Raw genomic sequence first — 69,738 nt, 5'->3', positions numbered from 1 at the left:
TGATCTTAATTTAAGCATGTGCTTGTCACATAGCACATGGTTAAATTGCATTTAACTTCTTCTGCTTTAATGCTGTTGTTTCTGTTTTCACTGTGGAAAGCAATCCCAGAGGCTGCCCCTCGTAGCTCGGAGACCACCACCTAAGGGGATGTCCTCTCACTGGGCTTTCATGAAAATCTTATTTTATTTTATTTTTTTTATATTAGAACACTTTGTAAGGCTTACTTATGGTCTAAATGCTTATTTTTTTCCTCTAGAATCTTGCAGGTTAGACCACACTTATTGTATTTACCATTATATTCTTGTCACATGATATTATACTAAATGATAAATATTTATTGGATAAATACATACTTTGGGAAGATTATCCTAGTCAGTGAAGTTACAAACTCTCACTTTTAGACTAGATGTATCTATGTTTTTTTATTATATAGCTAACTCATCTTGCACTGAATCTTTTTATTTTCAAGAATAACTATCATGTTATATAATGTAGCGACCCAATTAGCTTGCCTATTTAGAGCCAGAGAAGCCATTAATATATTGATGAGTATTATGTTCAAGTTGATCTTTTCATTTTTTAAATATACTAAACTGGTATTATTTTTATTGGGATTTCTGAAAAGTCAGTCAATCATACACTTAATATTAGATGATGATGATGATTGATGATGATTACAAAATAATAATAGCAACACCAATATCTTATTGAGAACTGTGTGACAAGAAGCCTTTAATCACTTTAATTAAATTATGAATCCCTCACATATCTCTATAAAATAGGGACTGAATTATCTCCATTTGACAGTTCAAGAACCCGAGGTATAAAAGAGATAAATGTAACTCACCAAGGTCACAGAGTAAGTTTCATAGTCAATATTTGAATAGACACAGTCTGGTTCCACAGCTCATGGCCATCCCACTTCAGGTTCTGAAATGAGTGAGTAATAGAGAAAATGAGATCAAGATCAAAGTATTAGCTTTATAAAATTGAATCAGTTTGGGCTGAGGCAGAAAGGAGTGACCTACTACAGAACTGGGACTGAACTATCATAAACCTCTGCAGGATTTCCCTCTTTCCCATAATCTTTACTAAAATTAAATAAATAAATAAATAAATACATACATACATACATACATACATACATACATACATACATACATACATAAAAAATAAAAAGCACAAACTATTCTATTGGGCAAAAAAAGAATCATTAATTGCTTAAGTTAAACAAAAATACTCCAGTCATGACTTGTATTCTTTACTGTCAGATACCTGGACTACATTGGCCAATGAGAAAACCCAGTACAGCATGTTATAACTTCTAATAAGTTAATTAACTCCATTTTTGGTATTACCTTCTTGTCTCGTGAAAGTGACAAAGTAGTAAACCCTTTATATTCCACTGAATTGCAAATGAACATTGCTGCTTTCTGCTAAGTCGCTGTTTGTGAAATATTAATATCTACCCACTACTGCTTCTCTAAGCTAACTGTGCATGCACATCGCAATGAAGATGATAAAAGGAACACAGATGCTCAAAACACGCCCCCCCAACAGCCCCAAGGCTGGTGGACCAGAACCTCCAGACAAAGAGGTCTGTCTCCTCTGATTCTCAAGTGTAGCCACTGTTGATGATAATGGTCTTAAACAACGGAGACTGTCAGCATGTGTTGAAAAAAATCTTAGAATAAAGGTAATACTGGTAATAATGTTTATGATTCCTAAGAAAATTGACAGATTAAGTAAAACTAAAAAAAAAAAAAAGATGTGTCATCTGTATACTAGAAAACGGTTTTATTAATTAGGTATGGGAAGGTTTGGCCTGTGTGTTTGAAAAATGAGCCTGGCTAAACTAAAGCAGATTATGAAAGAGGCTTGAATTGGAGAAGTTGGCATAATTATATGGCCTACCTACATAGAAATTAGAATGACAAATGTAGCTTTGATGGAATCAGAATTGAGAGTAGGAAGTGCGAATTCAACAACAGGCTCACGTATGAAACTTAATTTTGGTGTCCACACTGGGATACAAGATATGTAGGACAAGAATATACTTTAATTGATTTCTGTTCTTTTCTACCTGAATGCCCTTTATCAGCTATTTTGGTCTCTCTCAACTTTGAATAAGCTATCATAATAGTTTCCTTCTCAAATATAAAACCAAAAAAAATCACATTATGAAATAATTGTGAATACATAAATCTTAATTTTTATCTATTTTTTAATCGTCTGGTTTTCTATTAAATTAACTTACGTTTTTCAAACTTGTGGAGCAAACTCCCCTTTTCAGTTAAAAAGGCATTCTCAACATTATCTTCCTGTGCTTTGTTTCTTTAAAAGCTTTTTTCCTAAAACCTAATGTAATTTTGATGTTATATATTGTTTTTATGCCTAGCATCAATATTTTTTATCATGATAATCTTGATATTTTTTACTTTAAATTAGTGTCCTTCTAATCTCTATTACCTTTACATTCAAGTTTCAGCCAACTAGTGTTTTATTTACCCTGTGTTTTTGTTATTATATGTGGTTTTCTTCCTCATTCTTTCCTTTCAGTACAAAGAATCAATGCAGTTCCCACACATTTTTTACACCATGAAATCAGAGAAGAGTGGAGGATGACTTCTCGTTTCACATTACAGAGTATCAGTTTATTTATTTATAATCTAATGAGCTGAAGACATATCCTTCCTTCAAGAGAGATTGATTTTTGTGATATTTGAAGGAGATAAAATACACAGTAGAGCTTTTTTCCTTTTAAAATTGCTCTGAACATGTGTATCAAGAATTAATATTACTCTGAAAAATGAGAAGCCTTACTATGTTAATTGCTCTTGTAAAAAAATCAGAATAAATCTGACCTTGATCTTCCATACCATTTACAAGTAGGAAATTAATCTGTAATTTTGTGGACTACACAGACTACCCCAGAGGTTAGCGTAAACGTCTTGGCAGAAAGATTAGAGAAGGCCCTTTTGGTTTTCCATCTGGGACAATTATTGCACCATTGCTCCTATGCTAAGAATAATCATGGGAGTGCCAGGCATTCCTTTGAAGATGATAGTCTTAACATATGCAGTCCAGACTCCCAAAGTGTACAGCAAAATCACTTTTTCCTTCTCCTAAACAATTCAAGGTAGGCAAGCAGACATACTCCCACACGGCTCCAATATCTCCTTCTTCATTTGAGGGAAACTTCTGCTTCCCTCTCTTTTTAACACATTTGCATTGGAAAGTCAGCCCCGACTTCCTGTCTCATGTTCCCCCAAAACCCCACTTTTCATTACCCTTAGAACGATCATCTATGTTTACGCTTTCTGAAACAAACAACAAGGTGTTTGAAATATAGAAAAAGACTGAATAAATAAGAGCTTTTGATTGTTGTTATTGTTATAATTATTATTGTTATTTTATCAAATCTCTGATTTAGTTCAAATACGTAAGGAAAGTATTTTCTTGATTGTACTAATGTGGTGATGGGTTAAGTTTTCATGTCACTTTACCTTTTCAAGGGAGGTAGTAGCTTTCTATTTTAGAAGTTTTTTTGTTTATTTGTTCATTTGTTTTAACTCTTAAGACTATGAGCAAACCACATAACCAATTCCAAGGAGGAGAAAAAAAGTGTAAGCGAAATTAGCTTAGCTTAGGGAAGCAAAATCACTGACAGGTTGTCAGTAAATTTTAGTTCTCTTTTGCTTAGCCTCAGTTTCTACACCATTACATATTTGCTTATTTAATGCACTTATTGTAAAAAAAAAAAATCAAAGAAAGAAAATGCTTGTGTATTCTTTGAAAATTGCAGACTCTACCAAAAAACGTTTAGGAGTAATGAAAAAATTCAGTAAATTTTCAGAGTACAATATTAAAATGCACAAGGCAGTTGTGTTTTTACACACTAATAACAAATTATCAGAAAACGTACTTAATAGAAAAATCCCATTTGCAATTGCATCAAAAAAGAATAAAATACCTAGGAATGACTTTAACAAAGAAGGTGAAAAACCTGTACACTGAAAACTATAAAATGGTAATGAAAGAAATTGAAGAGGATACAATAAATGGAAAGATATTTTGTGGGTATAGATTAGAAGAATGAATATTGTTAAAATATCCATATTACCCAAAGCAAGCTATAGATTTAATGCAATCTCCATCAAAATTCTAATTACATTTTTAGAAAATAGAACAATTATAAAACATGTATGAAATTACAAAAGTCATCAAACAGCCAAAGCAAACTTGAGGAAAAACAAAGCTGGAGGCATAACACTCCCTGATTTTAAACTATATTACAAAGCTACAGGAATCAAAACAGTGTGGTATTGACATAAAATCAGACAGATTGATCAATGGAACAGACCGGAGACACCATGAATATAAGGTAAATTAATTTACCACAAAGGAGCTAAGAAAATACAATGGAGAAAAGACAGTCTCTTCAATAAATGGTTTTGGAAAAACTGGACCGTCACATGTAAGAGAATGAGACCTGACCATTATGTTACATCAAACACAAAATTAACTTGAATTTAATTTAAAGACTTGAATGTACAACCTAAAAACCATAAAACTTCTGAAAGGAACTGTAGGTAGTAAGCTCCTTGACTTTGGTCTTGGCAATATTTTTTTTTAATCTGACTCCAAAAGTAAAAGGAATAAAAGCAAAGTTAAATATGTAGAACTACATCAAACTAAAAATCTGTGCAGCAAAGGAAATCATCAACGAAATGAAAAGGCAGCCTCCTGAATGGGAGAAAATATTTACAAAACGTATGTTTGATAAGGGGCTAACATTCAAAATACATAAAGAACTCATACAACTCAACAAAAAGACAATCAGATCTTTAAAAAGGCAAACAATCTGAACAGACATTTTTCCACAGAACACGTACAGATGGCCATCAGGCACATGAAAAGCTCCTCTATATCACTAATCATCAGGAAAATACAAATCAAAGCTACAATGAGATATCACCTTGTATCTGCTAGAACGGTTATCATCAAAAAGACAAGAAATAACAATTGTTGGACAGGATGTAGAGAAAGAGGAACCCTCATGTGATGTTTGTGGGAATGCAAATTGGTGCAGCTGCTATGACATACAGTATGGAAGTTCCACCAAAAAATTAAAAATAGAATTACCATAATCCAGTATTTTTACTCCTGGATATTATTCCTAAGAAAACAAAGACACTATTTAAAAAAGATATATGCCTCTTTGTGTTCGTTGCAGCATTGTTTACAGTAGATAAAATATGAAAACAACATAAGTGTTTATCAATTGATAAATGGATAAAGGAGTGGTACATATAAATAGAATACTACTCAACTATAAAAAAGAATACAAACATCATTTGCAACAACATGAATGGACTTTGAGAGTATTATGTAAAGTAAGTTAGATAAAGACAAATATCATATGATTCTACTTACAGGTCAAATCTAAAAAAAAGAACAAAAAAACCACCAAAACAAAACAAAATCGAACTCATAGATACAGAAAACAGATCAGTGGTTGCCAGAAGCAAGGGAGTTTGGGGAAGGAGGAAATGAGTGGAGGAGGTCAAAAGGTACAAACTTTCAATTCCAAAATAAATACGTCATGGGGATGTAATGCACAGCATGGTGACTATAGTCAATAATATTGCATTGTGTATTTAAAAGTTGCTAAGAGAATAAATCTTTAAAGTTCTCATCACAAGGAAAAGTAATTTGTAAATTTTTATGGTGACAGATGAAAACTAGACGTATTGTGGTGATCAGTTTGCAAGTATACGAATGTTCAATAATTATTTTGCATACCTGAAACTAATATAACGTTATATTTTAATTATACCTCGATTAAAAAATACCTTCTTCAGGCACAGAGACAGTGTTCAGATGTCTATAAGCATCCACAGAGCTCACCACAGGCGTAGTGATATGATCATTTAGAAGTTCAGTTATTCAGTGTGTTCAAGCCAGAACAGCTCGCTCAGCAGGTCCAATCTTATGGAGAGCTGGCACAGTCTGATCTACACCAGCAGGATCTGTGTCTCCCGCTCTGTTATAGAAGCCCTTCTGTTACTCTGCACTTAAAGAGAATAACTAATAAAGTCCATATTCATATTTAAATATCTAGGATGCTATTTTGCTGGTAAAATTTCCCTTATTATATTACAAATACTTAGATTATATAAAAAAATCAGGATGGTATTCTAAAAGCAAGTACTGTTTTATCTTTGAAGCAATAAAATAATAGTGAAACTTTTGACCTTGGATTACTGGGATAAAATATTATGTAGTACCTAGGGCCAGCGTGGTTGATTTTGAAATGCCAGCATGCTGGTACACTTATATATACTTAACAAAAGAGAGAGAATGTTTCTATTCAGAGTAATAGTAAGCATATAATAATATGAAAGACGAACAAAGCACAAAGCTAATATAGCTTTGTAACAGTACTATGTATAAATTTAAGATTTATTCTTAAATTAAGTAAAGTATATTTTATGAAATTCCACATTTCAGGGATATAACATGATTGACTATAAGCATTTAAGTTATTTTGCTAAACATAAGGATGGAATAAATACCTATCAGTAGAAATCACAGGGAGGCATGCGATTTAGCAAACTCATGCAAAATAACTATGCATACATAATGATGTTAATGTATTTGCCATTTTTGCATTAGATTTCCATATATTCCAAACATAGAGTTTAATCAGTAATGCCATCTTTTACAGGGCTTAGGTCACACCAGTTTATATTTTATATTCTTGTGAAATAGTCTAGTTACCAAGAGGTCTATCACGTGTAATCCACAATATATTCTGAAAATATTCTGGTTGCTTTAATTTTCTAACACCACCTAGTTAATGTCATGTATTTATAAAATCCTTTATATTTGTTAGTCTTCTCAGCGTATAAATAGGATGATTAATAGGCTCAAAAAGCTCTAATAATATAAGAAACAGGACATGTATAGAAAATTCATGTTAACAAGAATTTTCTATCATATTCTACTAAAATAGGAACTCCCACTGTAAACGAGTATACAAATTGTTTACATTTTTAGGACAAATAGATTTAGTATTTACCCAACAATTACACTGCTAGCAATTAAGCCACCAATATATTTAAAAATGTGGACAAACACGTACGTGAGAGAATATTCACTGTTTATATTATTTGCACTGGAGTGCGGGTGTGGGGCTTAAACCAACAATTGTTAATTATTAGAGGACTGGTTATTAAATTTGGTTACATTCATACCACAAATTACTCTGGAGATGTTAAAAATAATGAGGTAGTGCAAATTTAGAGTAGTCATGGGAATTATATTATAAAATAATATGAAGAGATAAAAATATTTTTGAAAGAATAAGCAAGAAAATGTTTTGGGGGAGAAGTATCAATGAGGTTAAAAAGTTGTGGGGTGACTTTTATTTTCATTTCAGACTTTAATGGATTAGTTTATTACTCTTATTTCACATGTAATAAAACTATGACTATTTTTTAATCTCCAGTGATTATCACAGACAATAGATTTTTAATATTCTTCTTATTTTTATTTATTCTTAAAATGAATGCTTATTAGTAAATTTAAAAATAAAACTACTCCAAAGCACAAATTTATTTTATTTTTTAAAAATTACTGTAAAACTAGTTTGCCTCTTACAGAATTTCTGATTCAGCTCTAAAAGTTTGAGAACTTGAACCTCCTATTTCTTCATCTATTAATATTGAAAGATATTACAGAAAAGGAGAGATTCTTACTTGCTTAAAATTTTAGTACTATTGTTTAAAGAAAATGACATGAATATTTAAAAAGTCACTATCTTTTAGACGTACAATTTTACAGATTAAATAAATAAAAATAACCATTTTACAGTGTTATTATCATTTCAATTCATGAATTACATCTGCACAAACCTCACAGAATTCTGAATTCAGACTTTTGCTTTACTAATTAATTACTTTTTAACTTTTAAGAAGAAATTAAGGCCATCGTTGCAACTGGTTATACATACTAATGTAACTATGTGAAACTGAATTTTTGAATAATTATACTTTACGCTTTTAGTAATTTCTAAAGGAATCTGTAAAACTCTGTAAAAGTTTTCCCATTCCAATTTTAGACTAGTAACAACTATAAAACTATTTTTTTTGGTTTCAATAAATATATTCTTTATTAAATAAACATTAAACAAACTAAATATATGCTTCATCAAATAAAACTGAATTAGCTCTAAACATTTATCCAAAATTCTAACATTTAGCTCTCAATTATTTTTGGTAATAAATATTAGCCATTATTACACAGAACTGTGAAAGGCCTAAGAATTTACTATAATTACAAACTAAAAAGCTAGTAGGTTATTGTTCATGGATGCTAATATAAGACACAACACACTTGGATCTAAAAATCACTTCGCTACTCATGGTAGAAATGTAGCAAGAGATTCTAATTTGCGCTATTTCCCTATGATTCCCAAGGGCAATATAGGTGAGCTGAGATGCATGAGTAATACACACAGTTACGATAGCTCTGAGCTGAGGTAATCCACTACTTTTATTGTAAACCTGCTCTTTGTCTAGAGGGGTGGTATTAAGACTACACCACAAGCACTCTACTGAGAAATGGCCCACATAAAGAGTAGCCAGGGCTTTGCATTCTATTCCAAATGTTACTTCCCAATCAAATGTGACCTCATTCTCTTCCCCATCCAGCCTGTCTTCTTCTATAGTTCATTGATTGTTGAATGTTATCATCTCCCAGGTCAATCAATATCGAAACCTAGTGGTCATCTTAACTCGCCCTTTTTATTCATCATGGACCTCTATTAAATCAAAAGTACTATTTATTCTACCTCCTTAATATCACATAAATCTGTCTTACTTTTTTCTTTGCAGTATCACTGTGGTGCTACTTACACTCATCTTCTCTCAAAAAAAAAAAGGGAAGAAATAATAAAATAATCTCTTCTAAGTCTAGCTCACTTCAGGATCCCTACAATGTGACTTTTTTTTTTTTTTTTTTTTTTTAGGATAATACAAAATAAACTTCCAAATGCAATTTAAAAAAAGCTTTCTATGTAGAAACCATTAGAATTCTATGGAAAACAATGTTTTGTGCTTTCCAAAAAAATGATATTTAAATTTGAAATTTAACATGGAAACGTGGAACTTGGAATAAGATATACTACTCTATTTTGGTGAATCTCCAAATAAAAAATAATTTGGAAATTATTTAACATTCAGTGACGAGTGAGTACACAGTTATTTTATAAATGAACTGGAAGTGATGCTGAGAGGCCATTATCTCCAACAAATATCCATACATGGAGCTTTCTTTAAGGTTAACAAATTTTTTTTTTTAATGAAAACATGTAATTAAATAATTTTGAGTAATTATTTAGGTTCACCAAAACCTTAAACAGTCTTCCTTTGCATTTTGAGTTTAACGCAATAAAAAAAAAATAATTTCAAATCCAATTACTACATATGTAATGGAAATTTGATTGGGGCAGGAAGGAATAATTCTTGAAAAGTATTTCTTTACAATTTGGTGAAACAAGGATATTATTCAAATGGAGAATCTGGTGAAATAATACTAGTGCCCTAAAAGTAAAGCATCATACTCTCAAGCTGGGAAAGAAAAATCAAGTTGTAGTATTTTTTAATTAAACAATTTACATTATTTAAAAAATTTTAACATTATTTAAATTCACTGAACTTGAATGTATGAAATATAAAAGAAATAATTGTTCAATTATGTGTTAAATATTTTCAATGTAGTAGTAAATTTAAAGCAGCTTTCTGTGAATACATACAGAACAGACATACTAGTTTGAATACTAATTTGTATTGCATTTACCTCTAATAGTTTTAGGTAAATTAGAAATATGTATTTAAAATATATACTATATTTGTTTCTGTTTTCCCTTTTATTTTTAAATCAAGAGTTGAAGCACAGCAAATTCCCCCCACGTAATGCTCTAAATCTCAGGTTGTAGAGTTCACGTTTCTCATTTAAAGGTGTGAATATAACTGCTATAAATGGCTCAGCCATCTCTAGAATCATAACACAGCTGTCTGAATTCTACCGATGTTGGTAAGTAACTGTCTTTCTGAATCAGCTCTTATTATTGAGTGTACTGACCTCAACTTTGGATTGATTTGGCCACCATTAGATGATGAAGATTTCTATCATCTGCTGCCTTTCCCATTGGTATGAGTTTTAAAAATATTTTCTACGATATCTGTGGCAAATAATTTCATATACTGAAGAATCATTTAACTTGACAGAAAGAATTTCAGAAGACAATATGGCAAGAAACAGATTCTTTAGTTTGTAACTACATTTTTGAAAGATCAAGAGGTTATATAGATTGGCATCGTCCTTTTATAGTAGAATAATCAGTGTATTCCCTATATTAAAAAATTTACAAAAGATACAAGATATTTAATAAAAAGAAGTATAATTATTAGAAATAATCTCCATTAAAATTATTATAGCTTCATCTCAGTGTTATAAAATATTACTCATTCTTATTTTAATTTACATATTATAAAATCATTTTTTGATGTATAGTTATTTACTTTTATACATGCATGTGTTTTAATAACTGCAACCACAAGCAATAAACAGAACAATTTAAACACCATAAATAATGAATTCATGCACTTTCTAATTTTTGCCTTTTCTAGAATGTCAAATAAATGGAATTATAGAGTATGTAACCTTTTGAGCCTTGATTCTTTCACTTGTTGTAATGCCCTTGAGAATTTTTCATGTCATGGTTATACTTTGATTATACTCTATTAAGTGATGTAACACAGTTTGTTAATCCATTCACTTATTAATGGACATGTAGATTGTTTCCAAATTTTGGCAGTTATTAATAATTCTGCTCTAAAACATTTATGTTTAAGTTTTTGTATGAACATAAGTTTTCTTTAGGATACCTAGAAGAAATGCAAATCCTGGGTGATTCAGTAAGTATTTTTACGTTTAAAAGAAACTTCCCTACCATATTTCAGAGAAACTGTATCATTTTGCATTCTCATCATTAATGTATATTTCTTTTGCTTTGCATCCTAAATTTTTTTTTAATTTTAGCTATTGTTATAGGTGTCTAATGGTATCTCATCGTGTATTTATCCATTTTCACTTCCCTAATGACTAAATGACTAATGACGATGAGCGTTTTTTTTTTTTCATTTGCTTATTTGCTTTTCATTCATCTTCTTTGATGAAGTGTCTATTCAAATCTTTTACCTATTTATTATAGGCTGTTTTTTATTAACTGCTGCATTTTTTTATTGCTATCTTTTGAGAGTTTTTATACATTCTGGACACAAGTCCTTTGTCTGATACTTAATTTGCAAATATTACCTCCAGTCTGTTGCTTCCTTTTTTTTCCTGTTAATTGCAGCCTTCGCAGGACAAGAGTTTTTGATTTTGATGAAGTCTTATTTATTGAGCTTTGGGTGTCATATCTATGACTTCTTTGCTTAATCAACAGTCATCAAGATTTTTTCTAATGCTTTTTTTCTGCTAGAATTATGAAGAGTCAGTGTTATTTCTCCCTCAAGTATTTGGAAGTATTCAGCAATACTGTCATTTAAAAGTTGAGTTTTCTTTTCAGATGTTCTTTAACTACAAATCGAATGTTTTGAAATACATAAATGGCTATTCAAGTTACATATTTTTTCCTAATTGAGTTTTAGTAATTTCTATTAGTAAAAAGGTGGTCTATTTTATGTTTTTAAATTATGTACATACAATTGTTTACAGTATTTCCTTGATCTTTAATGCCTGTGGGGTCAGTGGTGATATGTACTCATTATTTCTGATGCTAGCAATTTATGCCCTCTCTTTTCTTTCTTTAAATTTATTTTCATTAAAAAATAAGATATATTCATTTGTAGCATAATTTTCAACACAATTTTCCCCTAAAATTTAAAGTAACTCATGATATTACTGATTTAAAAAACAGCAACAATATAAAATATGTCAATATTGAAATATGAAATATGCAGTGATAGAAATCATTTTACTGTTAGTTTTCTCTCTAACCTAAGTATCTACTAAATTTTGAAGTAGTATATACACAGTAACTCTAGTTTTCTATAGAGTATTATTTAACCATTTTTTTAATTATGTTTGTCCCTTTTATCAGGTTTTTCCAAGTTATAATTCGCATTTATTTAATTAGAATTTTAAAACTAAATCAAGTTCTTTTAAAATTCACCGAACTTACCATATTAACTATGGTAGTATTTTAATAGTTGTTTAATATAATTTTATAATTTGCTAACTTTTTTCAGGTCTTCCAAAAACGTTCCTTGGAAGAGGGACTACATTTTTTAATTGAGATAAAATTGCTAGATAATTTTAAATTAGCTTCAGGTATATAACGCAATGATTTGATATTTGTATATGTTACAGAATGATCACCGCAAAAAAGTCAGTTAACATTCATCACCATAATAGTTATAATTTTTTCTTGAGATGAGAACTTTTAACATGTACTCTTACAGCAACTTTCAAATATACAATATGGCATTGTTAACTACTGTCTCATGCTGTATATTACATCCCCATGACTTATTTATTTTATAATAGGAAGTTTGTATCTTTTGACCCTCTTCACCTATTTCATCCACACCCTACCCCTGCTTCTGAAAACCACCATATGGGATAACTATACATATGGGATAACTTTTATAGAATAAAAGTTATTTTATTTTATTCAAAACTGTGCAGTACAGGTATACAGCTGTACAAAGCAGAAGGGTCCCACTTTAAAGACACAAATCACGCCACAGATATGTCATGATGGATTGAAGGGCAGAGGCAGGTGGCAGGTGAGAGATTCCAGGCCTCTTCGAGAGATCTTAGAGCAGCAGAAGAGAGATTTCCTGCCATAGCCACTGACTTCTTACAAGGCCATGAACTCTTTGAGAGTACACAGAAGCATTTTTGCAATGAAATAGACACATAAGTCTACTTGATGAAACTTCAGGTGTACTATTTCCCGAGGCTATTTATTTACTATTTTTCCCATCTGTCACTTCAGAGTTCCTGACTCTTCTCCTTGGCTAATATCACATCAATTAACTATTGTGTTAGGGTGGGAAAGTCTGGATTGTTCCTGCTGCTGGTGGCCTAAATGACAGACACATCTGGGAGTCAGTTAGCACGTGGGTGCAGGTTTTCAAGGTGCCAGGGCCTCTGTATCCAGGGTTCCTGAACATGTCCTCTGGATGGCCCAGTGGCCACGGTTCTTCTTTCTAATTTGCAGATAGGTGCTATAGAGACTATTCCATCCTTGGAGGTTCATAACAGATATATAAAAGTAAAATAAAATTGTAGCAGGAAAAAATATGTTTGGACTCAATATTTAATACATTAGGCTAGTGCCGGGCTAGATTATCTGTCCTTTTATGGAAAATGAATGCTGCTTTTTAATGAAATAATGTAAAGATGATCACAGTTTTAGACATATAAGTTGTGCTTTGACTTGAGATCATTTCATTTTGTTTAATTTTCCCCCCATACAACATTCTTGACTGTACCTTACGAATAAGAACTTTGCTTATTTTCTCCCTTTTTTTCTCTATTACCCCTGACTCTAAGTACGGGGCCTGGCATGTTTTAGGCACTAAATAAATGATTTAGGTGGTAACTACATGATTATTAAATCTTCAAAAAATTTTGAAAGTGTGTTCTTTGCAAAAAAAAAAGGTTAAAATTAAAAAAAATGATGATTATTTTTATACTTTCTTAAAAATAAAACCAACAAAAGAAAACCTTTTTAAAAGAAATTCTATTTAAAATAGGAGAGAATTTAAGAGTCATCACTGTGAGCTGACCTGTGAAGGGAAGTCTGCCAGAATAATACAAACCTGCTCAATGCTCAGAGCTTCAACACAGCCTTGCAAAATTCTCTGTCTCAGTGACTTATCTTCAGTTTTGCTACACTCCCTAACATCCCAGCAGTTGGTCATTTTGAAGAAGAAAAAGGCACCAGCCCTAAAAACTAATATTTTTCCCTCCAATTACCATTAATTGTATACGTGACTTTCTCTTGTTTGTTCACCCATAAAATCGGTAATATAGACTAAGTCATTGCTATGTTTTGTTTTGTTTTTTAATCCTTCTAAGCATTTATAAAGTTCAATGCTCTTTATTTACTTGGCAAACAAATTCCAGTCAAGGAGTACGATTTTAAAATATAACAAAATATAATTAGTGCAAGGAGTGCTGAACGGTGAGGCACCGTGGTCCTACCTTATTGGTGGTTTCACTTTCTGAGGTTTCTGTTCCCACAGTCTTCGAGTCACCCTTATTTAATGGCCCCAAAGTGCAAGAGCAGCGAAGCCTGCAATTCGAAAACACCAAAAAGAAACAGTGAAGTGCAGATTACAAATCGTCAGAAAGTCAACAGGTCAAAGCTGCCTCACGAGGCTACGTCGTTCACCTCCATCACCTCATCATGTAGGCATTTTGTCACCTCACGTCATCACAGGGAGAAAGGTGAGTACTATACAATAAGATATTTTGAGAGAGAGAGTGCATATTCACAAACCTTTATTATAGTATATTGTTATAATTGTTCTTTTTATTATTGTTGTTGTTAATCTCTTACTGTGCCTAATTTATAAATTAAATTTTCTCATATGCATGCATGTATAGGGAAAAACATAGTGGATGCAGGGTTTGGTTCTATCTGCAGTTTCAGGCATCCACTGAGATCATATCCCCTGTGACAAGCGGGGGAAGGGTGCTTTACTGGTTTTGAGGAAAGTAAGATGATACAGTGGAAATAAAATAATCTTGGGGATTAACCAAATACAAAACTTAATTCCCTATTTGCTTCTTGCTAGCCACAAAATCTTAGATAAGTTTATTAAGATTTTGAGGATTTAGATGCTCCATACACCAAATGAGGACAATGAGACATAAATTGTGTTGGCTATCACTATAATAAAATGATGTTAGTTTTCTTACATTATGTTTGCCTACTAATTAGTGTAATGTATGTTGCTGTGCATGATAGCAGATCCCAGGAATTATTTAATGAGACATAAGATCATTCTTTTCTAGCTATGTGGCTCCCCAATGGTAGTTTCTAAGGGTGCCCAGATTTACGTAAGATTTATCCATGTAGTTCTCAGCCTCCAGGAGCCAGGTGATTTACTTTGACTCTCACTGCCATTAATACTAGGATGTTTATCACAATCTACCTTTCAAGCACTGTAGCTACAACCATGCCCAGCCCCTTCAGAAACTATGGCCACATTCTCCAGAGAAACATTCTAGAAGCATATCTTTGCTACACCACATTTTGTCATATTTAGCTTCTCCACAATTCATTTTTGCTCACTCTGAGGCCAAACACAGTGCTGATACTCCGAGATCAGGTTAAAATCTCGAACACACAGATTTTTTCTTTCTTGTCTGTTGTATGGTATAAAATATGTCCCGCGGGCAATTTCCCAGCTCAAGCATGCAGAGGACTTGAAAACATCCCCAGAGGTCTCTCAGAGGTATTTCCCTAAATAAAAACTGTAAGCCATGAGGAAAAGCAGAGTCCAGCCAGACAGGATCTGAGCATCCCATAGGTCTGTCATGCAAATATTCAGATTAATCTCTAATAATTGCATGTATATTTAATGTTATTGCTCAGATTACATTTAATATACCTGGGCTCACCATCTGCTATACCTCTTGGGAAAGTGACAATGAACATTTGGAAAATTTTTTATAAGCAATAATGTTTTATAGCTCATAAAGTACAAATGAAATAAACTTTTAATTTTAATTACATATGAGAAATTTATATTACACTAGATCTGGAAGACTTATGTGTCTCTTAAGGGGTGGCAAATTATGGAAATGAGGAACATACACAGGCATTCATACCTCCAATATACCACCTTTCAATAAATTATTTCATTTTCACTATGTTAAAAAACAGAAATTATTTTTAAAAATATGTAGCATCAATTCAGGCAGAAGAAAGACAGGAATTCCATTTTTCCAAGCAGATGTCACAAACATTTAAACAGCTGTCAGACCAGTTCAAACTGTCATCAGAAGTGACCTTAAACCAAGTTTAGTTTTTAAATGTTATTAAAAAAAAAAAAAGAAAAAAAAGTGAAAAAACAACACAGTGCCATTATGCAGCTGTCTGAATATTAAATGAAAGAATGAACATCTGTTCTGCTGCTCTTCAAACTTTAATGGTTTGGATAGAAATTCTGTTGTCTCAGATCTTTAAGGACATCTGAGGCCCATACAGCTTCAACACCTGTGAAACAGGCTCTCTGCAAATGCACACTCCCACTTCAAAGTCTCTTACTACTGTTCTTTGCCAAACATATGCCAACAAACAACAGAACAAATTATTAATAATATCTTTGCAATAGTTTTAAAATGCAATCCTCTTGAATATGGTTATTTCATTCAGCATTTATAAGAACATCATTCCTTTTTGAACTGAAAATAAATCCTAGACAGAGAACGTCAGGTTTATATTAAAGTATTATTTGAATAAAAACTACCTTGCTGTTATAGTTTCCAGATATATAATTGCCTAATATGAAAGTGTATTTGTTATTAATGTTTTTTCCACACACCTGTGTGTGTGTGAGGGAGCATGTATATATATTATGTTTATGTGTGTATATAGTAGATTTTCTAAAATCTAGCTGATGATGATACAAGATTCTGAATTTAATATGCAAAATCTGCAATAGTCCCTGATCAAAGAGATTTAATATAGATCTAGTTGTGTATGTTGACATGGATAAATTTCTATTGCCAGGTGCAATAGAAAGTATCTGACCTGAAATTATCTTTAGTTTTCCCATTGACTTTGTGCATCTTGATGAGAACTCAAGTTTAGGTTTTAAAATCCAGTGATGTTAAGCTGCAAAATTCAGTTTCTTCATGCTCCTGGAGACGTCAGTCAGTGGTTCTTAAATCTTTCTTTACATTAAAAATATCAGAAAATATTTTTAAAATTCAGATACCCAGGCTATACTGCAGACCAATTAAATCAGAATCTCTAAGTTGACGCATAGACATAAGGAGTTTTTAAAGCTTCAAACATAGTTATAATATACATCTAGTTTGAGAACGATCTGTAAAAATGTAAGCAATCATATATCAAGTGTAACCAAATAATCGTGTATTTTATATTAATTTCTCTTTATTTTATAACCTGTAAAAAGCATAATTTTCATACATAAATATCTAATTTTATTTCCTCGGGATCTATTTATTCTCAGCTGGTATTTCATTTTATAATTTAGCATAGTATCTACTAAAGTTTTAAATAGTATTTCCAATTATCGGCTAGTAAGGTCTCCTCATAAAACTATCACAAAATGTCATTGAGTGAGTTCTAAAATTAAATCTAAGAGCTAGAGAATAGGAGAAACTTTGGAAAATAATTTAATCTACCTTCATTACCAAAAACAATTTAAATTCATATGTGTATGATATTTAAGAGGTATGTTTATAGTGGCACCATGTAATACTTTTAAATACATTATTATAAATCTCTTGAACATTGTTACTAAATAATTTGTACATTATGGTTTCATTTTTGTAATGAATACATAGAAAGATTTAGATATGTACATGACATATGTAAAAAATATTTTGAGAGTAATTACATAACATTTAATAATCAGTAAGACAAGAGTAGGATTCTGAATATTTTTCTTCTTTTATATTTTTTACCATAAATATGTATTTATTTCAAGAACTTTTAAAATGGTTTTGACATTTCCCTAAATTTCAAATATTGAATATTTCAAAACCTCAAAATTAAATACCAATTATTACATTTTAAAATCTTCACTAACAGTTACTTCTGCCTATTTTGATCTAATTTTTCTCAGTAGTTGTAGACTATCCAAGGACAGATTGGTTTAAAAATAGTAATAAATAATGGACGATTCTTGTTGCATCTCACCCTTTTTTGATTATTCCATCTAACTAAACATCTGGAGGTCAGAGGAAGTTTGTTGTTCTTTGCTATATTCTCTACATTTTGTTACATGGCCTTGGGTAGATTGCCAAAAAAAATACTGAGAAGATTAAATTGCTTAAAAGTATATACGAAGGTCCTTGAATAGAGTGCTGTAGTATTTCTACCATAGTGCTTTATTTTAGCTTGTTGGAAAAGTTTATGGTTTTACATTATTGATCTTGCTACCTGAGCCACTGCATCTCATATCAAATTATTTTAATTCTCTGCTGTGTTTTTCTTCCAAGATGTATTACTATGAAATGTCTTGATTACTTTTCTAGTCATATTTTAAACCACTTTTAAAAAGTAAATATATAAAGCTTCATTTTTCACCCTTAACTTCACAAGGAGAAAATTATATCTTCTTTATTGTTACAAATTAGAAAGTTTTAGTAATACTAAAATAAAATAGTAATTTTGGGTATACTTCCTAATTAATTGATATGTTTACTGGCAAGTATACTTCCTAACTGATTGAGATTATTTCATTAACATTAAATATGCTGCTCACATATATAAAGGCATTCAATAACATTATCATACATCTCAGGGATAACCAACCAAATAACCAAGCAAAGTGAAACAGAACACACTAATTTAAATGTGATATGATCTTATTTTTAAAAGTCCTGCTTATTTTTAAATTATTTATTACAATAGAGTAAATATGGCAGTTTGAGTTATATTTGCATTTAAAATGCATAATGATTATATATGGAACTACTAAATATTTAAATTGCTAGGTAATATTTTTAATAGCTATATTTTCAATCTCTGTTATTTTTTCTGTGTGAGTAAGCAAGTTACCAATTATTGAATAATATATTCTCCTCACATAGTTTTGTAATGCCTTACAAATTAAAGTTTTATAATTTCAAGAAATTTGTGACAATTGCTAAACTATTTTAAAAGAAGTTTGCATTTTTCTCTTTCGCAATTAAAATTTGCATTCTTAGAGACAAAAATTACAATTCATTAAATAGACACAGAGCTGTAAGTTCTATCAAAAACCACAGTGAATTTGAATTTGAACTCCCTCTAAACATAAAATATTTAGATTACTATTTTACACGTTTCTCAGAAAAGGAAAACTATCCCATCCACCAGTAGCCTGATGAGCTACTTAATCTAACACATCATTTGCAAATACTTTTTATGATTGCCTAATTGTATTGCTTTGCCTTTAAAGTTATATTTAAATTCACTCAGTCATAAGAAGAGAAAGAAACCATAAAAACTTAATTTCATATACTGACAAACCATAATTTCAATGCTTACAAGCTTCTTGAATATTTATTCTATATTTTTTTAAGCTACATTATTTTGTACAATTGAGACCCTTTCTAAAAGCTGTTACCTTTCAGCTTAAGTGTAATGACTAAAGATGAATAGAGTCAAAGAATAAGATGATAAATCTTTTAACCTAATTAACTGTTTTAGTCTGTAGTTAATTATAATAGTATTAAGAAAGAAAGAAAAGTCAGCAAGATATTAATTGAAATAGCTAAGATTTTTGCAGTTCATTCTTCAAACTTGGCAGCTTAAAAGACATTCACTCTCTTGTGATTGGGGTAATAGAAGTAACTTCCTCCCTGTGCAAAAAATTTTGAAATAAAATTTGAAATAGTTTGTTTTTTTCTGTAAATGAAATGTAGATTGGGGACATATCAGCTTAACAATTATTTGTCTGAAATTTTCAAAATCTCCAAATACCACACATTTATACACATATATGTAAATGTCTCCCTATATTATATACAGATTTAGCCAAACATCATATATAAATAAAGATGTATAAATCTATCATCTATTCCTATTTACAGACATAAATTTATGTATGTATATATATATAAATATATATACATATATATATAAATTTATATATATATGTATATATATTTATATATATATACATACATAAATTTATGTCTGTAAATAGGAATAGATGATAGATTTATATATATATATGTTGGTACACACACTCACCACCCACCCCACTCACACACAATAAGTACCACATTTGTATTGGACTGCTTTTTTACTTTTTCGTCCTGAACAATTTGGTGCATTCCAGCATGCATTTTTGAATAAATAAGATCATATGATTATAGCCATACATTTAAAATCATACATATCAAAAAAAAAGAAAAAAACCTCCTTCTTTGGCTAGAAACAAAAATAATACATAATAAAGTAGATTCTAAAGTGAACATTCTAAATCCTCTCTTAATTTTTGTTATGGTATGGAGGTTTGACCTTTACTCATATATTAAACTAGGTTTTCTTTCATCAGTTTTTCTAGTTAAGTTACTATTTGCCAAAATATGTAGGTACTTAAAAATATGATAGCTCATTAGCAGATGATTTACTATCTGCACACAGAGCCCAGTATGGATTCATTCTTGGCACCTGTGATTAAATGCCATTTGGAACACATTTCCGCAAGGACACCTTGGAGGAAAGAGTTTAATGTAAATTGAGTATATGTACTGTTTAAGGGAAATTATGGATTGATATCACAAAACGGTAGTACAAAGATATTTGATAATGTTTTCACAAACACTGTTTTATCGAAACTGGTGGTGGTATTTGGCTCTATGTGTTGTCAGCTTTTCTTGGCACTTCATAATTTCTTGGCACAGTTTAAGGCTTGAGTGGAAAAACAATTTAGAAAACTGTCACATCAAATTGGAGAGAATTATCTAAACATAATCTAGTTATAGCAAAAAGACGCAACATTTTTTTTTTAAATGTGGCAACATAACTCTCATTTAAGAACAAAATGATTTGACCTCAATGGACTGTTACTCTAAGCCAAGCCTTGTCTGGACGACATCAGTGCTTTATATAAGGAATCAGCATTTGAAGATGATGAAAATGGAGAGTTAGTGGAATAAAAACATACTAAGCATACACAATGTGAGATGGTCAAATGATGATAAAAGAAATGTGTGCAATTCAAATAAAATGGAACTCTTCACCACTATATGGCTTATAATAATAAGTATTATTTTCTTAAAGTTGAGTATTAACCTCAATAATTTAACCTCATATGACATTAGAAACTAGATTAAGATGACTGCTATATAAGAAATGCAATGCTTATATTCGTGATTTTATTGAAAATACAGACATTCTCTTTGGTTTGTTATTTTTCCTTAGCATTAGTAGCCACTTACAAATTAGACAAATATTTAATATTTTGACTTCTGTCCATTCCAAACATAATAAGTCTTATGCCAAGCCTGTATGATTAAAATGCCATAAAGCAACTAAAATTCAAACAATGAGAATTTAGAATCCTGTTGCTTTTTGAAAGAAAGCCATTATTATTATATTTAAGTATAAACTTTAAAAAATCTAAACTTAAATTCTTTTAGAGGATAAAAATAACAATATGTATAGTATAATTTGATATTTTAAGAAATGCATTTATAATCAGTAAGCAATATTGAATAGAGAAATAAATTTTAGTTTTGTAACTAAAATATTTTAATCTAAAAATAAAACAAAAATCTTATTAGGAAAATGTATTAACTTTTGTCTTATCTTCTGTCTAATTAATGCAGTAAACATTTGGCTATTGTAAGAAGCCAGACAGCTTTCTAAAAATTTTATAATCTTGTGGTTAAATATTGAGGACTCATAGATAATAAAGTAACCTATTTTATCTCCACTGTTCTTCTGCATGAATTAAAACTCCAGCTACCACATGATTCTCTGTTAATTAATAATGCATAATCTTATGGTGACTTTATGTTCCGAAACAAGATTGCTGATCTGTACTTAGAATATCTAGTTTTTATAATATCCTAAACTTCCATTTCTTTCAAGGTTATAGGTACCCAGCCCTTCCTTCTCCCCTGCTACCACCTGGTGCAGAGGAACATCTGCAGTATGTGAAGGAGAATGTGGTAAGTGCTTATTTCTTGGCCTACTTTTCGTCTTTCAGTCTGCTATTCAGATTCTAATAGAACTTTGACCCAACACCCGTTCAATTTCCTACATGGAGTCATAGCACAGAAGCACCTTTCTTCAAAGAAATCTTCTTAATATTTTCTAATCTCAATATGCTCCTTTTAAATACTTGATGTAGACATTTAAAAGTATAAAAACTGATCTTTGACAATTTACTTTTTGCAGAAAAGTGAAAAGAAGTTGACCTGAGAAATATCCTTGAGTAGGCAATAGAAGAGGAGATATACTAAATATATTAAATATCTGTAGAGGGGTTGGCCTTGGGAGTTCTATAGACAATCTCTGCATTGTTAGAGGCAGGAAAGCAGAGTAAATGGATTTAATGCTAAAAGATGAATAGTTGTGGTTGTGAGAGTGTGTGGAATTTCTCTCTGATTGTTTCTATTTTCTCTTTTTTAAATGGGGGAAAAAAAGACTCAGTTGAAAGTGAGAGTGAACTGAGAAATCGCGTTAGAAATCGTGTAACAATTACAGAGAATAAAGATGAGAGTGAGTAACTTGACCAGAGAAACACAATATGATCTCTGGACAACATTAAAGGGCCCCCTCGCATTTTATAATCAAAAACAAGGCCAATGAATATGGTTGTGAACATTATTAGCTGAGCCATGTGATACAGTTCTTTCGTTTCTGTGAGCCACACATCACTGATAAAACGGTGCTTGAACATTTACTCACTACTATTTATCTTTGTTATAATTAGTGCATCTAAAAAAACAACTTTTTGGTGATTGCATGCCACTGCTGATTAGAGGAATTGATAATTAGCCAAATCTAATTACTATATGGCATGATCCACAATTGTATTTTGTTTGACTTTCACACATCGGACTCGTAACCTTTTCATGAAAACTGACTATTTGGAAGTACTTTGATGGATGACTAAAAGCTGTTTTTGCATTTTCTTTTTACTTAAAAACTTCAAAATAATAGGATTTCCACAGGTGATTTCCAAATTATCTTCTGAACACTGACAATGCTTCATGGTACACAGGAGGCAGTATGCTTTAATCACATTCAGAGCTTCTAAGTTGTATTTATATGTATATATAAAATATGTTATATATATTATAGTATATATGTGTATATATAATGCAATATATATTTATAATGTATAATATGTATATGTTACATATAATATATAATGGATATATATACGCACATACATAAAATTAAACAGTGATACTATGGAAGAAGATCTAACATTTCTTGTGCAAAAAAAAAAAAAATCTTGTTAAACTTTTTTTATGACCTAACCAGTAATATAAATTTGTTTCAAAAATTAGATATTTTTGGTTTGGCTTACTGTTTCTTCATTGTGAATACATATTGATTATTTCCTTTTCTCTAATGCTTTTGAGAGTAGATGCACAGTTTTCTTTTACAAAAGATTCCTTATCCTTGATTTATTCTTATATATAAAATGGAATTTGGTAACTATCAATGTACTAAAATTTATCTCTTAATCATTATGCCTTTTTCTTTATTTTTATTTTTAAGTAAGGATGGTGGTCTTGCGGACTTACACAGAGTAATTTAATCTTTTAAGTTTTTAAGGTAAATATAATTCACTCAAAAAAGATTTATTGTGAACTTTAATGTGCGCTATACTAGGCATGGTGGGTGGAGCATATGAAAACAAGTACACTATTCTGAAGGGAAATACACAGAATACCTATAAATTGAAAAAGTAATGTGTTATAAGCAGTTATCAAAGAAGAGAATTCTGGAGAGAATAGTGCTATTTTCATATTTTCAGAGGATTCAGAGGAGAATAGTGTTATTTTCATGTTCTCGGAATAGGCTCATTTGGGAGTCAGTATTTGAACCTTGTTCTGAAGTTAGCAGAGGATTGAGGAAGTGGGTGTACATTTTCAAGGCTACTGTGAGAACACACGTATAACCCTGAGTCACATGTGAGGGGCATAAGTTATTTTGGTTGGGTGAAATGAGAGATGCATCTGAAAAGATATTTGATTGAGAGTATGCAACTCCTAGATTGAGAGTTTTCACATTATTTATTTTAAATAAAAGTTATAAGACATATATTGGAAAGAAAAAAAAAATGATTCAATCTGTGTTGTATGAAGGTTCTTTTGCATCTTAGTGTTAGATTCACTGAAGGAGTTTGAGGCCTCAGAAACAATAAAGTGGCATTACAATAGCCTGGACATAATTGCTATATTTTATTAGAAACGGTTAGAATCAAAAAGGAAAAGGCTGACTAATACTTGGGAAATAGAGTTCAGACAGGCATGGGGAGCAAAAGGAATTGATTATTTTAAAACTTCGGTCTTGGATGATTGGGATGATATGAATGTCTTAACAACTAACAGATGAGTAGAAAGATGTTTCAGAAAGGCTGAGTTCACTTTTGGATATGAGTTTGTGACTTCCAAGTGGAAAGTGATTATACTTCTGTGAAACCATCACTTTGGGGATAAGAAGTTAGAGATGCAGTTAGACTCCAGTGTTCATGAGCACACAGGTAGATTAAAGTCTTGAAGTTAAATAACATTGTCAAGGGGAAAAGTGCAAAGTAGCAAGGAAGATATAGGAGAACGATACCTTAGGGAAAACCAACTCTAAAGCATGAAAAAAAAAAAAAGGAAGATAAAGGTGTTTTAAATTTATAAATACATGAAGCTTTAAATTTTATATCATCTGTTGCTTTTAAATTGTAGTTTGAAAGTCAATATATTTGGGTAAGAAGTCAGTTGTTGAGAAGAATGCTACCATTGTATTAAGCTGAATTTCCAGACAATTATAGAAAACTATTAAATTGTACTTATCACAGTTTTCCCCAAAGAGCAACATATTTTCATTACAAGTACAAACGTTACAATGTAGACATCGTAAGATATAGTTATTTGTTAATCAAAAATAATTGGTGGTTATAGAGTGACCTATATATAATAAATGCTCAAAATATTTTTCAAATTAGTTAACATGTAAATAATTACAAGCAGGTATAAGAATTTATCCAAAAGCCGAGTATCAAAATTAAACACAAAATGAGAAATATTAACATAATTTTCACTCACAGGAATCATGATTATATTACCATAAAATTAAATGTGCCCCAAGTTAATATAATTTCTATTAAGAAAATGTACAACAATAATATAGTCATTAATATAAAAATGTCCCTACCATTAAGGATTTTTAAAAAGATTATTGAGTCTCTGTTTTAGTAATAAAAGTTCAACTTTAAGCACATGAAAAAATGAAAGTAGTTGATAATAGGTTTGTTTTTAGACTACAGGGTTTACAAAGCCTTTATTGAGCTCTGTAGTTGAAAATGCCATTTCGCATTTAACAGTCCTTGATGGAAGTCTTTTACAATATTTCTTCTACCATGGACACCCTCGGGTTATATTTCTTTTCTTGTCAAAATATATTTATTTTTATCATGAGCTTGTCATTCTACTGTATTAAAATGGAAGAAGTGAATGGTTTAGAAAACCTAAAGTCTCTTGTAAATATGATGGTCCTACATACCTTGTAATTATTTTGTTATTAAAATATTTTTCAGTTAAATATTGATTCTAAAATACTGTGAAATGAGAAGAGTGAAAGAAAGAAAATCTGAATTTGGAGGTAGTGATTGCTCTTGTGTTCAATGACAAGGCAGTTCATCCTGCATCCTGACACGGGTCAGGTTTACGAACTGAGTTTACACAATCCATTTACCTGTCTCTTGACAAGGTTAGAATCGCCACTATTAGTGAGAATATTTCTTTTATAAACTGTGAATCCAGAAAAGAAATTATTATTTATTTTTTTTGAAATCGAAATAGCTGCTTGAAAGGGTGACCTTGAGAATCTGGGAGGGTCACAACTCTATCCCTGTGCACTTAACCCAGGGATGGTCTGTCTTTCAACAAATAGATAATTAGGAAGAAACATGCAGCAATGAGAAAAGAACAGCTTAACCAAAGAGCCCAGCCAACTGGTCTGGATAACAAAACATCTGCAAATATCGCCCTGTTTTCCCATTCATCCTGGCATCACTACGAAGGATTGATCATAGGCCCGATGTTTGTAAACTTTGGTAAATTTACATGGTATAACATAAAGCAAACTAACTAACTAACTAACTAACTAACTAACTAACTAACTAACTAACTAAATAAATAAATAAATAAAAAATGAATGTGAAAGTGTAAAAACACCATAAATTATTTCTCAAAGAAGAGAAATTCCCATTTGAAGACTTTCTTTGTTACACTTTTCAACCTTTCTTTCAAATGCAAATTGTAGATAAACCCGGTTTTAGAAAGACAAATATACTAAGTTTTTAAACTTATGCCGAATATTTTCTAATCTATACATAGTTTTGAAAAGTAAGAATTTCTAATTGTGGTGAAATTTCAAAGTTAAAAAATCTCTTTTCTACGTATGTGTATTGTAGGGTACTTTCTTTTGCTTTAAATTATTTTCAGGCTACATACTTCTCCCTAGACATAACCATATTCCACAATTATTCTGGTGGCTCACAAGTAATATAAATTTCTCCTTTTCTGACATTTTCACTAAGCAGTAGTCCTTTATATCCTTTGATTTAACATGTACATAATGAATATTCATTGCCATTGCTCTGTTAAATATCTCTGACTTGATTAGTTGTGAGTTCATACACCTAGTCTTATAAACATACATCATACAAAACCTCTCCTCCCTTCGCCTCGCATTCTACCTATTAATAAACTGCATCGATTCAAACACAAAAGATTCTCTTTGATGTATGTACATCTCACCTCTCCAAGGTAATTGTGAATGCCTTAAATCAGGATCTCTTTGTTTCTTATTAAAGAAAATTACTATAAAAATTGTCAAAGCACATGTAGATAAATAAAGAAAAAATGGTAAACATTTCACAGACATGATAGAATACATCACAACATATTTGGCATAGAGATTAATTTAACTGTGTATACAAATTATGCAAACTAAAATACCCTGTGTAGTTGCTTTGCATTTCTTAATTTAGAAAAGAATAAAATAAGAATATCAAGCTCTTATAGTATTATTGATATATTCATGCACCTTTGGTGCATCATATACTGTTTTAATTTACTTGAAATTTTGTGCAGCAACAAATCTGAAGAGTCATAAAAATTCGGATCTTTTAATCTAGTGAGCTATTCTCATTCTCAATAATATATTCCTAGGAACTCTTCAAGATACAGAGGGGTATAAATTCAAAGAGATACCATTTTTTATAAATGGGAAACAATAAAAGATAAATTAGAAACAAAATTTAATTTCCAAGAATAAAGGAGTAGCATAATTTTTCTGGCTATGCTTACAAATGAGAGATATGAATGTTTATCTGTAGAGATAGCATAGGAAAAAAAAAAGCATAAAAGAAAACTTGTACTTTAAGTAGTGGTGAATTTAAGATGCTAAAGCCCAAGGTTAATTAAACTAATTAGATTTATTTTAAATTCTGAAACATAATGCATAAAAATAACACTTTTTTTTGCAAATTCTGCTTTTCTATGTGCCAAGTACTTATATTTAAAAAATAATTACCAGTTAAATGCCTTTTCAATAAGCATAACTTTTATGTGTATTTTGATCATTCTTTACTAAAAGAGATTTCACATTATTAAACTTATACAAAATGTTATACTGATATTATTTGAACTATTTTAACTAACAATTAAACTTATAGGAAAAATAAAGTTTTTTCCTCTAGAGTTGCAAAACATTTGAATGTATACATTTCATAATAGAATACTAATTAAAATAGATACTAATATATCTATATGATAAAGTAACAAGTCCTCACCTAATATTATGCAATACTTCACTGTCATTAGACTTTCTTAAAAATTAAGTGTTATATCATATTCAATTAAGATAAAATTTTTGTTGAGAAGAAATATAGGATTTTTAAAAAACATTCCTGTTTGGATATAGCTGACCATTTTTCTACATGATATCATTAAAAATAAGTATCTTTGACCGGCACTCTGAGCCAAATGACTTTGCTATACACAAATTCAGCTGCATAATTTTCAGACTCAGAGCAAAATGAAATTGCAGGGCTCCTTGAACAAAAAATTATTAAAAATTTGAAGAAGAGAGAGCACGAAATTAAGCATGGTCTCTTTTGGGTCCAAGGTCCCAGTTTTGTAAAGCTGTCCCTGGCTGTCCTATATATCTGTTGTATTTAATCACATATTATTATGTGTTTTACCATTGATCACTAAGAGATTGGACCAGAAAAAATATTTTTAAAAAAGATGGCTGAAAACATCTTAAGTTTTGTGCATTTAGTGACATAGATTTATAGACATAAGAAGTTTATCATCAAACCCTAAATAGGATAAATTCAAAGAAAACCGTGCTTAGAGATATAATAAGCAAAATCCAAATATAAAGCAAACATTATAAAGGAATAGTTTAACCTTTCTCTTCTACAAGGATCCTAAATGTATCACAGGAGGCCTGTCATGGGTATACACTAAGCCTTCTTTGCAGTTCTGCTATGCTGATGTTTAAGACCCAGATCTCATTTTCACTCAAGTCTTTCTTTCTACTGTTGGAACTGAGGAATTCTTTAAATGTTTCCTCAGAGGCCTTCTGGCTTTTAAATCATCCAGAAAGTTGACAGAAACAATAATGATGATGATAAAAGGGCTCACATCATTCAACTTTATTCAAGGCTTTTAAAGTTCTCAATAAAAGTTAAGTCTAAAATTCTCAAATTACATTTGAACTATATCTTCAAGTGCTGGCTAGAGCTACTGAAAAACTTAGTGTTTCACGTTCACCTCTAATTAGTTGCAATTCTCCACAGATGAGATTCTTTCTACTCTGAGGCCACAGCCCTCTAAAGTTGTCACTCCCTAATTTACACCAGCAACGGAGTTCTTTTCTCCATCTCACTTAGTAGTGAGTGATCCAGAATGCCAACGTGAGAGTCTACTTCCTATATTTCTCCTAGAAAGCATCCAGATGTTTCATTTGAAAGCAGGGAAGGAGAAGATGATTTGAATGTAGTTAGTAAATTTGCAAAATAATCCCAAGAAGCAGCATTTAAGGAACAGGAAGGAAAGGGAAAGAAAAGGCAAGCTCAAGTTCCGTTATTTCAGGCACTGCTGAAGGCCATGATAAAGGAACTGTTCCTGCTGCTGGTTCATCGTTATCCCTAAGATGTCTAACAAACACAAACCAGAGTTTTTGACCTAACACAGAACATTCTGGATCAGATATGACTTCCAACCTGTAGATGGTTTCTTTTCTGGCTGTGGATGAGACTGGTCAGTGGACGTCACTGATGCTGCACTAAGTCAGCTTGGGATCAGAAAGTGGGACTCGGGATGCAAACTTGAGATGTGAAGCTAGTACCATGAGGTGAATCTACCCAAAAGATGACTCCACAGCTGAAACTGAAGTTAGATGTGGGCCGGAAAGCTGTGACATGAGTCACCAACAGCATCTGCTACAACTCACCTTTCCTCTTCTAAGGGTTTGTTTACCTTTCTAGCCTCCTGCTACCTCACTCCCATTCTAAGTCTTTCTGGGTGAATGTCTCCTGGCTTCTTTACTCTTATTTTATTGGCTGTTTTGGTGTGAAGAGATAATTGTTGCTTAAACAGAGATACCAAAAAGTATGCATTATGGTGTGTTCTGTGAACAGTCCTTAGAGCACAATATTCCATTTTTTAGCTATATTTCTGCACAGCTATAAAACAACATTATGTTCAAATGAAATTAATTATCAAAGATTATTAACTTGCAATCTAGGTTCTGTTGTCTAAAAATATGTATATCAAATAACTCATTCAATTTGCTCACGTTACCTCTCACAATTAAAATACACAGAAAATAATTTAGACCTTACACCAGTGTACTTATCTATTGGCGTACATAGTACCATTTCATAGCGGTGAATGTAAATTCAAAATAAAGCCCAGCCAGATATATAGGAGTTTTAAATGATCATTCTGTTTTATGTAAAATATATTTTGTAAATATATGAATCTAAAATGATTCAGGATGATAAGGTGTTATTTCTACTTAAAATCATTATGACTTAGCTTACTCTAAGAAAAACATTTTTTTCAGAAATATAAAATATATTTTTATGAGTTATAAGGTGAAATTTATGGAAATGATTTGCAATATATACTGCCACTGTATATAGTGTTAATTTTTTTTTTTTTACATTTTTTAGAACAGAGAAAATGCCTCAGAGGAAAATGCCAAGCTTTCTCTCTTCAACTGACAAATACTTTTATGACAATAGTTATTAAATTTTTTAAAAACATCAATTTTATATCAAGCCCTATCAAATAGATAATTTTAATAGAATGTTTGCTGTTATTTTTGTTTCTAAAGGCCATAAAACTCAAATAATATGAAGAAAAGCAAAAGAAGTTTGTTGCTAACAAAACAATGAATATTTGTATTGAACTGTCTTGTTAAATATCTTGGTCTTGACACACTGCTGGTTATGATGACAGGTTACATGGAGTTATAGTACATGCTCATTTGGTTGGTATTACATATCATCAGAATGTTAAAAATTCAAGCCAAACTAAATGTTATATAGAAAGGAGTATAGTAAGAATTGCATTACAATTTTTAATATATATTAGTGTTGTTAATGGAAATACACATCAGATAATCTCATTTTGCTAAAGATTTGAAATACTAAAAATAACATCAGAAGCAAAAGTGTCTATTTGAATCCCTCGCCTTATCTTACCTATTGGTGCATATGGATTCCCCAGGTAGTAAGCTATAAGATGGAGAATAGCACACGGGAGTTTATTAGGGAAAAAAGAAGGATTGGGTAGTGGGGGAATTTAGACTGTGATGTTGACTCAACAAAAACCTCAGCCAGTTTCAAGTGCATCGCCATTTAGAGAAATTGTTAACTGAGGCTGGTGGCCTGGTCCTTAGCATCCTCATCTAAAGTAGCCACTGCTTGTAGCCTTCCTCAGAAGGACCATATAACCTAAAGGCTATATCATACCTAAGCAATGGTATTTTCTTTAGGCGAGGCAAACCCAGGAGAGATCTGACAACTGAATACTGTCCTTTGGCTGTGCTCCAGGGAACTGAAAGAGGACGAATGTCAGTATTTTATTCCCGAAGGGAGACTTGGGTAGTGTATCACACAAAATAAAGAAAAATAAACAATATTGAATCCTAGGGGGAATTTTCCCTTTTTGCCACACTTGGAGTAGAACTTATATGATTTCCAGGATTTCTGTGTGTCAATTTTCCCATAGGAAACATAAGACAGGAAGGTTAGTGGGACGAATCGCATCCTCTGCTATTGCAGCTGGTCCCTGGACTAGAACTGGTAGGCACCATTATTATCTCCCTCCCTATTATCCATTCTAGGTTTCCTGTCAAACTCAAGTAGCAATTCTGCTAGTATCAGTGGTTTTCCTGGTGGTGTGATCCAGACTTGTGTTTATCAGGGGAGGAATATAATATCTGCGGTATGTCCAGCTGGTCCTGGTCTTTTTGGATAATGTTAAGACAGAAGGGAGAAGAATCAACGTAGCCCTGGGCAAGATTGTAAATGAATACTGAGGTCTATTCCAAGTAAGTACAAACTGTTTCAGATCCTCTTTTGTGATAGAAATGGAAAAGAACCAATTTACCAGATCAATGGCTGGGTACCATGTTCCAGAGTCCATGCTAATTTTCTGTAGCAAATATATCACATTTGGCAGAGCAGCTGCAATTGGATTATTACCTGATTGAGTTTGCAGTTATCCACTGTCATCCTCCAGGTTTCATTTGATTTTTTCTTCAGCCAGATGGGTAAATTAAATGGAGATGTGATAAATCTCTGGATCCTTTAGGTCTTTAAGAGTGTACTAATTTCTACCATTTCCCCCTGGGATTCAATATTGTTTTATTTTTTTCTTTATTTTGTTGGCTGGGGGCTAGTATATTTTTAATATCTATATTTATTTATTTTTTTTGTCCTGAAAGCAAACATAAGGTTTCTGAATTAGAGATCAAACTGATTATAGCAATAACAGCACTGATTTCCTGCGCTCTAAACCCCTGGGTGTGATACAATGAGGACAGATGTCACCTGCACGATTATAGGAGATGAGCGCTAAAATTATGTGTCTGAGAGTTTATACAAAACTCCTTTACTCCACCCCCTGCTCCATTATCCAAATCCCTCCATCCCGAAGAAAGGGAGAAAATTTTTAATGTAAACAAATCCTCTTAGCAAAGAAGGTCGGGGGGAGTCCCTAGTTTTTACAGCCTTTTGGAACATAAACAAATGATCCAAGGTTTCAGTACCTTTAAAATGTAACAACATACCTAAAATATAATAATAGCCTTAGAATGTGAAGAGCAAATAACTATGGGGAAATTGGCACATTCTTTGTTTCTATACCCTGCAAGTCAAGGCACAAACAGAAGATTCTTTCAGATACCAAGTCTATTACAATTATATCACTGGAGAACTAGAGAGATAGCTACCTGATGGCTCTGCAGACCCAGTGGACCCAGGTGAGACTAACCCATACCATATGCTCATATGTCCATGTCTCAGATGTCCCCACTCTAACAGGGCCTCACCAAAATATTCTGCTGTGCTGCGTATCAGTCAACTTGAAACCTGTGTCCAAAAGTTCTCAAAATATATGCCTTGGTCCTTGTTATATATTTACTGGATATATATGGCTTCAGACTCTTTGAGAAAGGAATGGTGGAACCAGCACACACAGGTGACACAGTACAGCTTTCCTCCTGGGAACGCAGACTGTTCCTAGGTCAACATGTTTCATATCGAGATATTAGCTCAAACTTGGAAATTAGGTAAGGAATCGTGACACTTTATTAGACAATGACCCTCAGTCCTCTAATTATCTATCTTTGATGATATAAACTGAGCATCATCCTTGGTAACTGCCCATCTGTTTTGCCCATTGGGATACCATGTTCCAGTCAACATTTCCATAACATCCCTGGGCCAGTTTCTCATACTATCAGTTCCAACTTACTACATATTATAATAATTTTGTTTACTTGGCTTCTGATGATTAAGTACTGACAGCAATTGGAAGGTACCAGATACTAAGAGAAAGAAATGTAACTCTTCTGTAGGCCCACAGATTTAGCAGGTGCATCACTGGGGGCAGATCCATCCAAATATCCCCATCGTCTGTGTCAGAGCCTTATTCCTTCTCAACTAGGGTTTTGATCTTGGCTTAGCAAATATATATAGCTTGAAAGAATAACTTTATATGGATCTCTGCTACTTTAATTATTAAGTCCTCATATTTCTGTTTTCCCTTCTGGTTGAGAGTATTTTTTTCTGTGCTAACAAGAAATCCTCCTGCCTTTCACGTTTAAAACTTGATTGTTAATCAATCACTTTCTTCTATTTCTTCATTTTTCAAAGTATCATTTGAGCTTAGTGACAGCAACCAACTCTGTTCCAAAGTCCTCATGGGTACTAATTCTTTGTTTTTCTTCTTCAAATTCTTCTCAAGAGCGTCACATTTTGTATCTGCTAGTAATTCTCTTCTCCTGAAATATCATACCAGTTGACCACCAAGAAAAGAGTTGAAAATGTTACTGTTACCTAATGCCAGGAGCTATCCTTGCTTTGACTGCCATGAGCGATGATGACTTCCTTGCCAGTTAAATAGAAGTGGATCTAAAATTTTGTTCTAGTGGCTACTTCCTGAAACCATTACTGATATCAGGTATCACATGTTGATTTTTCCAAGTAACCTATTCTGAACATCTCTTTAAAGCAGGCTCTGAGATGGAAATGAACACACAGGAAGAGTATTAAGAAACGTTCTTGGTATTCTCATTTACTGAAGGGGAGGTTATGAAGCAATACTGGGCATAGAAATAACAAGAAATTGTGATGCAGTTTCAATGAAGTTCCGACATGGCCCCATAGGAAGTTCTAGATTGGAATTATTCGGAGTTGTAGCAAAAGGATGAGGTACCCCACCTTTGCATCAGCTACTCACTGGCTTTGAGCTCTTGTTACAGGAGGGCCTGATGTGTTAGCTGCATGACGCCTACTGCACTACATCAACCCTTAGAGTGACATGGCTGATGTTCCAGTTCTACCTTTCAAAAAGACACTCACATGCAGCCTGTGCCCACCTTAGCCCGTAATCATGCAGAGAGGAAATTCTAAGAAACTTTGTTTTATGTTGCTAATTTCACACAGTACAAAAAAACACAAAAATGTACCTTTGTCAACTTAATGTCCACACACATTTCTTTTAAGCATATTTTACTTTTAAAAACATCGAGTGGAGCCATGCTTTTACTTAACATGAAGGAAGTATCTTTCATAAAACCTAAAATGCACTAATTCTCTCTCTAAAATATCCCCCTCTCTTAAACATCACTCTATGGATTTTTGAGTCACGGTTATTATTCTTCTAGCTGAGTCATAACCACCTTTGGATATTCTGCAATTTAAATACTGAGGTATAAATTTAAGCAGTCTTGACTCATGTTATATGAGAGGGTATGAGAATGGCAGAGGGGGAAAAAAGAAAATAACCGTTTGACATATGAACATATATATTTATTTCAAAAAAGAAAAATATTTTATTATGGTCTTTGTTTCAGCCTCTGGACATATCCAGTAATTACATGGTCATAGCCAGTAATTATAACATCTTTTACTACCTCTTCCTTAACTGGCAGCAAGAATTTCGGATGGCAATGATTCATTGTTTTGTGTAATGATCTCCGTGGTGTTTTTTGTCGTTGTGTTTTTTGTTTTTTGTTTTTAAATGACTGGGCCTTAAACTACCCTTCTCATATTAGATTTTAATATAAGAGTTAAATTTGTTTGGATGTTCATCAAAACTCACCTCAATATCAGAGAAGGTAAGCTATCTTTTCATTGGTAAGTATATTTAACACTCAGTAAACACTAAACCTAATCTCTACAACCTAACTAAATCTTACCAAAAAAAAAAAAAAAAGAAAGAAAGAAAAAGAAGAATTAAATAGAGTTGTAATTTAGCAAAACTGGGTGCAAAAATATTTGCATATCAAAATCAAATTATTATATAAAATATATATATTCTCTTACATGTAGAATTATATGTGGAAAGATTTTCCACTTAAATTGCTGCCAATATTTCTATCATAGTCATGCAATTACAGGTATTTTTTTTCACTTTGCTTTTGTATGTATCCTATCTTTTCTACAGTTAATAAACTTATTCCATTAATTTCAAAAAATATGATATGATGTAAATTTTAAATTAATCTCCAAATCTTTGATTATTTTTTTACAATTAATTTGAAAGATAAATTAAGTGTTAAGCTACATTTGACATATTTCTTAAACAAGAACACAGATAAGAAACAAACTTTCTTATGATTATTTTACTGTCTATATAAAATAATTATAAAACAAATCACATTCAAATCCCATAAAATCAATGTTCATATTGAAGAAGAGTATAATGGAAGATCAGATAGAATATTAACTTTTTATCTTATTGCTGAGAAATGAACATAATTCACTTCTATAAAAATCCTAAATAAGGTTCTATATATTTTTTCTCCCTTTATTTTGTAATGGTAGGTGCTATATATATTGAGGAAGATAAAAGGGTGATGGATATTTTATCCTTAGCTTCGACTACAATATTAACATTCAAATCAAGTGTAATTAATTCATTAGTATAAATCTAAATATTTTAATGAAAAAAATTACAGTTTCATTATAAATATATATTACTTGCCTGAGTATAAAATCCTCATTATTTGCCGACTTCCATACTTCAAAGAAAAAATAAAATTATTACAAAAATGGATAATTATGCATATCATCACCACAGGTCACTTTCTTTATGATAACAATTTGAAGGAAGGATAACAATTTGAAGGATTTTCTTCATTTAATAGCATGAGTGAAAAGAAACACCTCATTCACACAACTTTCCATTTATATGGAGTATATTTAAGAATCTCTCGGTAGTGACATTCAAAGATTATAATAGTTTCTTATTATCTCCAAAGCATTTTGATAAAATTAGGCATTTTGATTAATTCTTCCTTTTCTGGAAACATATATCATACTCCATTCAGAATTAAATTAGACTTTGAGAGTTTAATTAATACATTTTAAATGCACATAATTCCAGTAGCATATTATGAAAATTATATACATATATAAGAAAGAGTAGATTTCTCTGGCCTTTGGAATTTGAATAACTTAGTTGAGCAAGCACCATTTATTATTTGTAGTACAATTACATGATCTATCTACCGCTTAGGAAATCAAATATAATTATCATGCTAACTACAGTGTGGTACCATATCTATTAAACCAAATACTTTATTACAGATTCCCAAAATGTTATGTTATTGAATTATAAATATTCATCTCTAACAGATTATTTGAAAAATTAAGAATGTTAATCTAAATGTCAGAACCGGTAATGCTCTGATGAGTGGCATGTTTCTACTAATAAAAAGTTTAGAGTTATACATGACAACTAATTGATTTTGTATAAAAATATAAAACTCATGTTTTTAACTTTATTCAGAGGGTGTAGAGAAATTTTAGTAGTATTTTAGAAACACAATAATTGGCTCTCTTTTAAAATTATAACCCTTTCCAGATGATGGAAAAATTATATAATTATCAGGAAGGAAAATTAAACTTGCTAAACTTAAAATATTTAGAGGAAGTTGTCTTCTAAAATTAGTGCATCATGTTAGTAGGTAAAGTGTATATATGTTAATGGGGAGTCATAGAGGAGAAAATAAGGATGAAAACATCACTAAAAGATTTGAAGTAATATAATGCACAGCTTATTATTAAAAGAAATTCATTTAATAAAATAATTTTTCATTTAGGACTTTTATGGGTCAGACAAAGAAGACTCAAAGAAACAAACAAAATAGATAAGATCTTTCCTCCTTATCCTTTGTTACATGGTCTGGTTTGGAAATCAAATGAGAAGAAAAATAAGCACAATAATTTCAAATATGATAATGTCTATAGATTAAAAAAAAAAGAGTGCTATTGTGATTTATGTTGGGAGAGGGGAGGAAAAGACCATTATCTAACAACTTCATCAGGTTTCCATGCATTCAATTATTTAAAAATTTAAATCTGATACAAAAAAAAAAAACTACATAGGAATAAGGGAAGGGATACTATTAGGATTAGAATCATTAGTTCATTTACCTTAACATATTATATTATTAATCTATGTTAGTTTCTTTATTCTGTCCCCATTCCTGGGCTCTGTTCTTTGTGGACAGGTTCTATATCTTTTTCATATTTTCATTGCCATAATTTACAAGGTATCAAACCAAGGATGCCCTAAATACACATTTGTTGGGGAGAGATAAAAATTAAATGCCTTATTGTTTTCAGGTATAAGAAATTTTGTGGATTTGGCTATTATATTATTGGAGAGGCCCTGATTACTAATTAAAATGTAATTATCCCGAAACTAGGTGCCTTAATAATGAAATTCTATTTCAGCATTTGTCTATTTTATTCCATAAGTTATCGACTATATATGTGCCCAGTTTATATATAAACATACTATTCAGTCAAATTATACATAATAATGATACTTAGTAGATACCTGGGAAGGTGTACTCCTCAGGACACACCATTTAAGATGATCTCATGAACTGAGACAACCAATTATTTTTCTTTCTGTTGTAATCCAGCTACCCCAAAAAAGCCCTGTATCTCGTCATAGTTAAGAGAACATGGAAAGATGCTGTTATTATCTGACTTTTTGTGTTTCCTCAAAATTCATGTTAATACCCTCCTCTTTGATGTAATGATATTAGGAGGTGGGGCCTTTGGTAGATAATTGGGATTGATCAGGCCTTGAGGGTGGAACCCTCATGATTGGCATTAGTGCCTTTATAAGAGTCACAGGAGATCTTGCTTCTTCTCTATGCTCTATGCCACATGAGGATAGAAGAAGAAGACAGCCATCTGTGAATCCAGAAAAGTGTCCTCACCAGACCCCAACCCTGCTGGCACCATGATCTCAGACTTCCAGTTTCCAGGAACTGTGAGAAATAAATTTCTGTGTTTATAAGCTACCTAGTTTATGGTACTTTGCCATAGCAACCTAAACTAAGATGCATTACGAACTGAAATATATGCTCTTTTGGTCCTTGCTAATGGTCTCTGGAAGAGCAACACTAATAAGAAATAAAATTTCAATTACTTTCCATATTGTGAAATCATAACACTAATATAAATATTAATTTTATGACTTCAAGTCAAAATTACACAAAGTAATTGTGCATTCATTTATATTCTCATTTGTGGCACTGTACTGTTATTGTTAGATTGAATTAGGAACAATTTATAAATAAAATATGGCTGTATATTCCTATAACACATTCCTTTTCTACTCAATTAACCTCATACCCCAAACTGTTCTTGATGCTATAAGTTAATTAGGATTTCATACTAATTGCATGCTTACTGCTGACTTACTCAGCTTCTAAATTTTCTCATGGTCAAAACCATTTGTGAATATATGTGTGTGTGTGTGTGTATATACACACACACACATATACACACATACACATATAAATATATACACATATATTTAAATTTAAAATCTGTACATATACACTTTACATCTTTAAATACATATTTCTGCTCACATTATTATTATTATTATTATTATTATTATTAATTTTGACATTTTCTCCCTTCTGGCATACTTAATGGAAGAGAATTTTCTCAAATATATTAAGAAAATGTTAATGTATTAGATTCTTATTTATCAGAAACTATTGACTATTTTAAAAATCCATAGACCACTTATGTTGATAATAGTGTGGAGAAGGGAGTCTTTCTAGGTTTTCTAGGACATTCACATGCCATTCAGTTCTAATCTGGTCACCAATAAGTGTTTCCTGAATACCTGTGCGAACCATATGAGGCATCCAATTGTCACAGTTGCTTCTCAGGAGGCCTGATGTGTCCCAAATAGAGAGACACTGTTTTATTTAAAGAAATGTACGGTATCATGTCCTAAGTGGCTTGGTGGTGATTTCTATCCATGGGGCTTCCTCATCTTTGGGATAGAAACTCCTTCTGCAGCTTCCCACATGCAGAGCTATAGGTATCACTTTTTTTTTTCTTTCTCAAGTTCCTGTCATCACCTATGCTCTTTCCTTTACTTTTTCCAGCTCACATCTTATAAGTCTTCGGAAGAAAAAAGTGAAGTCCTTAAATCACATCTGTTTTTTACCCTTTACACTGGAGTGATTGTTTTTATATTAGTAAAGGCTGGATTCAAATTGAGGGATATGGAAAAATGAAAATAAATGGCTCTTAAAATGATTAAAACTTGGAGTCATATGGAAGAGAAATAAATAAGAATTACAAGGGGACCACAGCATTTATCAACCCATTAAACTCACACTAAACCTTTGAAAATGTTTGCTTTTCATTACTGAGAACTCAAATGTTGGGGTTTGCCTTCTTCTCTGTTCAAGCTGAACTGATGACACTCTCCTGGCTGTACCTTTCACAGAAAATGTTTCTCCACTTAATTAATATACACATTTAGTGTCCCCTCAGGTGAATTTATACTCCTTAGCTTCTCAAAGAGCCCCGCCCACAGGATTCACTGGGCATCTTCTTTTCCTGACCTCACCATTCAGTCTTCTAGGGGTCTTTGCTGATCCCACCTCCCTTGATCAGCATTCAGTCTTATTTTTTACTTTTTAACTTTTCAAACTTCCATAGATCAAGAAATAATTCCTGCCTACTACTATATTTTTAGATCTTATATCTATAAATTACTCATTTTTCTTTAATCCTCAGAAAATTATTTTTGGTTCTCTTTTCTTGCTTGGGGGGTGGCTATAGAGATGGAAATGATACACGTATTTAATTGGGTTAGATCTACTCTGACATTGAATTATGAAGCTAAGGAGATCTCGAAATCGCTCTTCTGTGTACTTTTAATTGCTTTCATCCTCCTCCTCTTGGAGATTGACTTTTTACTATAAAAAAGGGCTCACTAACATCCCACACATCTTTGAGATGACACTCCACAGGAAGCCCTATATTCTCTGTTGCTTTAGAACGCTTCCTTACCTATTATATTTTAGAACTCAGATATAGTTAATTTGTTAGATTCAAAACTATGCTTCTCCATATTTTCCCTGGATGATTTATATAATCTTAATCTTTATCTTATGGATAGGAGATGACATATATAATTCCCTATTTCGAATTTTATGTATCTTACAAATTATTCCAAGCAACAATCAAGAAAAAAGATCAAGTCTAATCTTCCGGAAATCTATGTGTTAGACTGATCTTTATATTGAATTACCTTGGTAACATTTAATATATTAAGAGAAAGTGAGAAGTTTTCTGATAACAGGAAATCACTGTTTTCTTTCTGTGTTCTCAGTTTTAAAAGATCTTTCTCAACAGGCGCGAATACATAACGCATATTTTAGTCATAGTTTCAAACACATACCATCTAAACCGATGCCTCCTACAACACACTGACTTTACTTTCAAAAAGATTAACCTGGATCATAGACATTTGCATATCTATATATATACTGCTACATGAATATGCTCTGTGAGATTTTCACCTTATATACTGTTCATAATAAACTTTAGCCAGGGCTATTACTAAGATGATGTTTTCTTATTTGTGTATATTTTTAATTCTAAGGCCACATCCTTTAGGGCATTTTGTTTTACATTCAGTATTAAAAAATCTAAACTTCAATATTTTGACCTCCAAGTTAACTTAAGGATTATATAATCATTACATGTACTAAAAAAAGTTTCTATATTCTTAAATCAAGGTAAAGTGTTTTCTATTATAACATTGAAAAAATATTGGATTTAGAGAATTGGAGTTTTTAAAGATAATAGTTATGTTTTTTTTTTTAATTTTCAGAATAAATATACAATTATATACGATATAGATAGGACAGATAATTCACATGTATACTTTATATAAATATATGTGAAAGTCATACACATGTAAGAATATGGATATGTACATATGTATTACCTTTTTCCAATCTATCTGACAAATAATAACATGCAATAAAAGTACAGGTCACTATGTTCTAAATATTCTACTTGTTATCAGAATGTAGGTTGCACTAAACTAGGTTTTCTATTGCCTGCAAAAACAGAACAAAAGTATTTTAAAGGATCAAATTATAATTAAACATGAAAAGATTTTGTTGGACCAGAAATTCTCATACAACAGTCATCATATGAAATCTGACACATGCATTAGTTATTTAATATTGATATTTTACTTTCCATTTCTTTTTTTAGATTTTGAAATAACACTGCATCAAAATATCGTCAGCCTTATACATCTCGAGTGATCACATGCTAGAAACCTAAATCATAGTTTATTCTAATAGTTTCTGTGTTCACATCTAAGACATGTTGAATTGCTGTTCAGAGAGATTTTTATTAGAAACAGGGATGAGATATCACACTTTCAGGGAAATAGTCAATAAAATCTTTAGCTTTTCTCACATGAGAAAAATTTAAGTCTGCATTCTGAACCCCCTATCTCATTTTCTCTTCTCTGTTTCTCTCTCTTTTTTTAAATCGAACAGCTTTTCCTTTGAGCTGTGATCATAATACGTTTTTCAAATTTAATTACCCAGCACTTCACTATTTAGGGCATTCGTCCAGCCCCAAAAATAATATTACAAAAAATTTAATATATAATATAATATCTTCAAAATATATTTTGAAGAAAAATTTTTACACAGATATGTGTACATAATGTATTTGCTAATATGTGACACACATCATTCTTTTTTTTTTTTTTATTTATTTTAATTTATTTTTTAGGCGAGGCACCCCTTGGTTGACCTCACAGATTGCATGGATCCTGTCAGCTTACAATCCATTATTTTTTTACTTTTTACTCCAACGGCACCTGGTCTTCCTAGGTGGTCTCCTATCCAAGTACTAACCAGGCCCGACCCTGCTTAGCTTCCGAGATCAGATGAGATCAGGCTTGTTCAGGGTGGGCATTGCTGTAGACAGCATCGTTCTTTTTTTAGAATAGTGAGGGATCATGTAGCTTCTCTAATTTTCAATGATGGAACTTACCAATGATGTAGACTCTTATTCTGTTTTATCAAATTATTGCCACTTAATAATGTGCCAAATTATAAAGGATTTAATATTAAGTATATATTATTGTATGTTTAATATGTATTAAATATGTATATATACGCATATATATACACACACATACACACACACACACACACACAGAGTTATCGCTTTTTCTGTACCCATTCGTAATTATAAATAGGTCTTTTCATTTGTGGTGGCCATGGCTTTATAAAATGTTGAACTAGAGTTTCTGTATTTTGGCTCTTTCTGATTTTTAATTATATCATCTCACGAATATCTATCTGTTCAAAATAAAACAAATCATACTGAATTTTTTAATATGCTTCCTTTTATTTTATCAGCAGCAATTACTTCTCTCCTCAAATAACTGAGTTTTGAACTTATTTAGGACAGGAACTTTTTTTCTTTGGGTTCCTACATGTGCTCCATACAGTGAGGTGTAGTTAAATAGAACCTATACACACCTTAACCAGTATTAGCTCTGTACAAAGTGATACTTGCATGGAGCTGTATTTTTTTCTACCTTCCCAGCTCTTCGATGTTCTACATTGCCTTCACATATGAGCCACTGACTGTCATTCACTCTATGAAATAGAAGAAACTACAATACAGATGTGGGTAGCAAATTTGACCAAAGTTCTAGTCAGAATTATTCTTCAGAATTATTAGTTATAGTGTCTATAGAAAGCTCTCTCCAACATGGCAGTGACTCCTTGGAGCTCGATAACATTTTTTTTTTCCCCCATTAGAAAAAAAGCACTCATTTTCTTATTTAAATTTTAACACTTCGCAACAACATGGATAGACCTTGAGATAATAATGCTAAGCGAAATAAGCCAGACAGAAAAAATTGAAAACCACATGATATCTATAATATGTATGATATAAACCTAAAAGCAACAAATGAACAGAACAGAGACTCATGGACATGGACTATAGACTAGTGGTTACCAGAGGGTAGAAGATGGGGGGAGGGGAGAGGTAGACAGGATAAAGGGGGTCAAATATGTTGTGACAGAAAAAAAGCTAACTATGAGAGGTGAACACACAGAGTAAATATATATATATGCCTTACTGTTAAAGTGTACAGCTGACACTTATTGGATTTTGTTAACCAATGTCACCATAAAAAATAAATAAATAAATTTAAATTTAAAAAAAAAATGGGCAAAGGACCTGAATAGACACTTCTCACTTCTCCCAAGAAGACATACAAATGACAAACAGACATATGATAAGACGCTCAACTTCACTAGCTATTGAAAAATGTAAATCAAAAACACAATGAGATACCACCTCACATCTGTTAGAATGGCTGTCATCAACAGGACAAGTAATAACAAGTGTTGGAGAGGATGCAGAGAAAAGGAACCTTCATATACTGCTGGGGGGAATGTAAAATGGTACGACCACTATGGGAAACAGTGGAGGTTCCTTAAAAAATTTAGAATAGAATTACCGTATACCCAGCAATCACTCTTCTGGGTATTTACCCAAGAAATTAAAAAAAAAAAATTATCTGTAAAGATACATACACCCTTGATATTCATTGCAGCACTATTCGCAGTGGCCAACTGTCAATAGAAAAAAAACCTAAGTGCCCTTCAATAGATGTTGGACAAAGTAGATATGGTATATATAGATATATATTACTCAGCCATAAGATAAAATACTGCCATTTGTTACAACATGGATGAATCTTGAATAATCATGCTAAGTGAAATAAGTGAGACAGTAAAACAGAAAAAGTTGAGAACCACATGATTTAACTCATATGTGGGATATAAAATTGAAAGCAAAAATAGACAAGACAAACCAACACAAAGTCATAGACACAGACAGAAGTTTAGTGGTTACCAGAGGGAAAAGGGGCGGTGGGGAGGCGGAAGTAAATAGAGGTTAAGAGGGTTAAATACATGATGACAGAAGGAGATTTGACTTTGGGTGGTGAACACACAATGCAATATACAGATGATATATTATTGAATTATAGTCTTGAAACCTATATAATTATTAACCAATGCCACCCCAGCAAATCTAATTTAAAAATAAAATGATAATAGAAAAATACAAATATTCTTTGAGTAAAATAATTTTTTTTTTCTTTTAAATGTGTTTGCTGTGATTTAGTGATTAAGATAATAAGGACAATATGACGTATCTGGAAGGTATTCTAATAGTCTAAGGTTAAATTATGGTTTTCACAGATTAGTTGGGGGAAAAAAAAGAACTACCAGAAATACTTCATGAAAACTACAGTTAATGACAGGAAAAATCATTTTATTTTTAGATAAGAGTAGAATTAGATGAGAGTTTTGAAAAACATAGTTTTAGATTCAATTTTGGTATATATGAATCTAGGAAGACTTCTTTTAATGGTTTAGACATAAAAGTCAGGTATATATTCCCATGAGATATATGTATGAATATATAATTATGTATGTATGTATAATTATATAATAGTTCACTATGAATACACAAAGGGACATTTATCAAATTTGCTATTATAATTCAATGTTTGTGTAATTATTGCTCATTTTAGAGTTTTTACAATTTTAGCATCTCTTAAAAGTGTTACAGGTTAAATATATATCTCTTTAAGAGTCAAAATTATATCATAGGCATTAACTGTTTTAATCAGCAGTCTATGTACCCTCAAACCTTTATTTCCACTATAGATTTTTATCTTTTTTAAAAAATTATAACAACTTCTTGGTTGTTTCAAGATCCTTCAATTGTCTTTAAATCAAAGTGATAAAATGAACTTAAATTCTTCATCCAGGAGTACAATATATATTAATTGAGAACATGACATAACACACCGTATGTGTAATACAGATATAAGTATTAAAGTAGGTAAGGTAATTAAAAAAACATCTCATGAGTGAAAGCAGAAAAAATAGTCATTTTATAGAATTTGTAAAGTGTTATTAAATGCATTATGTCAAGAGTCAACATTTTATAGAATTTGTAAAGTGTTATTAAATGCATTATGTCTCCAAGCCAAATCCACTGTATCACTTATTTTTGTAAATCAGTTGTCCTGGAAAACAGTCACACCCATTTATTTATATGTTGTCTATTACTGCTTTTGTGATACAGTGGCAGCATTGAATAGTACAACAGAGACCATAGAGGCTACAATATTTACTTTCTGACCCTTTCCAGAAAAAAAATCTGCCAGGCCTTGTATTATGTCATTAAAATAATATTAAGATAAATATTGGATTATTTTACAAAAGAGAAAAATAGAAGAGGCTTTATAGTTTTGACAAAGTAGTAGCATGAGATGACACTTCTTTCTACTATTAATAATGAGATATCTTTGATAAAATAAAATAATTCTAAATACGTAATCAAAGCTCTTAAAACGTAAAAGAAATATCCACAGATTCTAGAAACAGTGAAGGACCTACAAATCAATAAAATATGCAAGCTAATATTACACAAGCTCTGGAGAAGATTCCAATAGTAGATCTGAACATATGTTATCATGTATAAAGACAGGTTTTTACAACAATTTGGAGTAGGTGATGAACCTGCCTTGGGTCTGTTATAGGCAAAGAGCAAAGTCTGAGACAAATTTTATAAAGTCACTGACCATCACTGGAAAATTAATAGTAAAAAATAAAGAGTTGAAAACTATATTGTTTTCATATTTCAGTAGATATATTTCTTTGGGAATGAAATATAGTAATTTTAAATTTGTTTTTTATCTAGTATTTTGTATTGACAGATAATATAAATACAAATTAGTTGTAGACATACTTAGAAAAACTTGACTCAGTTGCCGAGATCAGTATTAAACACAGATTAATATTACTAGAAACTTTATCTAAATATATTAAACTAAGCGATGCTGCTTCTAGCTTCCCCTCTTAGCCCTGTCTCCTCATGAATTCATTTATAATTAACCTTCTTTCATACCTTTGGGAAGGGGAACTTTATTAATTGCTTTTAAATTTACATTACATCTCCTTTTGTTCTATCAGAATCTACATACAAATGAAGCCTTAGAATGTTTAAGATTGTTTTCTACCTTTTAAAATTTAAGTTGCTATTATAAAGAATCAATACATAAAGAATTAATACATAAAGAGAAGATAATAAAACAGAATAAATATACTAACAAAGAAACAGGCATGCACGTATATGAATGATTGTGTCTTTGTAAGTGTAAATATAATATCATTGTCTGGAAAACATATATCTTAGTCATGGTTTCCAAAACAATGTGACTCAACTGCTGTTAATTTGCTCACAATTTCAGTGGAAAATATAATATCTCTTCCAATAATAAAGCTGTATGATTTAAAAATAGCATTTTGTCATTTCAGAAACTTCTAAAATACATTTTTCATATTCTATTTTAATAAAAGAGGTATCTCGAAATATTAAAAAAAATTTAGCCGAAGGGACAAAATGTACTGTGAATATCTGTGACAAATTTTATTTTTTCGAGATACATAATGGTTAGGTAATGCCATTATTAGAATCTCCAAGTATAATGTTTTCAGTTATTACTTTTATTGACACATATTATGGAAACTGAGAAGACATACACTGAAGGATTTAGTAAAATAAAATATCCTCAAAAGAAATTGTAATGTTAAACTTTAAAAATGTCATAAACCTACAGTAGAAATGTTCTATTAATAAAGAGTAATAAACTTGCTATTCAGTGCCTACCCAAGTTCAATATATGGGTGGTTTATTAATAAAGTTATTGTAATTATTAATAGTTATGTTCTGATAAAATATTTACTCATATGTAAAATGGGGCTAAAAACTATTCCTCTTATTGATGGGTAATGATCAAATGAGATTATATGTACGAATCTCCTATTCGAGGTCTTGCGAATAAAAGAGACTTAACAAATACTAAAATATTATTAATATTGAGATTCTAAACTATTAATTTAATTTACTGATCACTTTTTTTATTTGGAAATATTTTCATTCCTATTAAAATATTTTTGGTTATGAAACTGTATATACTGTTCAGGAGTATACAACCAAAAATAAAGTTATTGCTTAGAAATGATTCAGTTTAGCAAATATGAACCTTATACATCTCTTAGTCTACAATTTGTACCATTAAAGCCTACCAAACAGCCGGTTTAATAAATAAAAATATATTCTCTTTTAAATAGTAGACATAGCATTATAAAATATTACATAAATAGTTATGTTTAATAACTAGTATAAAATGTAAGTGAATTAAAAGTATACATTTAAAATGATACTGTAACATACAAAAAAATTAAAAGCAAATATTTAAAGGGTGTAGGTGCAGCTTGATATTTATGCATGACATGAAATATGGAACGTGTAAAGACATATATAGAAAGTTAAAAATTACAACTCAAGGAAGTTAAAAATAAACACAAAAGTGAATTGAAACAAAATTTTAAAGTATGAAAAATATTTTCATTATAAGTGATATCAACTTAATATCTATACAGAGAAAAAAATTCTATTAATTAATATAGAAAACAAATAACTCAAAGGAGAAAAAGTCAGTGTATGTTCAGAAAGTTGAAAAGATTGTGCAAAAACAATTAAAAATAAGCAAAAACTTGTTTCATTTACTGGTATTCACAGAAATGCAATTTAAATGATATTACAATTGAGAAATTTCATTTTGTATGATGATGAAATGTACTAATAGAGAGAGAGGACCTAGGTTCAGTGCACTCTTATTTAGAATTTGTAATAATTTATATTATATACATTTTAGAATTATAACTTTTTAATATACAGAACTAGTTTTACAAATATCTATATCCTTTGATGCAGTGTTTTGGTCAGCATGGAATATAGATACACTGGCCTTATTTTGTAAATAATTATAGACACACACAGACATAAAAATTGTAAAGCTGAACACCAATACAAAACAGTAAATTATGTTTAGGTATTGGTATTATGAGTAATTTTGATCTCTTATGCATTTTGCAATTGCACAAAATTATTTTACACAATAACTATATATTCTTAATTTTGTAATTATAATTAAAATGGTAAACATGTTTTTGTTTTGGATGAAAACAAAATTAAGGAATCATATCTAACAAATAGCTAAGTTGATAAAATTTTTTTGCTTTAGAAAGCCAACCAAGGTTAATGATATGAAATTTTTGTGATTGTTGGTGATACTGAGACAAATGCGTATATACTTGTGATTAATGGCTTTTAAGTCTGATTTAATGAAGTTTTAATGTTACATTTCATAACACACCAAACAGTATGTTTTATACAGCATAAAAGATAATAATTGGAATATATGGTCCAATTTATATTCAATTAGTGATATATTATTTTATACTAAAGCTCGTGCTGCTGCTAAATCTTTTAAGTTGTAGAGAATGTATTCTAATTAGATTTTTAACAATAAGTCAAAGAATTATCAGGTAAATCTCAATGCTACTTTTATTTCTCTTTAGAAAGGGATTATTAATTATTGAATTCATCAAAGTTTAATCTGTACCAAAGACTAGTTACTTTAGTGACAATAATGATATGAAATATCCTAAAACTATTACTATAATTTTATGAATAAAGCATATATTTGATGTATAAATATAGCATGAAATGATTGATAGCAGCATTGGAAAACCATTTTTTTTCAAACATCAAAGTCTTTTTAAATAACATCTATAATAAGAATACTTGCAAAAGAGGAACAAAAGATTTCCAATGCAAAGTGTCTAATAAATAAAAATTATGCATATAGAAATGAAGAAAATTTTAACTTTTAAAGAAGTGTCACCTTTTGAAAATATTAATAATATTTACGTAAGGACAATATAAAATGATATCAAGAATTGTGGTAAAACAAGAAATTGCATGTTCTTCTTGTGGGAGTATGGAAATCAGAATAGTGTTCTAGAAGACCATATCAAAATATATATCAGAAACTGTAAAGATCTGTATAAGTTCCATAAAATTATAATTGATGATATATTTATTTATTTATCTTGATGCCTTTTGTCATAACACTGGTTATCATAATAAAAAAAAACACATTTAAGAAAGAGAAGACTGGTTTAAAAAACTAAATCTATATAATGGTCAGTCATAAAATAATAATTATAAAAATGTCATAGAATTTTAAAATTATTTAATAATATATACAGATGATCACTATACATTTACTATGTAAATTCCTAACTTTTCAAATAGACATGCTTTAGTTATATTATTTTGCCCTGTGTATCTTAAAAATAGAAGAAGCATAAACCTAAAGAGAAAGATTAAATATACAATTGACCTTTGAACAACATGGGTTTGAACTGAGTGGATCCACTTATATGCAAATTTTAAAAAATAAATACAGTTGGCCCTTCTTGTCCATGGGTTTTGTGCCCATAGATTAAACCGACCCCAGATTAAAAACCATTTTTGCATTTCCAGTCACAGATTTTCACCATAGATTAGAAATATCGTATTCAGCCTGGGGTTAGGTGAGTTTGCTGATGAGAAGCAATGACTGTAGAATCAAAAGTTATAAAGGGATTTTTGAATGCATGGGAGTTGGTGCCTCTAACATCCTGTATCTTCAAGGGTCAACTGTATAATTTTGTTAGGATGCAGAGTGCTAAATGACTCTTTATTTTCTTCCCTACTTAGAAATGTCAGTATATGAAGTATCTTTGATAGTTTGTTATTCATATGTAACATTTACCTATTCATCTGCTCACAGATAGCATGAAAATAATAAATTGCATCATTTTAATTCTCAAGTATTATTAAAGATAGGTTGAGTAAAATATAAAGTTCCATGTGCCATTAAAGTCAGTCTGGCATGGTAGTTATAGGCAGAGTTCTAATATATATATATTAGAACTATATATATTATTGGTAGACTAATATGCATGCTTGAAGTAGTTACTTTGGCGTGATGGTTATGATAATAGCATTTTTGATTAAAACATTTTTTTCAAAGCTGAAAAATTGCCACAGAATTACATTTTCTCTTGGAGAAAGTATCTTTTCATAAACAAGACTACTAAAAGTAGGAGATAATTCTAGAAAACATAGCATAGAAAGAATGATCCTAATGTTATATATCTTTCTTCCATCCTGTTACTCTTTATTTTCAATTTTATCTTCTAATAAACATCACATTCTGTTTAGATTAACTCTTGAACAAAGTGAATGATCTGTGTGCATCCATGTGTGTTCATGCATGCGTGTGCGTGTGTGTGTGTGTGTGTGTGTGTATTCATGGTTGTAATTTAAGGCTGTTCTAGTAAAGAAATCACTGATCTGTAGGACATAAGTGACCCAGATGATGGCAGGAAGTTGTACCTGCTGCTATCAACCCTTAGTTCCATAAAACAAACCTATGAGCAAATAAACCTGCTCCCAGCAGGCAGTGACCATCGTTTACAGGAGCGGGAAAGGATTATAAATAGATACAGTAGCTAAAACTAAGACAAAAATCTGGATTGGAAAGCCTATAAACTAAATATCAAGTACTTCAGTTTATTTAAATCATAATTAAGGTCAAGTTTTAGCCTTGCTTGTACAATTCAATGATACATCATCTGTTTATTGCATTATGTGTTCATAGTAGCTAAAACCTAGGAAGAACTCAGAGATAACCGAAAGCAGAATGGATAACAAATTACAATCTATTTGCACAATGGAATACAACTCAACAATAAAATTGAATCTGGTGCTGAAAAAAAAGTTTTAGCCTCACTTTTCAAATTTAGTTGATTCTCAAATATGCAAAATAATTATTCATCTACGCTATAATGAGATTCATACAAAATAGATTTTAAATAAAGGGAACATAAACTCATGAAAGTAAATATGATTGTTTAATGGGAATTAATCCATAATGAAATAATATTAAGAAAATAAGCATGGTCTATATGCATTTACATGATAATATATAGTCCTATAAACCTCATTATTTTCTTAACAGTCCAGCATTTCAAGGAAAATTTGATTCCTTGCTTATTTTCTGATGTAATAACTGCTATTTATATATTTTCCATTTGTAAGAATACATATGAATCTATTCAACAAATAAAATGTCCTTAGAATTTAAAATAATATTAAAGAATACATATATTTGATTATTCTTATAAAGAAGAAGAAAAACTTACTCTTATTATTGTGCATATTTCCTGCGTGTCTATGATTCTGAGAAACGAGTCCACCTTTCTGCAAAGGCCACTGAACCAGTTTATGAATGACCAGTAATTCAGTCATCTGAGAAATCAGAAAGTTCTGGTTTCATTTCTTCCCTGAAAGGAGATAGAACATCCCATATTTATTTCACATTCTTAATAGATGACAAGAAAATTTTTATTCACAATGTGACTAAAACTGCACACTTCCAAGTAATTTGCCAATAATGAAAGTTTTTCTTTGTATTGCCTACTCGAATTTTTAGTACATTTACACAACTAGTTTAATAATTCATAAAACTAGTGGACTCAATACAATCCATTGAAGTGGCTTCTATAGTTACTGGTTTACCTATTTTGCATTTTCAAGGACCTTTATTTCAACTTGTCAAGATGAACAGAAAAATTCTATATAATTATAGTGTATTTGAGGTTGTAGATCCTCAAAGATCTTCTTTTAGAATTTCCTCATTTTATAGATGTGAAAAAATGGAGCTGCAAGTGATTTAGTAAATAATTAAAGAAGGTCTTAGAATCAACGTCATGTTAAGACTTGTATCAAAGACTCTGACTTTTGATCATTCCACTATTATCTATTATTATTTCAGGATCTATCTTAAAAATAACAAAAGGAGAATTTTAGAACTGGTTAAAATTATAATGAAAATGTAGCCAATATGAAATTCTGTCTCAATTACAAGATTAATTGACATTTTTTACCACTGATGAATTATTTGATTCATTACATGCTCCTGTTAGGTTCAAATTTACTTCTATCAATATCTCTAAAATGCAAGCATTTATAATTGGTAGAGATAAAATACCACAAATTTGCACATATGTTTTGCATATAGATTATTTTATTGTGGTGAAATATATATAACATGGACTTTAATGATTCAACCATTTAAAATGAGCAATTTAGTGGCATAATTACATCCACAATGTTCTCCAACCATCGCTACTATTTATTTCTAATTTTTTATTACACTGAACAAAATCTTTGTACCCATTATGCAATAACTCCTCACTTCCTCCTGCCTATTCGATGGTGATCTTTAATCTATATTCTGTCTCTATGAATTTGCCTCTCTTTGTGTTGGCCTGTCTCCCCAAGGAACTGTGCTGTCATCAGTCTCTGCATCAATGAGTTGGTACTCAGTGGTGGAATTAAAGAGGGCAGCCTTAGTGAGGGGAAGCCCTTGTTCCTGGGCCTAGACAGCATCCACATTTGTCTTAGATGCCCATTGTACTACCTCTGTGACTGATAAAGGGTCTTCTGACATCCAACACTCACACACAGAAACAGATAATATGTATAGAGTTATAAAAATTAATCAGTAATTAACATTTCAAAAAACCCACATGTCTAGAAGGTTTCACTGGTTTTATCAAGTGTTTTAAGGAAGAAATTATATCAATATTCTAAAAAGTTTAGAAAATAGGAGTAGTGGGAACACTTCCTAATTCATTCTACAAAGGCACTAATACCAAAACCAGATAAATACATTGTTAGAAAGGAAAACTGCAGACCAGTATCTCTTATGAACATAGACACACAAATTCTCAACAGAGTAGCCGATCAAATACAACAATATGTAAGAATTATATACCACGACTAAGATGGGTTTATTCCATGCATGCCACATTCAGTATGCTGATTCAACATTCAGAAATTAATTAATGCAACCCATTGCATTATCAGGCTAAAGAAAAACCATGTGTCTGAATGAATAGATTCAGAAAAAAGCATCTGATAAAATCCAACACCTATTCATGATAAAAACAGAAGCAAACAAACAGAAACGCCACCTCTCAGCAAACTAGAATGAGATAGGAATTTCCATACTTGGACCATTAGAAAACAGCATTCAGATTTGGCCAACAGCTCATCAGGCCCTCTGTGGTGGTTCTCAAAGAAGACCTGTCCTTTGCCCTCATGGACAGGAAGCCTGAGTACCAGGACATGTACTCTCGTGTCCCCTGGGGCCGGTGGAGTACTTCTGAGACCTGCATCCTGTTGAAGTGGCCAATTTGTTTCAAGCGACCCAAGGAGTCAGGACAATGGTGGGGAAGCATTTCAAGGAACTTCTCCTGCTTTTCTTCAGGCAGGATGGCCTCAAAGTCAGACAGACTTTTATGAATGTTCACAGCCAGGTTCTTCCCAGGAAGGTGGGATATTTTCACAGGAATGACAGCGTCTATGATGAGCTCCATAAACGTGAAAAAGAGGAGCACTCTCCGACCTTGTGACGAAGAGAGGAGGGAATGGCAGCAGAAACTGCAGCACCGTGGGTTTCATTTCAGTGATGCGGGCAAGAGGGTACCAGGAATGAATCTCAAGGCATAAGGACAGGGGCCTCAGTATATAGGATTCTGCATTATTGTAAATGAAGCTATGCAGACTTTATTACATCCTACAATCCTGCAACCTCTTGCAAAGAATTTTAATACACCTGTGGAAGGCGTCAGAGTTCACATTTCAAACAAGATGACTGATAGGCTAAGCTCAGAACAAAATCATCGACAGCCTTCCTACATTCTCTCAGCCATGTACTTAAAATAGAACTTTTTTCTAAATCGACCCTTGGCCTGAATGAAAGTAAAATAATAGTTAAAATATTTAAATATTTTTATTTAAAAAAATTTGATAAATAACATCTGAAAAACCTATAGCTAATGTCATCCTTAATGATGAGAAAATAAATGTTTTCCCTTTAAGACAAACACAAGGCAAGTGTCTCTCACCACTCATATTAAACTCCATAGTAGAAATCCTAGCTAATACAAAATTTTAATTAAAAAAATTAAAGATACACACATTGAGAAGGAAAAAAATACAACTGTCTCTGTTCACAGATGATATGATGTCTATGTTGAAATCCACAAGAATCAACAGAAATCTACAAAAACACCTACGATTACTTAGTGCATATAGCAAGGTTGGTGCTTACAAGGATAATTTCAAAAAGTCAATTACTTTCTTTTATATTAGCAATGAAAATTTTGATTTTGAAATAAAAAATGCAACATCATTTACATTACCACACAAAAATGAAATACCTAAGAATGCTACAAAAATGTGTACAAGAGTTACATAAGGAAAACTGCAAATCTCTGATGAAAGAAATCGAAGATCTCAATAAATGGAGGAATATTATATGACCATGGATACAAAGACTCAAGATTGTTAAGATGGTAGTTCTTCCCAACTTGATATATAGATTTAAAGCAATCCTACACAAAATCATAGCAAGTTATTTTGTAGATATCAACAAGCTGATTCTAAGTTTTCAATGAAAAGACTAAAGACCCAACATATCTAACACGATTCTGAAAAAAAAGGAAAAATTCAGAGAACTGACACTACTGAGCTTCAAGACTCATGACAAAGCTGCCATAGTCAACTCTGTATGGTACTGGAAGGGAAGAACCGAGGAGATCTATTGGTTTAAGTGCATCAAAGAATGAATTTTAATTATTTATGATTTATATAACTTTCAATGCTTTATAGCCATCATAGTAATGTAGATCCATAAAAAATCTTATTTTTAAAATCATGTTTTTTATAAAAGTGAACTATCAGAGTTTTAAATACTATAACATTTCTAATTCTTAAAATGTTCTATTTTTACTGTGCCAAAAAAGAATAATGAGATAGAAAAAAGATACTACACTATAATATATATCCATGTCAGTAATGCAGTGAATTTGGAAAGGTGGTAAAAAAAATCAATTGATTTTTACTAGTGTTTTAAGATTTCAATCTTAAATTATTTTCAGAGCTATGTGTGTTATGAAAATACAGTGTAAAAGAGCAGATGGTATCATTTAGAGTATATGACCTTCAAATAGACTCAATATAATTTTGCTAATAGTCACTGCCATTTGCTACAATATGGGTGGATCTTGAGAGTGTCATTCTAAGCTCAATAATTCAGATAGAAAAAGTTGAGAATCATATAATTTCACTCATATGTGGGATATAAAACTGAAAGCAACAAACAAGCAAGACAGACAGACAGAGACTCGTGGACACGAACAACAGTTCAGTGGTCACCAGAGGGGAGGACGTGGAGGGTGGTACATAAGGGTAAAGGGAGTCAAATATGTGGTGAAGGAAATTTAAATACATGGAAAGAAATTTAACTTTGGGTGGCAAACACACAATGCATTATACATATGATATTTACTGGATTGTACACTTGAAACCTACATAATTTTATTAATTAGTGTCACCCCAATAAATTTAATAAGGAAATAAGAAAATGTATATATTAATGAACCTTTTTTTTATTTTTAATGGATAGAATGGCCTCTAACATTGTAAGAATTTACTTTTGTCCTTGTTTAAAAAGTGTAATGCAATACAATCAAAGAGATCAACATATATGGATGTGATAAATGTATCTGCAGAGTTCTTTGACTAATCTATATCTCATTTATGTTAAAAATGTGCAATGTCTCTTTTTTGCTACATAATTTTGAATTCTTCTATACTAATTTTAACAAAGATGTCAAATTTGGAATAGTTATCATCTTGTGTTACTCTCCAATTTTTAAAAATATTGATATTTTTTCCAAGCTATATTTGAAAACTCAATTTCTCTTATATATTCCTCATATAACATTTACATTTTAAAACGCTGTTGTCAAATGTTTTCCACATGTTGGGAAATCATCTGGTACAGTGTGCCAAGTTCAACAAATAATAATTTCCTATTCTGCTTTTTTTGTTAGCTAATTACATGTATAAGAACCATATCCTTAAATTCGTCATTATTAATACATTGGAATAAAATCTCGTTGAAAAGTTTAAATGTTACTGAAATATTTAAGTACAACTCTCCTTCTGAAATATTTAACAGTCAGAGAATTTTAATCAAAATACACTGCACTCTTAGTGTATAAAATCTTTCCCTTTCAGTGCAGAAGTATGTGAGTACGTGTATAGGCAGAATTACTGAAGAAACAGGTTTTGTCTCTCTGCCCCCTTCCCCCAATTCCTTGGGCTGATCTGAAGCCCAGGACTGTCTCTGACTTTTGGTGTCATCCACTATTAGCATCTAGAAAGACTCCTGACATTCATGATTATATTGTTGTGGCATTCCCTCCAAGTCCTGAGGCAGATTCAAGAGATGGAAAAACAGAACTCACCTTGAACTACTTGTATTTTCTAAATCATCTATTTAGTAAGTACAGACAAATATTAGAAAGTAAAAATAAGTTAAATTTTAAGGTAATCATCACAAAGGCATACATAATATTATTGTTTGCAAGGGGTTCATTCATTCAGGTCCTTGACAATATATCCAAGACACGATATCCTGCAAAAATAAGTTTTATCATGTGCAAATAATGGAAAATGACCATGTGGCTCATTTATTATACCTGCCTGAGCATAATTTATTAGGAGAAATTTAAAGAACAGCTCATTATTGCCTCATCACATGTGGATTAGAATTCAGAAAAAAGGCCAACTAGTTGCCAGCATGCAGAAGAGGGTGACAGCCACTAGACTGCAGGATAAAAAATTGCATGACTGAGGAATTGTCAGCCTTTCACTCAATGTAACTGGAGACTTACATAAAATAGTAGTAAAATATGCTGAAATGCTTGTTCTTGTCAGTTTGATGCCCATCATTGGTTATTGGGGGACTGAAGGATGGGTCTCGAAGTGACCAGTATTGTTTGTTTTCAGAGCTATAACTTAACTGAATTCCATGGAGTTTATAGGAGGTTAATGCTTTCCTCTGAGAGGCCAATGTAATTGCATCAGTCTTAGATGAAATAAACCTTACCCGCCCCCTTCAATTTTACGGCAACATAATAGAATAAAAACACTTAAAAAGGGAATAAGAAATCAAAAAAAAAAAAAAAAAAAAAAGAAAGAAAAAATATATATATACCAGTAGGTCCAAACTTGGATTCAATATAAAGGAACATGGTTAGATGGAGTGGGACATTAGTCCAAAAAAGTATATAAGAGAAAAGTTGTAACAGGAATTAGGAAGTTACATTGAGGTAAACATGAGAAACATAAAAAATAAACTATTATAGAACAAATAATATATGATATGATAATATATGTATAATACTCACTGGTAATGGTAAATACATTGTCAAAATAAAATCCTCTAGTATTGTAATGGTACTGAATTACTTAAATTATACTTACAATTGTAGTTCAAAAGTGAAAAAAAACTAGGTATTTGAAATGATTATAGCTAAAATACTGTTACTGAATAGTCGATATTTAATAGAGGTAAATTATAACATCAATAACCTAAAATGTGAGGGAGTAAGAGGTAATGGTAAAGAGTTTCTGTGTTTTCAAAGTAAGTCGATGTCAGCTTAAAATAGGATGTCATTAACATAAGACAGTTTGTGTAAGCCTCATGGTAACATTGAAGGAAAAGCCTGTAGTGGATACACAAAAGATTATGATAACGGAGACAGTAGGTCACAGACCCACGAGCGAACCTAGTTAAGATTATCTGAGCGAAGCCCACAGTAGCAGAATCATTCCACTGAGGCTGGGCCATATTGCCATCCATAACATTGTGAACTAAAATATCGAATATTGTTTTATACTGATACTTTGGGGATGGTTCACTACATTCCAAAGATGATTGATACAAAACCTAACTAAATATGAGCAAGACCTATACAAATAAAACTATAAAACATAACCGAAAAAAATTAAATATGTAAATTGAGGTATACACATATATACCAAGGTCATGTAATGGTGTGAATGATTCACAAATTTATAAATAAATTCTAAGCACTCCTAAACAAAATGCTACCAGGATTTCGAGTAAAAAATAAAAAAACTGATTATATAATATTTATGGTAACACAAATGGTTAAGAATCACCAAGACATTTTTAAAAGCAAGCAAGCAAACAAACAAATAGAATCAGAATTAGTAGACTTAATCAAGTTCAATTAGTTATCAACATTTATTCTACAGTGATTAAGACAAACACGGTAATTAGAACAGTGTTATACTGGCCAAAAGAAAGACAAGTAAAGCATTACAGCAGAATAAATAGTCTAGAACTATACTCACACATAAATATGCACTTGATTTATAGTAATATTTATATTTGGAATCACTTGGTATCATTTTTCAATAAATGGTAGCATCAAGTAGATATTGACATGGAAGACAATTATTTATAACCCCTATAAAATACTGTACACGAAACATAAATACTTGATCTAAATGTGAAAAGTTTATCAATAAAAATTATAAATGTAAATATGGAAAGTTAATTTGTGTGACACAGTCTGTTCATGTAAGAACATGATTAGTGTAAAATCAAAGACTAGATAAATTATCTACAATACATACACAATTGCAAAGGTGTCACATTCAAAAAATATAATCTAGAAAAAAATATACAAATTAGAGAAAGAGAAGATGATTTAATTGAAAAATGGAGACTGGATGATAATGTCACAAAGAGATATTCAGATAGTCAATAAAAACACAGATAGGTACAGTACCTTGTTGTTCATCATGAAAAACATAAAATAAGTACTATACATTCATCAGAATGGCCTATATGAGAAAGTTTGTTAATAACCTGTGTTGGTGAAATGTGAACCAATTAGAATTCCTATACATTATAAATTGGTTCAACCACTTAGAAAAACATGAAGGATCTATTAAAACTGGATCAAATAATTTCTGATGGCCCAGCAACTCCACTTTCTATTTACCTTCCCCTTCCCCATATGCAATCATATTTTTACAAAAATACATATATAGGAATATTGATATTTTATTTGTAATAAGAAATTCTTGCAATCAAAATGAATTGTGGTATATTTATTCAATTAAGTATCACATAATAATAAAAATAAATGAATTTCTGTTCCACAGAACAGCAGTGAGTTCACTATATATAATGTTTAGTAGAAACCAATACAAAAAAGTATATATACAATGCTTTTATTTAAAATTCATAAAAAGCCTGTAAGTTATTTAAGATTGTTTTATTAACGTGCATTTAGTTCACAGAAGAATTAATAGTTTCATTTTACCAGGCATAGTTTATAGAACACATTGACTTTGATTGTTTAACTTTTTTCCCCCAACACAACACATAAGAATATGTGAGAATTGAGAAACATCTGAAACAGTTTAACATGGAAAAGTTAAATTGTACATGAAGCTTCATCTGATAACTGGAGAAACTCAAACATTAGACTGAAGTTTTTGTTTTTCCTATTGTCTCAGACTATACAGTGCAAATATTATTACATCTATAAAATAAAATAATAAAGGTGTGTTTGCCAGGTGGCAATTTCTTATTCTTTGTTTTTGTAGCAGCATTACCAGTGCATCAGACATAAAAATAAATGAGTCCTTATACCAGAATATTTTTAGTAATTCGACCAATAATATCTCCAAGCTCAGAAACGGTATTTTGGTACTGCTCATGGATTTTTTTTCACTTCTCTACCCTTTGCTTACAGTTATCTTGCTTCAGCAGCTGCTAATACAATCCAAGTACATCTATCTTTTGAACATCATCAGCCTTATTGAGCAGGGTCACAGCTAACATGACATCGATGCTGATGGATTGACTGCGATTCACTACCTCAGTGATGTTGATCACGTCTTGTGGTGTGATGTAAGGTCTGGTTCATTGATTACTGATGAGACTACTCAGGAAACCGGATGGATGTCTGTGGCAAGTTCAACTATCAGTGTTATAAAGAGGAGGGACCACACCATTAGTCTGAAGATCTAGAACTTGATGACACAGAATTGAAAATTATTTGTTCATGTATTTTTCTAAACTTGGAGACCTATTTTATTTCAAAGACGGTACTTCATCAAATTGTACTAATACACGTTTCACTGTATATAGATAGATTATAATCTATATATAACAAAGTTCCATGGTACATAAACAGCAGATATTTGTTTTTGCTATGTTCTTATTATTTTGAAGGTTAGTCCATTTATAAAAAATGTTTCTTTTAAGTTGTGCATTTAAAAAACATAGTTGAACTGAATTCTTTATCACTGTGCATTCTAATAAGAATTCTACTATTGCCTACTTCCCACTGAGTTTGAAAAGAATAATCTTTTGTTATGATAAAATGCTCTTGATTCTGTGTAAAAAGGGATGGTGCAATTTTATGGCAATGCAATTTATGTTAACAACAGAGAGGAGCCGATAACTGCTCTCCCATTAATATTGTTGTTTTTCTCTGTGCGCCATTTTCTAAAAAGTCCACCTTTAAGGTTAGAATATTTCATACTTGTCTTCAAACAAAATGTGTCTCTTTTTATAAAATTTCACTTGTGTCAGTTGAGCTGTTTTCTGGATAAGAAAAAGGGAAGAAAAAAGTCATTTCTATTTTCCCCTAAAGGCATTTTATTCATGAGTAAAGTCTAAATGGCAAAATCTTATTTCTTGTACAAGTTTGTTCATGAGGATAAATGTTATAAGAAATAGCATATGGTAGTGAAAGTGCTGGCTAATCTCTTTCTTTCTTTCTTTCTTTATCCATCTATCTATCTACCTACCTACCTACCTATCATCTAATCTATCTAATTATATGATTTTATTCCCATTTCAAACTATTTCAGAATAATTCTAAATAGAAAATTAAGAAGTAAAATAAATTATTGTAAGATTCCAAAAAAAGAGATTTAGAATTATTTTTGACTTTTCTATTAATTTTTGCCTATTCATACTAAAAGATAATCTTCACATTTTTTCTTTGCACTATTTTATGCAATATACTAATATTTAAGTGTATTTATAGATACAAAAGAGAAAAATAAATGCCAAAATATAATTAAAATAAATATACAAAAATATTCTTTATTTTTTAAGTGATGAAATAATAATGGACTATTTTATGTATACAATACAAACTCACATATATTTGGTTACTAAACTGGCTCCTAAAAAGATGTTTGTTTAGAGAGTGTCCCTTAGTGATTAAAAGCACAGACTCTAGATTCAGGCTATTAGCTTAAAATTATGGTCGTGACCCTGAGTTGCTCTTTGATCCAGTAGAAGTTCCTATGTGTTTTCTCTGTAACTTGGCTTCTCATTGAGTTATTGAGAGAATTAAGTGAGTTAAAACACATTGAGTCTTCTGAACAAAATAAACACATAATAAACAAAAACTTTCATGCATAATTTTGCAATAGAAGACTAAAGTAACGTGAAATAGCAGTCGAAACAGATATTAGATGTACATAGTGCTAAATCAATAAATGAATAGATAAAGATTTAAAAGTCATGTTTTCTGTACTAGAGTGGCATATGAAACAAATATGATATGGCATAATACATTAATCTGCCTTAGTGTTAAAATAAGTATTACTGTTCTACTTACCAACAATAAAGAAAAAACACAAATTCCCTAGAAAGAGTGAAAATTCAAAACCTATCCAGATAAAAATTGCTTTTATATGGATGCCATCTCTAGGGATATGTTATGAATTGAAATTCTTGTTTTTGATTACCTTGACATTATTGCTCATTGGAATGAACATGAGAAATTGCTCATCAAAAACATAAAATTTTTTAAAAGAATGGAATTTAAAACTCATTCCTAGAGCTTGTCTCAATATTGAAACAATTTTATGGCTAGAGTTTGAATTTAAGTCCTCATAAACTTTAAATGAGAATTGTTTTCACACTGCTTAGACAATAAAATTGGAGGGCTAAATATATTTCTATACTGATATTGAGACTGTGTGAAATTCAAATTTTTCAAAGGAAGTAAAAATTAAGATATGTTTAAGTACTCTCAGATTTTTCTAGGCTTTATTTTCATTTTAATGTTCAAGTTTATAATAAGAATTAATAATGGAATTAAAGATAAACAGGCTACTTTTATAAAAATTTAGATTTTTTAAAAAATGTTATATATCTAGTTTTTCATGCATCCCATTCTCCAATCTTATTTTTATTTCAAATAGCTTAATTTTCAGGGACTATATAAAAGGGGATACATCAAATCTAAGATGAGATTCACATTAATATTGCTGTATTTATGTATATATTATATTTAAAAGGAGCACAATAATAGCGACAAAAATGTAACTCTAATATTTCTGCAGACATAAAATTAATGCTAAAGCAATACTTATTTATCCATTCTTATCTTGAATTTTAAGTGGCCTATTTGATAATGCATACTACATTTACGTAATAGTATACTACATTTGTATAATGTATAAAACATGATATAATCACTAATTTATTAAATGATATATTTTCTAAGATCTTTTTTTCTTAACACTAAATTGGTAAGATCGAATAAAAAAATATCAAGACTATATAGACAAGAATAAGCTACAAATGTGTTTCTTAGTTCTGTCTTATTCATACAGGTACAACTTTTACAGTAGACAATGTATATTTATTATGTGTTTATAAGAAAAGAGCTCGAGGGATTCATGCCCAAGGCCGTTGATACAGACTCCTTAGTTCAACAAATATATTTTAAACACATGCCAGATAAACTTATTGCCATGGTTACTATAAATGTAACTAACCTTCAATTAGAGGGAAAAGGAAATAAAGAAGATAATATCAGTTATCAAACACATTATAATAAATATAAACAGAATGGAAAGGGTTTTAAAGGTTACTCATGGAAGAAGTACTTTGCAGGAAAACGTAAGAGCCACACAATGGCAAGAAAGGCTACAAGGACAATGAAACAAACAGGGTCTGTTTGGATTGGAACATAGCAAGGGAGAGAAAAAGAGCTCAGAAAAGCTGATGTGGACCAGTTTACATAGCATCAGAAGGAATGTAACATTGCACTTAACGTACATGGTACAGTCACACTCAGATTATACAAGGAAGCCATGAGAAGAAGGTTTCAAGCAAGTAAATTACTCGATTTAATTTACGTTTTAAAAAATTCTCCATAACTAATCTGTGTGCACAGTCTATGAAGAGTTTGTCGAGTAAGGGAGGCCAGTTAAAAGGCTATTGAGAATATATTTTGTAATATCAAAATTACAAAAAAGAAGATTAACATAAGATTAGAGAATTAAAAACAAGACTATTAAGACCAAAGATAGACAAATAGAAAGTATCAAAATTGGAAGACAAAAAAAAAAATACCAATGTAAAAAATGAACATGACAAATGGGAAATGATAAAAATAAAATCCAGAAGAAGTGTTCTTTTTAATGTATAAGAAAGAATAATAATGCTTTGAGAAAAAGATATTGGAAAGTATCTTCGTCGCTTTAGGAAAGACAAATATTTATTTATTAGGAAAATAAATTAAAATTAATCATTTTAACATATTATTTTTAACATTCTTAACATCACTCTAATAAAATTGTATATTATATGAAATGACAACTATAGACTTTATTATAAAATAACCTCTTTTCATAAAATTCAAAGAGATCCTTGCATTTTATGTGTCAAATATAATAATGATTTGGCTTTAAATCTGTTAAAAACACCCTCAGAAATTCCAGTACATAATTGTAAGCAATTAATACAAATGCAGAGTAATGCTTCTCTATTGTATTTGTGATTTCAATTGTCAATAAGTAGCATTAGTTCTGATGGTATGATTTTTTCCCCCAAATTGTGAGTATTTCTCGGTAAATATTTTTAAAAACAATTTGCATATTACATGCAATTCTGTCAATGTCAGTAAATATTAAAACTGTTCAAAATATATTATGTTTGTATCTGGAAATTGAGTTACATTTTTGGCTCTTAGAATTTGCCCAAGGCGCAGGACAATTCGTGAGACCCAGGTCATCTACTACACCAAGGATAAACATCTACTAGAATAAATTTCAGTTGGGCCTCTTCAATCATTAGGACAACGAAATACAAATTCATAAATTTCTGAATGTTCGGCAGGACATGGAAACTCCCTACCTCTTCCCCCTTCCCCCATCCCCCCACAACAAGAATCATTGTTTTTAGGGATTGTTTAGGACAAATTTCAAGAGGCTGGAGTTCTGTATTTTCCCAACCATCATGTATTAATCCTCTTTCTTCAAATTCACACTTAATCATTTAGAAAATTATTTTAGATGGATATTCTAAACAATTTTTAATCCTCATCACCACAACTGAGATCTTCCACTGAGGCTACCAAAATGACTACTAATTCATTGCTTCTGCTTTTTCCTATTTCCCCATTGGATCCCCAAATCAATTACCCAAAGCACACGAAAAAAAGTTTTTATTTTATTTTTTTTTATTGTATATCTCTTCTCTACTGTTATCTTTTGAATGTCTTTCCTTCTACTTGGAATAAAATTATGAATTCTTTCTTTGGTCTGCAACTTGCTACAAGACCTAGCCTCTGTCGACTTCCTTCTAATCTTGCATGCTACCATTCTTCCATTCTTTAGCCACAAGCAAATTGCCTTTCAAATTCTCTATGAAACATGAGGCTCAGGAATCTTGGGATGTCCCCTCCATCTTTCCTTCCCAGCTTCCTGCAACATGCTTCCCTTAGTTACGCACACGGCTAGATCACTCTTTTGATCCAAGTTAGGTCAGATAACTTCTACCTAAACCAGCACTCAATATGCTATGGAGCATGATTTTCCTTCACAGAACCTATTAATAACTGACATTATGTTATGTGTTTATTTATTCAGGTTACATTCAGTTTTCTTCTCTAAAAATGAGAAATAAAGGGCTGATAAAAAATGATCTGCTGTATTCCTGATACTTGAAACACTCCCAAGAAATAATATGTACTCAGTAAACATTAAATCTATGAATAAATAATATAATAATCTCCTTTCTCTAAACTTTTGGAAAAAATAAATTCAATGAATATTAAAGACTATAATGATATTTTCTTTAAAATGATCTTCAATCTTATTATGAAGAGAAAAGTTTTTTCTCTTTTCCCACTTGGCTACACTATATATTATTTTACGAGATCATAAAGTAATATATATTTTTGGTCGGAAGAAGAATGTATCTCACCCTGAAACCTTTAGTCTGATAGTTATTGTTTTAATATTTGCTAAAGCAAATCTTCTAAGCTTCTTCTACTGGAATGTTATTTTTAAAATGCCTTATTTGTATTCCTCTTTAAATGAGCAAAGGGAATAATCTATTCACAAAAGACTTACAGTAACTCAAATGCCAATGGGAAAATAAATATTTTTAATAAAATATTGAAGTATGTTATTTTACATTTTGTGTTGTATGACCCGTAATATAAATATGCCTGTCTGAGTATTAAGAAAACACCCTGAAAATATCCTTAGGGTCACATACAGGTAATATAAAGTCAATAAAATTGCTTCACTAACAATTTTGAGACTTCCCAAAGGTCTGGCACAGAGAGTTAAGTTTTCCATAAATTGAGAGAATATGCCCAATGCCAAAATTGAATCTATGAATCATAAGCCTATGGCATCAGAAACTTCTGGTACTCTAAATATGACTTCATCATTTTACTTAGAGGACTAGTCACAGAAAAATTATTTATTCTTCCAACCATTGAGCTATCTTACTTGTAAACAATACAATTCTACTTTTACATAGACATACACCTATAAATTAAAGAACAAAATCTTAAATAGAGACATAATGTAGATGATAAAGTTTGTCAATCTATAACATTTGGGTAGTGAAGTCCATAATTCAATATGCATTTACTAATGAGAATATTCATTACATTATTATTATTATTGAAGATCTGAAAAGATACAGATATATTTGCATGTGCATTTACACTGAAAAAACTGATTCGAAACAGAAAATCTCTTCATAATTTTAAAATGCATTATGTATTTAGGTTTATTTTATATTCTGATTTTTATATAGCTCCTCTGAAGATACCAACTTTATTTATGAGAATTTAATAACATAATTTACTTTAAAAAACATAAGGGACAATAGGAAAGTAGTAATTTCAAATTTTCATATTTTACTGTTAGTTTACTGCTTGGAGCTAGCATATCTGTGCTGTATGCCAAAAATTGTTTGTTAATTTATTTATATTTTTGTTAGTGAGTAGCTGAAATATTAGAAATACATACATAATATTTCTTGTAATTCTTTAAAAGTAGGTGTCCAAACTTTACAATCAGACTATTATTTTCTCAGAAAATAAAGACCTACAGTGAGGGCTCATGGTGTTAATGATGTGTGTGTATGTGTATATGTTTGCATCACTGCATGCTTTGAGTCATTTTCTTTTTTATATCATATGTGTGAGTTTTTATATCATTGAAATTATGTAGCAACAGTCATATTTAATGCACAACATTCATACACATGCAAAAGATTGCCTTGAAGATACACTCATCAAATATAACTTCATAGTAAAGCATGTATTATGTCTGTTAATGACATCGATTAACAAATATATACTTATCAATTATAATTAAAATGAATACTTATGTATTAACAATTATATAGTAATAAATAATACATATTGACAAACAATACAGATGTTACTATTATTTTATTACTATCAAGTATGTATTATTAATTATATAATGACATTATTTTTATTATTTTTAAAAACTGTACTCAGAGTCTTTTTCATTCTCAATTTCCTCTTAAATTTAATTATTTAATATAATTTATCATTTAATAAATGTTTATGTTGCTATAGTTTTTAAAATGAATTTATATATTTAATACCTGTAAAGCCTTAAAAAATGTTGTCAGTGGAAAAAATCAGTAAGTTTTGCTTAATTGCATATATATTACTACATTTATTTCTGACTTCCTAGAAATAAACTCGACATCACAAAGATAAAGGTTTAAGGTCTAATTACAAATACTCTAATGAGTTTTGGGAAAATATAATTTAGGCTATTTCTCACACACCAAAAGTAAGTTTTCTTGAGTTCAATATTGTTAAATTTTAGTTTAGCTGAATTTGAAAATACTTAAAATCTATGTAATTAGATATTGATTGGTATATATTTGAATTATTATAGTGTACAATCTGCAATGAAGGAAAGTTACTGAAGTCTAGATACTGTCTTTTATGATTTTTATTTAATTAGTAAGCTAAAATACACACTTAAAATAGTTAATATATTATGTTATATGAACTAATATATTATAAGTTATATGAAAACATGTTTAATTAGAAAATAGGCATTACAAATATTATCTGACCTTGACTTTCAGGAACTATGTCTTTTAAACCTCTCTGAAGATCTAAATTTCTTGAGAGCAAGGATATATGATAATTGCTTCCTGCTGTCACTCCTGTAGTAATGCTGAGCTTACAAGCACTTTATCCATAGAGAAGGCTCTCATAGCATCCCTACCTCACACACACATTCCCTTACACAGAATGAGAAACCTGCAAGTTACATATCAAAAATGTTTCCACTACTAAGATAATAAAACTTGTAATTTTATTCCTCATTCAGGTTTATAGCTTGATTTAGTTTCTACGAAGTAGCAAAATGTCTATATTTTATTGCCTAAAGTATACCATGAACTGGTAAAAATAACCAAACTTCCTACATCAGATACAAGTGTAAGAAACAGAATAGAGTTGGGTAAAGGATGGATAAAACTCAGCACAGGCAGTAATACAACACAAATGTATAGGGAGGAGGGGCTCAACCAGAGAAAGACTTATATTGTTCCACATATGCCTAAATCCTCTTTGCCACCATTAATTCAGTATTGAACTTCTGCAGTTCTCTTGTAAGAAATTACTCTAAAAAAATCTTTTCAAGTCTTTACAGAGTTTTAACATACAGCTTTTAAAATGTGAATACGTATATGCATTGGATAAATATATGATGCAATTCAATGATAACACATTGATTTAAGATCATTTTTCTTTTCTAAATCATTTTTTATATCTGCATAAAGATATTTTGCCTAGTTAATCCATGTATTTGTAGGAAATGTTTACAAATTGTTATTTAGTTTATATAGTTTTTGTACAATGTTTTTGAGAATTTATACCTAGGACTGTTAAACAAAACATTGTTAGCCGTGGTGATATTGTTGAGAGAGAAGAGTATTCTTAGTATTCTTTGCAACATTTGTTGAATATTCTAGTTCAAAAACAAGCTTCGAATTTTCCTTCGATTTTGGGAAAAAATTGAGAATGATTTTCTTGAAGTATAATTATAAATAACAAAATATATAAAAAGAGTATAATTGAAAATCTTGAAGACCCTTAATTATAGCAGTGCAAATGTGGCACTACAGAACTTGAATTGCAGCCTAATTATTACTTCTTTATTTCATCTTAAGAAATTGCTGGCAAATGGTTTATAGTTTTAACTTAAGAAACTAGAGTAAAATTTAGAAATAATAAAGACATTTTGGCTCAAAAATGTTGAGATAGACTATCTAGATGACTCTGAATATATTAAAATTTTAAATTACATACAGCTTAAATATGTGCATAAACTGTATATGTGGATCATAGTAAGGAACAACATTTTTTATTCATTATATAGGATATTTTCAAATTCTGATTTTGCTTTCCATTATATCTCATTCCTGTGGGTATTTGTATGTAAGTGTGCGTGTTTTTGTGTGTATGTGAATTATATTTGTGTAATTTCTAATATATATCTATTATCTGTATAGTAACTGTATATATAAGAAATAAGATTATATCAGATATACTTAGCACTCTATATCAAACTGGCTTATGCAAATAGAAATTCTAACACAATGCAATTTTCTGTGTGCTATCTATTGATGTGTGTATACATACACGCACACATATAGCATAGATTTGATCAATTTTGGCAAATCCTTAGCCACTTTCTCAATCAACTTATATAACATTTCCAGCACCCTGGAAAGTTCTTTGAACAAAAACACTGCAGCTGCATGTTGTATGATTTTAGGTATTTATGATTCTACGATCTCAGTACACTTCTGCATTTGTTTAGATAGTTGGCTATTACTCAAATGTGGGTTATTCTTCACTGTCAATTTTCAGTAAAAGACCAAGTCTAACATCTTTTGTAGAAGTTGAACATTCTGGATAATTATTTCCCCAGTCTCCCTAAGTTTAGTGCATGTGGACTTGTGATCTAAGCCAGATAATTGATGGGTTTAGCACCAGACTTTGACTTGGGAGCTAGTGTAGCACAAAGGCATATGACAATGCTCCCACGCTGATAGCCCCAAGGAAAGCAGCGACACTCATTTTTCTAGAGAGAGCAGGGTAGCCACTGGGACTTAAGTGCCGGCAGTGTTCGTGGGCAATCGGGTTGACTTTTACTCAGAATGTTTTCTGTCCTATGATTTTGCCTTAGGTCTGGCTTTGTGACCTCCCTCTGGCTTCTGTTTCTCAACAGATTTCTCCATTCTTCTGGGTGATTCTGTATGTTGATCAAAGTCCATAAAATATTTTCCTTTTATATCAGCCAGTCATTTTTGATGCTGGCTTCTAAGGATACTAAGTAGTATAAATAAAT

General features: G+C 31.0%; 2 pseudogenes; one reads left to right on the top strand and one right to left on the bottom strand.

Annotated features, from left to right (window-relative positions):
- The first annotated feature begins 14,349 nt into the window (after positions 1 to 14,349).
- On the top strand, positions 14,350 to 53,621 carry LOC102885685 (annotated as a pseudogene).
- Positions 41,948 to 42,067, bottom strand: LOC112484621 (annotated as a pseudogene).
- Positions 53,622 to 69,738: the final 16,117 nt, after the last annotated feature.

This window comes from Pteropus alecto, unplaced genomic scaffold, assembly GCF_000325575.1.
Source record: "Pteropus alecto unplaced genomic scaffold, ASM32557v1 scaffold17, whole genome shotgun sequence".
NCBI classification, from domain to species: Eukaryota; Metazoa; Chordata; class Mammalia; order Chiroptera; family Pteropodidae; genus Pteropus; species Pteropus alecto.
This window is presented reverse-complemented; position numbering and strand designations above follow the sequence as displayed.